Source organism: Pelecanus crispus, chromosome 3, assembly GCF_030463565.1.
Source record: "Pelecanus crispus isolate bPelCri1 chromosome 3, bPelCri1.pri, whole genome shotgun sequence".
In the NCBI taxonomy this organism is placed as follows: domain Eukaryota; kingdom Metazoa; phylum Chordata; class Aves; order Pelecaniformes; family Pelecanidae; genus Pelecanus; species Pelecanus crispus.
The window spans coordinates 116,761,803-116,833,891 of NC_134645.1; the positions used below are offsets into that span (position 1 = coordinate 116,761,803).

At 40.8% G+C, this 72,089-nt stretch overlaps 1 protein-coding gene across 3 annotated transcripts; it reads left to right on the forward strand.

Moving 5' to 3' along the window:
• Nucleotides 1-7,947: 7,947 nt before the first annotated feature.
• On the forward strand, nt 7,948-48,449 carry LPIN1 (lipin 1). Of its 3 annotated transcripts, none has more exons than XM_075707225.1 (20): nt 7,948-8,151; nt 9,464-9,559; nt 10,946-11,280; nt 11,656-11,775; nt 17,816-17,945; nt 21,056-21,365; nt 22,889-22,982; nt 24,321-24,508; nt 25,646-25,739; nt 27,111-27,180; nt 29,904-29,981; nt 30,107-30,199; nt 31,601-31,677; nt 33,986-34,130; nt 35,748-35,896; nt 37,493-37,579; nt 40,493-40,645; nt 42,445-42,559; nt 47,502-47,605; nt 48,290-48,449. In XM_075707225.1, the coding sequence occupies exons 1-20, from the start codon at nt 7,960-7,962 to the stop codon at nt 48,447-48,449; spliced, it is 2,790 nt and encodes a 929-aa protein (XP_075563340.1). In that variant the 5' UTR covers nt 7,948-7,959. The 3 variants fall into 3 exon arrangements, with proteins under 3 accessions (XP_075563340.1, XP_075563338.1, XP_075563339.1); XM_075707223.1 differs by lacking the exon at nt 29,904-29,981 and adding an exon at nt 12,920-13,027 and having other exon boundaries at nt 7,951-8,151; XM_075707224.1 differs by lacking the exon at nt 29,904-29,981 and having other exon boundaries at nt 7,960-8,151.
• The last annotated feature ends 23,640 nt before the right edge of the window (nt 48,450-72,089 follow it).

The following is a 72,089-nucleotide window of genomic DNA, read 5'->3' on the forward strand; positions in this document are numbered from 1 at the left end:
AGTTTTTGGCACTGGCCTTGGCTAATGTGGAATAAGAGTCAAAGAGTTCCTAATAGAATTAAGCTCAGAATAATCCCAGTCCTAAAATATTTATGGAGATTGGGCTGTCAGGAAGCAAAATGCTCTTACTCTGGTGTAGAGCCAGCCACATGCTGCATGTTGCATTCTGATTTGGGACGTAGAAGTGAATTGCACCTGTCTCCTGGTTGACCAGATGTGTTGTCAAATTACATGCAGGAATGCGGTCTGTCCCATGCTGTTGTGACTATTGGGAAAACTGGAAAAAATGTGCACGTCATCAGGTTTGGACAGAGTTTGCCCTCCTATTTACAGAACAACCAGAATCATGCTGGTCAGCACAGTGCTCTGGAATTCTCCCTCAAGAACTTGTCAGAATTAGGGTCATGGCTGCTTATTGCTCCCTTCCAGGTCATAGAATCATAGAATCGTTTAGGTTGGAAAAGACCTTTAAGATCATCCAGTCCAACCATTAACCTAACACTACCAAGTCCACCACTAAACCAATTAAGGATAGAGTCATAATTTCATGTTTCCTGACTTGGTGGCTGGATTATTTTTTAATGAAGGTAAAAACTAGGAATCATTAAGGTTGGAAAGGATCTCCAAGATCATCAGTCCAACCGTCAACCCAACACTACCATGCCTACTAAACTATGTCCCAGAGTGCCACATCTACCTGTTTTTTGAACACTTCCAGGGATGGTGACTGCACTACCTCTCTGGGCAGCCTGTTCCAAGGCTTGACTACCCTTTCTGTGAAGAAATTTTTCCTAATTTCCAACCTAAACCTCCCCTGACACAGCTTGAGCCCATTTCCTCTCATCCTATCGGTAGCTACTTGGGAGAAGAGACCAACACTCACCTCAGTACAACCTCCTTTCAGGTAGTTGTAGAGAGCGATAAGGTCTCCCCTCAGCCTCCTCTTCTCCAGACTAAACAACCTCAGTTCCCTCAGCTGCTCCTCATAGGACTTGCTCATGTGTGCAGGTTTCCTTTCCCAGGAAAAAAGAGTATTCAAGGAGGGTGCTTGTCTCACTCTGATGAGCTTGGCATGCTGCAGTTGAGATATACCCACAGTGATAGACCCTGATCAAAACCCATGGGCGTTAAATACCCTCTAATATCTAAGCCTTATTAGCTTGCCCAAGACTGTGTGGGAATCTTGTAGGAAAGTAGGGACCTAAACTGAGGTCTCCTAAAGTCCTGTGCAGTGCCTTCACTGGTCTTCTAGAGAAAGTAAATCCAGGCTCTGCTTTTGCTCTGAGAAATGCACAACTTTGGGGTTCTGGCTGGGAATTTAATCAAAAAAGTGAGATGGGAATTCATGACAGTGACCCTGGGTTGGATTGATGTAGGAGTGTGGTGGTGCATTAATGGCATTAATAACAAACAGTTAAGAAAAAGGCTTTCAAAAGTTCGTAATGATTTTCTGTTGCTGACCTGAAATTAGTTAAAATATTAAGAGGTTTGAATGTGATGGTCACACAGCATTAGTGACTTTACAATATGTTGATCATTTACTAATGAACAGAAGCACATCTTTCAAAAGTAATAGAATGATAATTCTTATGAGCTTTTGTAGTTAAGAAGTCATTGTTACTGTAGTTGTGGTACAGACATGAAGAGCTGTGGGGGTTTGACCCTGGCTGGATGCCAAGTGCCCAGCAAAGCTGCTCTATCACTCCCTTTCTCAACTGGACAGGGGAGAGAAAATACAAGGAAAAAGCTCGTGGGTCGAGATAAGGACAGGGAGATCACTCACCAATTACCATCACAGGCAAAACGGACTTGACTTGGGGAAAACCAGTTTAATTTATTACCAATCAAAACTGAGTAGGAGAGAGCAGTGAGAACATGTGTAGGGTAATGAGAAATAAAACCAAATCTTAAAACACTTCTCCCCCACCCATCCTTTCTTCCTGGGATCAACTTCACTCCCAATTTTCTCTACCTCCTCCCCTCCGAGCAGTGCAGGGGGATGGGGAATGAGGGTTACGGTCAGTTCATCACATGTTGTCTCTGCTGCTCCTTCCTTCTCAGGGGAGGACTCCTCACACTCTTCCCCGGCTCCAGCATGGGGTCCCTCCCATGAGAGACAGTCCTCCACAAACTTCTCCAACGTGGGTCCTTCCCACGGCCTACAGTTCTTCACAAAACTGCTCCAGCGTGGGTCCCTTCCATGGGGTGCAGCCCTTCAGGAACAGACAGCTCCAGCGTGGGTCCCCCATGGGGTCACAAGTCCTGCCAGCAAACCTGCTCCAGCCTGGGCTCCTCTCTCTCCATGGGTCCACAGGTCCTGCCAGGAGCCTGCTCCAGCATGGGCTTCCCACGGATTCACAGCCTCCTTTGGGCACATCCACCTGCTCCAGCATGGGGTCCTCCCCGGGCTGCAGGTGGATATCTGCTCCCCCGTGGACCTCCATGGGCTGCAGGGGCACAGCTGCCTCACCATGGTCTTCACCAGGGGCTGCAGGGGAATTTCTGCTCTGGCACCTGGAGCACCTCCTCCCCCTCCTTCTTCACTGACCTTGGTGTCTGCAGAGTCCTTCCTCTCACATATTCTCACTCTTCACTCCAGCTGCAGTTTGTGTCCCAGTGTGGGGTTTTTTTTTTTTTGTGGATGGTTGTTTTTTGGTGTCGTTCCCCATCGTTTCATGGTAAAGAATATGTCAATAGTAAAATTCCATTAATTGCTGTAGAGGGAGTTGGTGTTCAATACTGCAAACAAAACTGAATTGCTTCAGAGTCAAGAAAATAAATGTTTGATACGTAATAAAAGAGTGGCAGTAAGCACTTACCTAGGAGTCTTTGAAATATTGTCATTTACATTTTTGTAAATGAGGAATAATTCTCTTGAAGGGGCCACAGTCTGATTCCCAAATATAATCCCATTTCTCTCAAGCTTTACATCTTCAAAACAGAAGCCAAGGGCAGATCAGGGGACCAGATGGATCAGGTTTGTAAAATTGTCATCGTTTCAGTGTCAGCAGCAGAGCTGCAGTGATTTATTTTAACTGAACACTGGCCCATCAAGTTTTGGCTCCTTTTCACCATTTTACAAGTTGTATGGAGAAGTTCTGAGGAGAGATGATTTGTGTTGTGCTTATGCCCATCACTTCAGTTGTGGACCAGGGTCTCATCATGATATCAGGTATTAAAAGCATAACTGAAATATGTGTCTGTACATGTTGTTTTTCTTTGTGCTAAGCCTTTGCTTTGTGTTATGTCTACTTGAGGAGACACTGGTCTCGCAAAAGGAAAAGAGCCCTTCAGTTCCTATATCTTTCAGTATTTTATTTTATAAAATACCGTAAAGAAAGATGAAATGGCATGGGGAAGAGGTGGGCTGTAAAAAACAGGCCACAAAGGGTTACCAGCTTTTCCAGACATAGTCTGGTGTGCATGTAGGAAAGAAGCCGATGATCTAGATGACAGTGCATTTGATCTTACTGTGGCATCCAGTAGACCGGGACTTTAAAGACTTAACTTTGTTAGGTCAATCTTTCCTAAGTTAATAAATCACTTAAGTAATAAGGTAATACCTAGCTATTTATTTTTCACTTATTTTTCCACAAGATGATCAATTCTGAAAAATAAGTGCTGTCTTTAACAATCTTTTAAAGAGTTGGAAATTTTCTGAGCCTCCTGACAGGTGATGTGTCCTGGTTTCGGCTGGGATAGAGTTAATTTTCTTCCTGATAGCAGGCATAGTGCTGTGTTTTGGATTTAGTGTGAGAATAGTGTTGATAACACACTGATGTTTTAGTTGTTGCTGAGTACTGCTGATGCTAGTCAAGGACTTTTCAGCTTCTCATGTTCTGCCAGGTGCACAAGAAACTGGGAGGGGGCACAGCCAGGACAACTGAACCAAACTGACCAAAGGGCTATTCCATACCATATGGCGTCATGCTCAGTATAGAAACTGGGGGGGTTGGCTGGGGAGCAGCGATCGCTGCTTGGGGACTGTCTGGGTATCGGTCGGCAGGTGGTGAGCAATTGCATTGTGCATCACTTGCTTTGTATATTATTATTATATTGTTATTGTTATCATTACTGTTTCACTTTATTCCAATTATTAAACTGTTCTTATCTCAACCCAGGAGTTTTCTCACTCTTACCCCTCCGATTCTCTCCCCCATCCCACTGGCGCAGGGGGAGTGAGTGAGTGGCTGCGTGGTGCTTAGTTGCTGGCTGGGGCTAAACCATGACATTATGCTAGTTAATTTGACATTAAAAATGATAGTAGAAAATACTTTTAATTTCATAAATGATGCATAATGTAGGGCTGTGGAGTGTCTCCTGGCAAAGAACAAAACTCAAGCCATTTGAAAATCCTGACAGAAGCAGCACAGACTGTTCTTGCTTGCTGTAAGCTTAGATCAAAAGGATTCTCAATTTTCCCAGCAGCAAAAAATACTCTATGCTATGTCCACTAGCATGGTATGAGAGCAAGAGTTTTACTAAATTCAGTATAATTAACAGGCAGGCACTGGGGGCTTAACCCATGACGTAAATTCATGTTTACTGCTGAAGTTGCTGCTGTCTGGTTAGTAAGTGAAAGACTTCTTGGAGTGGCCAGAGTAAAATGTTGCTCCAAAACTGTGTGCAGTCTCTCTGGGGTTTGAGGAATGTTGGTTTCCTGGAGTACTGACATAATGTGGACTGACTTTAGGTTCAGAGTATAAACTTACAAACCTGTGACTCCAAACAATCTCAGCTTTGCTTGGCACATATCAAAGTTAGAATAAAGGGCCTACATCCATCAGAGCCCAATTTCTGAACTCTGCCCCATTTTAACTACAGCATCTTTTGTTCCCTACATTTGAAATATAAACCCATTTTTGTCTGGTTTCCTGAGGAGGTGCGGTTTATGTGATTAGTCTGCCAGTCTGTCTTTGAATTCTGCAGTGATTTTGTTGCACAAGCCAGGTTCAACTCAGCTTGAAAGGAGTGTCCATCACCAGCTGACAGTTTGAATGTGGCACTTTCTTTTTAAAGGATAAGAGATTTTCACTGTATGGAAGCAACCTGTGCTGTGCCAGCTTTTTTAATTCACAAGTGTAAAAATAATCTCTGTGTCCTAAGACAGGGCAGGCAATGTGGCTAAGATTTGTTGTGAACAAGAATAGTTACAAAATTCTGTTTAGGAGTTTAGGAGACCTGCTGGTGTAACTTCTTAAGAGGATGTGTGAGTCCTCATATTTGGATTGTTTGCTCGTAACTCGCTTGAACAGTGGGGTGTATGTACTGTCCCAGCAATTCCTTCCCCACCAAGGAATTTGTGTCTGTTTTGCACCTAGAAATTTTGTTGCTTAAGCAGACCAAGCATTAACTGGGGTGAACTACAGCAAGTAATTTTGAGTCTACTTGTAACCATCTTTAAATGGGAAAGAAATGTGTTTCTTATTGGGCTTTAGGTTAGAAAAACCCCAATAGAAACTGAAGTATTTTTCCAAAGCAAAGGGGTAATTTTAAAAGCTTGCTTACATCTGTCACCCTGGAGGCTCACTTCTGAACTTAGGTCTGTCTGTGTGCCACTTTTTTTAAAGAGCTCAGATGAAGATAATTAGGGGGCTAAGAGCTTATGGCTTAAAAGGAGAGTCTGGGAGAGCTAGTTTTGTTCAGTCTTCAGGGTTTCAGTTACCTGTTGGGAGGTGTAGAGGAAACAGCACCAGAATGTTAGAGGTGCACAGTGATAGGACAAGAGGCAAGGGGCACAAGTTGCAACGAGGGAAATTCTGATTAGATATCGAGAAGAAAATTTTTGCTGTGAGGACAGTCAAACATGGGAACAGGAGCCCAGGGAGGTTAAGAAATCTCCATCCCTGATGGCATTGAGAACTCAAGAGGACCAAGGTTGTGGGCAACCTGGTCCAAGTTGGCCCTTCTTCGGGCAGACTTTTGGACCGCATGACTTCTAGAGGTCTGTTTCAACCTGTTGTTCTGTGACACAGCATAGGGTGCAGCAATGAGTTTCAAGTGCAGTTCCCTATGAAACAGTTTACCACTAGATTTGCATTCAGGAAGAAATGTTTCTAATGTATAATAGGACCCCAGAAGTGCTAATACCAGCTGAATGCTGGAGAACTGAATATAATTGCTCTTTTTGCCATGAAGTTTTCATATGTTGACTTTTCAGTAGGTGGCACTTTATAGCTGGCTGAATTATAGGCTGTGCAGAAATGCTTCTCCAAACAGTATTTAGGGATTGTTCTTTCATTAGTTAACGTCTTGTATACCAAATACTTAAAAAAAGTCTGTTTGGTTTCCAAAGTTAGTGCCTAGTTTTAATCTCAATCTTTTTGTGATTCAGTTCCCCAATTGTCAGATGGAGAGAGCATCATCGCTTTTCAGGGGCAATCTAGTGATGACTATCTTAAAGCCCAAAAGAACATAAATAATTCTTCCTTCAGAGTATGGTCTGTGTCCTAATACCTATGTATTGCAATAGAAACAGAGAAGAAAGTAAAGCTTCAGTCCATCCTATGTAGAGGGACTTTCGGGAAAAAAACACGGGTAATCATTAATTATTTAGAACAGCTATGCATGAAGAGACCAGCCTTAATTATAGCATTTTCTAACTTGCCAATTTTTTACTGTAATGCTTTCACTGTATTCTTTTAATAGTTTTTTGTTTCTAAGTATAAATTACAGTTAAAAATTGGAGCTATTTTTACAGCATTTCACACTTGCATCTTTTTGTTGTTTTTGAAAGAACGCAGCTGAAAGAGAGTCTCTATTGTAGCAGATGATGCTGGTTAACACATGCTGCTCAGCTCAGTACAGTGACTGTCTCAGACTCTGACCTCAGTCCTGTTCTCATCACCATCAATGGGAGTTTTACCATTGCCTACCCTGCAAGTGTCTTTTTTATTGATGTCCAGGTGATACAGTCCAGCCTGGCGAAGAACTTGTATGTGAAGCATATGCTTTATACTGAGTGCGCAAAGACTTTCCTGAAATCTGTATCTTGGAATCGGTAAGAGGTGTTGGAAAAATAACGAAAGCAATAGACATCGGAAGTTCTTAAAATCTCTACTGGTCAGGAAAGTATCTGCTTAAATTCATTCATACTTTGAGAGGCCTTAAAAGACTCTTTGGTCTGAGTATGCATGCTGTCCTGTCTAGGGGACTAATTATATTAATGGAGCATAAGCAGAATGTGCATTAACAGAGTAGAAGCAGGAAACTAAATGCTAAATACTACATAAATCCAGGAGCAGGGGAGATAAAGCCAAGCACTTCAACCATCAACACATGCCTAATTTTTAATAAACCTGCTGATACTAAAAGGCTGTTTTGAAACAAGAATGGTGAAGTTGCATTAGGAAGCACTCTAAAGGTCAGATGCTCTGGATTGAAGGTTGCTTGTCAAACCTTAATGGATATCTATTGTGTGTATGCAATTATAATAATCTTTTAACAGGAGAAATCCCTGTAAAGTGGGAAAATAGTCTTTGACTTCAGTGTAGTGGAAAATTAGATCTGCTTAAAACCATTCACTTGCCCTGCCCTTAAAAGCCTGTAGAAATGCATGAGAAAAGTGTATTTGGTGTTGAGGGCAAAATAAATGATAGGAGGAGATGTTATTTTGGAGGTAATGCTTTTCTCTTCAGACATAATTGGAGACATTTGTGAGCTGCAGAGTGTAAAAGTCTGACAGTGGTTTTGAATGCAACTGATTTTATGAACTTTTGAAAGTAGTTACAATTCCCTGACTTACAAGGTCGCTTTTGCTTTTGTCTTTTAATAGCTCTCTAGAAACACGTGTCAGCTGTAAATAAATCAGGTGGGAAATCCTGATAATATGTGAAGTCGTTAATTTGTGAAACAGGAGAATACCCCACTGATGGAATCCTGGTCTCTCAAATGTCTCTAAAATATAAAGCAGGGATCAAAATCTTATTTGTTCTATCTTTTGTCTTTCAGGTACAAACCATGAATTACGTTGGACAGTTAGCAGGACAAGTGTTTGTAACTGTGAAGGAACTCTATAAGGGACTAAACCCAGCCACATTGTCGGGATGTATAGATATAATTGTTGTACGTCAGCCAGATGGAAATCTTCAGTGTTCACCTTTCCATGTACGCTTTGGGAAAATGGGAGTCCTACGTTCTAGGGAGAAAGTGGTAAGAAAATTGAAAATTTTGGTATGATCTGTCTGTGGGGTAATTCTAATGCCATGAAAGTTGCTGAATGTTCTGTGGTATGCTAGTCAAGGTTTTCTTTAGACACTCTACAAAGTGCCCAAATTGAGACTAGATTCAATTAAAATGGTTGTTACTGATTCTTGCATTTCAAAGCATAATTTGTAAGACATTGACTGTAATAAAACCAGAACAAACCATGAAATCTATAACATTTATTTTCAATAGAGCAAAATTTTGAATGTGCTGATTTGGGCTTATAATAAATTTCATTAGTGACTGTGTATTAAGACCCCTTTGTTTAATATGTTCATTGATAGTTACAAAAAGAGAGTTAATCATGAAGTAATATTTTCAGATAACAGAATGTTGAGGTTAACTGAAGCTAGAAAAAGCAGTGAGGACCTTTAGATAAATGTAACCAAGCTGGATGACCTGGCAATATGATATCAGATGTGAAGTTGCCAGTGAGTAATGCACGACAGATTATTTTAAGAAATAATTTTTAACTACATATAGTCTAGGTTCTACTGTAGCTATAATTGTTCAGCAGAAAGATCGTAATGTCACCATGGACATTGTTCAATTCTCACATGAATCAGAAAAGAATACCAATATTTACTATGGGTAAAAGTTGAAAATGTTACTGTGCCAATAGTATACTGTTCCTGAAATATCACATAAATGTGGGCTTGTCCAAGTCTCCAAAAAAAAACCCAAAACCCACCAGTGAAAATGGAGTTGGTGACAAGAACAGTTATAGGCAAAGAGAAAGATCCTTCCGAGAAGAAATGAAAATAGTTGGGGCTGTATAGCGATGAGATAAATGTGCGGAAGAAATAGGCAATTTTTCTTACTTGTGCTTCTCATAGTGCAAAGAGAAGTCTGTTTAATGAATTTGAAAGACAGTATATTAAGAATTTGCATGTGGAAGTACTTCTTGCACAATGCAAAATTAGGCTATGAATTAAAGGAGCAAAAAGATTTGTGTGGTGAGTGAAGCATTCAGAATGACGTTAAAAAGATTTGGGACATAAAATGGCTATAAACCTTCCTGAGTAGAGCAGCAAGACAGCAATGAGCTGAACGAGTTAGAAAAACATTTCTGACAGTTGATGGCCTTATGAAGGGGTGGGGAGAGAAACAGAGAAGTTCACTATTTTATGTTTATTATAAGATTTCTTACACTTCCCTGAGAAGCATTTGCCCAGTGACAGTAGTAGGATAGCTGAACAGGAACTGTGTACCTAAAGTAACTTCCTTTTCATTTGAGAATATGTTTATTTTCTTCCAGGTTGACATAGAAATTAATGGAGAGGCTGTAGATTTGCACATGAAACTAGGAGACAATGGAGAGGCCTTTTTTGTGCAGGAGATGGATAATGATCAGGTAAGAGTCAAAACTAATTTTAATTTGTTAAAAATTCAATGCCTGCTCTTCAGAGTCAGTTTTGAATTTAGGAATTTTGTTGAAAAACATGCCTTTACCGATTTTATAGTTCTGAAAGTTTATGGACAATTTTCTGCTATGGAAATTTAATGCTGTGCAGTTACTTTGTTTTTTGAGTTGCTGAGATTGGAAAAAAAAATCTAAAGAAGGTAATCACATAACTAAAAAATAAATCAGTTTACGTGCACGCCAATGTGTGAAGAGAAATAACATGTACACAGTTCACATGCTGTGAAGATGTGTACGACAGAGGTTAATATGTCCATGGACCTGTTTTTTGTAGAAATCTTTACTTTGAACATATGCACTCAGCAGACTGCCAGTAAAAGTGCACATGCCCTGTGAACGTCGGTGCACACAGTAATTCTGGTACTAACCAACAGTGTGCTCTTGCAACTATTATTCATGTGGAATTGCATTTGAATGAGAATGCCTGCTGTTGAGCTGTGTGATTAAATACTAGTCTGTATAAGTTATGGTCACACTAGTTTTGAATAATCCACACGTAATGTAACATAAGAAAAGCTTTTACAGGCAATTCTCTTCAGATATCCCCAATAATTTTTGTCACTGTCCAGACTGGGATGTGTTTTCAAACTCTTACATTGAGTATAATACTGCTAGTTTCAGGTGGGAGCTGTGTGCACGTGCAGTATTCATAGAATCATAGAATTCTGGAAGGGACCTTTAGAGGTCATCCAGCCCAACCCCCCTGCAGTGAGCAGGGACAGCTTTAACTAGATCAGGTTGCTCAGAGCCTGAGATTCATCTCTACATCTTTGTATTCAAATCTTCTGACCTCTATATTTAAAACTTCTGTGTGTTAACAGTTATTTGGTGACTGAAAATTGCTAGAAATACTTCCATGAATGTCTAGAGATGTGTGGATATATGATTGAATAAGAGGATGTTTGTGTGACCTGGTTATAAACCACTGAGCTATCTGACTACTATCCGTCATCTGAGCTGTGAAGGAGAATTGGATTTAACAAAATGTTCAGGTTATAAACCAGTATTTTGTTTCTGCTCTGTATCTAGCATCAGGTGGATAGAGACTCATGCATAACCTGGCCAATATTAGATGCTCAGAGGATCCTCTTTATTAAGAGTATTGTTCTTGGTTTGTCTAAGGAGATGCAGATATGGAACAATTTCCATATACTATAGGATCATACTGAGCACCCAGATCTAACCTTTGTTACTTTTCTGGGGAATAGATGACTTAGATTTTGGCAATTGTGCATAGATTTTAGAATTTGTCTAAAAAGCACAGATTTATGACTGGCAGAGGAACTAATATGTTGCATGGTTTGCATTTTTTCTCAGGAGGTAATTCCTTATCATCTCTCCACATCTCCCATTCTGTCTGAGGGAACTGCTTTAATGGAAACTCAGCTGAAGAGGAACTCCGTAGACAGGATAAGAAACCTGGACACCAGTGCATCCTCACAAGTACCACCCCAAGCCCATGGATCCCAGCCTTCTACTGAAACATCTCCAGTCTGTAGCTCTGTGAAAAAAAGGAGGAAAAAGAGGAGGAAGTCTACTCATAAAATAGACAGCTTAAAAAGAGAAGACAATGGAGACACATCAGAAGATGAAGACATGTTTCCTATAGAGATAAGCTCAGAGGAAGAAAAAGAACCATTGGACAGTTCAAGGTATCACAGTGGAATTGAGATATATAATGGAAACCTAATGCTGGGTTAATGTTCTACTCCATACCTTCGAACAGTAATTTCTATCTAAGTCAGTACATATGGTTGATGAACATGTTTCTTTAACAAAAACCTTTAGGCTAGAAAGCTATTGAGCATGTTACTAGCAAAAATAATGAAAATGACATTGAAAACATAAGAACAATCCTTCATTATGCTGTGAACTAGGTGTGAATCAGATAACAAAAAAAACCCCATACTGTACAGAAGAGTTAGTATAACCTGAACTGAAAAGAGACAGAGAAATGTTATCTGGAGTATATGACAGTTCAGTAATGAAGTACGGTTTTTAAATGTCATATCTTTCCTTATACCTAGGATCCTTGTTCCAGATGTGTTTGTTGATGAAGTATCTGACATAAAGGCTCCTGCGGTTTCTACGTTTGCTCAGTCTGCATCTTACCCTCATTCAGATGGAGAATGGTCACCTCTTCAGAGGTACTTTTTCTGATAATACGGTTCTAAATAGCCTTCCTTTAATTTCTTATATGCTAGTCCTATATGAAGTCTTACTAAAAAATTTTGGTATCGAACATGGTCACTGTCAGCTGCTAGATGAATGCTTTCTATATTTGACATCAGGTAGTGCACAAAAATTTCAGGTTAGCTTTTTCCTTGATTCAACAAATGCATGCATACAAATGCAGGTCCACAAAATTCTGAAGAATATCGGTATCTGTTAATGTCACTGCATATAAATACTGTAGAGAGGATGAACATTTTGTGAAATCTGAATCTTTGCCTGATGCACACACCTTGTAAGGACATCAGTGAATGCAGGTATATAAATCTTTAGTACTTCGGGTGTAATCCTTTTAAGAACTTGCAAGATTGGAATGGGTGTATAAAAAGATTTTCTTTTTTTTTTAAAATGAGTTAGAATATGAGCTTCTTGTGTCCCTTTCAAAGCTAATCTGTTGAATTGCACAGGTAGATAGACATGAAATACATATTTTGTGAAAAGAACACATACAGTACTTTGCTTACTTTTTTCTATATGTGTATTTGTGTGCATGTGTATACCTTTGATGTCAAAGCAGATTAGTTTGGACCTCATTTTTTGTGTCTGTGGAACACTGTCAAAAAGGGACAATTTTTTCCTTCGTGTGCATTGTGTTATAATTCCAATGAAGTCTGTGTGTGCGTGTGTCTGTGCACGTGCCCCACACCCTCCATGCAGACTGTTGGAGTGGGGTGGTATTCACAAGACCTTATCCTAAGAAGTCTAATCTCAATAGACTGCCTTATAGTTCAGGGATGGAGGAAGGGAGAGCAAGGAGATAATTTCAGAGCAAGGGCTTAATTTGAATTGTATTTTGGAAGAAACTTTCTCCACTAATGGTAGAGCTTAATGCGATTAGCTTCACCAATCTGGTGATAGCATGTGTCAATATCCTGCCCATTTGGTGGTGTTTTGAGCTGTATGTTCTGTTTTGTTTCTTGACTGCAGTATTCTGGATTTTGAAAATTGTAGATGTAAATTCAGCATTCATGTAGCTAATACACAAGGAGCATATGTTAATCAGCACTTGTGAATAATGACACCCTGTTTTTCTTTCTACCAACATGCTGTGCTGCCCAGTAAGCCTATAGATTGCACAGGGCAATCCTCTCTTCTCACTGTTCCAGCAGATGGAGGCCTATCTAACTCTTGTCCTCAACAATCTTCTCACTTTTCTCCTCCAGACAGGTAGAACAGTTGTCCTTCCTCTTTTCTGGGCTGCTCTTTAATCCTTTTAACACATTAATATACTATTAACGTGTTAATAGTATGTGAACTTTGTTGAACTTATAACTGCACTTACTGCTAACCCAGACGCTTTGAAAGAAAGTGACATTGAAAACCACTTCCTCTGCTTGCTTCTTTGTGGGCATTGACTGGAGGTAAGTTGCTTTGATGAATCACCTGTTGAATGAGGGTGGCTAGTATAAAATCGGGCCACTGAAAGCCTGGATTAAAACTGAAGTTGATTAAGGTGATAACAAAAAAAAAAAAAGGAACAACTTAGCTAGTGAAAACTTACATTCCCCTAAAGATTGACATTTCCATGTGGCTTTTTACAGTCAGCGTGCATTTTAATGACATTTTTATCCCATGGTTTTCCCGAGTTGTTTGCTTGTGCATGGGTTGCAAAAGTAAAAGCAAAACAAAGGCCTCAGAGATTAAGTGAGCAATAAGGAGTCCAAAACTTGTAATGGGAGGAGCCCAGTACCAAAACAGAACTTCTCTTCCCTTGTTCCCCGGTTTGGGGGAAGGGAAGACTTTCTGTATGTTGGATTTCAGTCGGGGAGCATCTTACAAAGATGACACAATAGATAAGGCATGTTGCCTAAGGTTTAGGAGACCCAGACTTAAGCCTTTGTTGTAGCGTAGGATTCCTCTGGCTGTGGACCCTTTTCTACAGAGCTGAAAGTGGATACAGACACTTCTTATGATGTCTTAAATTCAAGATGTCTCAAGATTCTGCAGCCAGGCCCTTTCTCTCCATTAAGTCAGTGGTGAGGAGTCACAGCAACTCAGTTAAAACATTTAAAGTAGGTGTCTGAATATGACCTCTACAATTCTCCATTAATGCTGGGGAAGCTTTGAGTAATAAATTGGGCTAAATTGCTCATTGCCTATCTCAACATAGATGCCATACTAGGTGCCTAAGGCTGTATTGAAACTGATAATCTTGAGGTTTTCCCAGCTTCTAGGTCTGCCCTCTTTAACCTGACCATGTTGCAGCACCAAGGCAAGGTGAGGTCCTGGGACATTTAAGAGAAGGAAGGGCAGGCGCACAGGTTGGGATGGAGCAGTGATGTGCTCTGGGTGGCTCCATGAACTTTGCTCTGGCGTTCACCTGTCCGGCAGTCTAGAGATACAGCCAAAGTGCTGTAGTAACTTGTCTGAGTAAGGCCCTCTCTGTGTCTGCAACTGTTTTCCTCGATGTGAAATAAGAAACTCTATTATGGCCACCTCGAAGGAGATTCAGAGGCTCTCAGCTATTGTTGTGACATGTACATGAGGTAGGCCTCTTTCCTTCTATCTTTTTGCAGTTTATTTGGCCTCAGTCAAGGCAGGACTTTTTCTCAGGTCACACTGCTGTTTTCTCAGGGCTGTCTGCTTTCAGTGGGAAACACTGTGGAGATCAGCTTGGTTTGCTGTTACAGACCTGCCAACTGCAGGTCAAGGTCCTTATTCTTTGACATTGGATTACATTAAGTGCAGTCATAGCTGTTAGGGAATACATAGGTCTGTGACACAAATATTCAGCATTTATGGGATGTGAATCAGATATGCTGATCTAGATGCCTGAACTGAGGTTTCCCTTCCTTCTTGTACAGTGTTGACAGGATGGGTGGCTCTAGTTTCTCCGGTATCTGCAGCAATCTGTGTAAGGCAAGCAAATTTCAGCTGGGCTGAGTCAGTGCCTAACTTAAGGACAGGGGAACTGCAAGGCATAGTTCAGCCCAAGACAAATATCTTGGTGGTGTGAAGAATAAAGAACCCATTTGGACTCTGATCCATGGATGCATTTGCAGGATACTATCACCGGGTTACAAATCCTGTGCGGTCTTGGTATTCAGCCTTATAGACCCCTAGTGCAAGCGTAACATTAATCCAGGATTTAATTTGACCTAACCGAGCTAAAAAAAAAAAAATTAAAGGAATGTGATTGTGAGCTTTATTAGTCTTCAGTCTCATTTTACTTTGGTAGCAATAGTATGAAGTGAATAGCAGCCAAAATAGTCCCAGTGTGGGTAAAGGAGATGACATCTGGCATTACATATGGAAGCAGAACTATACAAACAGGAAGTATACAAACAGGACTGTAGCAGGCATAATTGCCATCTGCGTCCATAAATTACAGAGGTTATTGTTGCTGTTCCAGAAGGATATTAATTGGAGAGAGTAGCTATTGCGTGTTAAACAACAATAGGTCACATGAAGAAAAAAGTAAAGGTATTTCTCTGTAATGGAAAACCAGCTCTCTTTGGGAGGCCACCAACCCTGTATTAATATTTGTGAGTGCCATAGAAAATTCTAGCTTATATTCCAGATGATGTAAGGAACAAGAATGCTTTAGTTTGCCTTGTGGATGCATGTTTGCAGTCTGGTTTGGTCTTGGGCCTTTTAAATTAAGATGGCATTGCAATGATAATTCTGGTCTACCCTTAAGTTGCATTAGCATTTGTACACTAATTTGCAAGGAGAAATCAACTGAAAAGAATTCTGAAGATCTAAAATTTTGTTACTACTAAATCCTTATATTTTATTGTATAGAAAAGTAGTACTTATAGAATGAGAATTAAGATGTCTCCGTTGCGCTCGTGTTGAAAGTTCAGTAGATAGTGTGTATTTAGTGTACTTTGTTTTGGGAGAGTGGGTAATATTTTGGGGGTTAGATGCTCACCTTGTTCCTAACTTACCATGGTTATACTTGTAGCTAGATCTACTCTGAACCAATAACCCAGACATGTGCATGGATCATTGGGCACCCTTTCGCAGCAAAAGCCTTCTCAGAGCAGAACTCTGCCTGTTTTTACATACACACATAGGCAAGTGCCATGTTTCTGGCACTTGCATGTGTGTGTCTGGGAATACACATCATGGTTCTTGGTGCTGAGTAACAGCCTGGGCTGCTTCCCCACTTAGTTGTGTGTACAAGGGAACTACTTTCAGGGAAAATTGTGGAAAAGGCAAGGTTCCCCCTGCCCTGCCCTGATCAGTATTCTCCCTGCAAAATGCAGAGGTTCTAGCCCAAACTGAAGCAATGCCTGTATTCTCTCGGGTTGTCTGGCTGGGTAAGCGACCCTGGGCTGAACATACCTCAAAGCCCAGACTGGAGATTTTTCTAAGTAAACAGTAGGTATTTTGAAGGTTAAAATGTGTGTAGTGCACAGATTAACTCGTGAAATGACAATGCTTCCTTAAATCTAGATGTTTTGGGCTTGAAGCATTATTGCCTGCTGAGATTTTCTGAAGCACCCAGGTTCCTGATTTCCAAGGTTTCAACGGGCCCTAGATACATGGAAAATGCTGCAAATCCTACCACCCTGTCAGTGGGAGATGTAGAAGTTGCTGAAAATCCCACCAGGCATTTCTTGAATCCTTAGAGCTTGAAAATACTTTTTAGATCACATTGTATTGATTCCTTCATCTGTCAAATGATAGGTTATACCCTAAGGAGTAATAAAAATTTGAAATTCTTAGGGCAAAAAAGATCTCCCACAGTATTGCCTATAAATTTTATAGGTTAGTTAGATAATGTAATTATCTGCAGCTAAAATGTCATAGCATTTGTGCGTATCCAAAGTATATCGTACTGCAACATAGATGAAAACAAGGAATAATGTAGATAATTAGGTTGCTATTTTTTCTGATGTGAAATTCACAGATTGTTAAAAGCTGCTTTGTGTTAGTGTGAAGTAATTATTTGCCTGTGACCAATGAATTCCCTACCAGCTAGCTCTACAAAACTGCCTTATAGCGAAAGAGCAAAACTGTTTTGGATATTCAGTTTATCCAGAAGAAGGTAAAGAATAAATCGAACATGAAGAATTTATACTAAATGTAGGAAGCCTTTTGTTTTTGAGAGTGAAAGTAACTTGGTTTGGACCTTTGATTTAGGAATGTTATGGATTCTTTTGTTGCTTGTAGTTTATAAATCAGGATTGCATGAGTATACCAAAGACATGTTGTGGATCAGACAAAAAATAATGGGCTTTGTTCAGGGGGTTCTGGGTGAAATTTTATGACTTGCATTATGCAGAAAGGCAAAGTAGATAGTCAGAATTTTTCCTTTTGGCCTTGAAATCAGTGAATCATTATTTATTAATGGCTGACACTAAAAAATATGCTACAAACTGATAATTTACTAATTAATTATCAAATATTTTATATTGAGTAGTCAGCAAAACAATTAAATATTTTTGCACTGGAAGGGCTCAGATTCTCTTTATAGCTCTCCTGCTGGTTTTCCTATAAACATGCATCCAAGGATAGTACTGAACAAGTTAGTAGAAGGAAGTAATCAACTGGATTCCTAGACTAATTTATTACTTAGCATAAAGTGTCATCTTGTTGTGAGTGAGTCATTTCTGCATTTCACATCCATTATAACACTAACATCTGTTCATCTATTGTGGCTGGTACCATCCCTATTCTTTTTTCCACACAGAAACCCAGAAATCTGCCTGAAATGTTCAGGTCCAGTGCTTTTGCTCCATCTCTTTCAGCTTCTCAAATACTACTTCTGTGATGGCACTTATGAAAAACTGGATGAGACCTCTGAATGCCAGTCTAAGAGGATCCAGAATTGTTTAAACTGTTTTTCCATGCTTTCACACTTTCAGTTGGCTGATAATTATTTAGGTTTTCAATGCTTTGGGTTGGTGGATATCAGTTTGGAAAGTGTGTGATTCATTGTGGTTATTTTTGTCTTTGTAATATTTTTGTAATAAGTAGTGTTACTGTTTGTTTGTTTTTCTTCAGCCCATCAGGTTCACGCCCTCCTACTCCTAACAGTGACTCAGAGTTAGTCAGTAAACCTATGGACAGAAGTGGACTGAAGAATAATCCCCACATGCACTGGGCCTGGGGAGAACTACCCCAGGCTGCAAAGGTATCCAACGTAATTTGTTTAATTCCTGCTGGCATCTATTGTGCTTTAATGGGGCAAATGTGCTGCTTCTATTGCAGAATGCTGACTCATAGAATCATAGAATTGTTTAGGTTGGAAAAGACCCTTAAGATCATCCAGTCCAACCATTAACATAACACTACCAAGCCCACCACTAAACCAATTAAGGGTAGAGTAATAATTTCATGTTTCCTGGCTTGGTGGCTGGATTATTTTTTAATGAAGGTAAAAACTAGGAATCATTAAGGTTGGAAAGGATCTCCAAGATCATCATTCCAACCATCAACCCAACACCACCATGCCCACTAAACCATGTCCCAAAGTGCCACGTCTACCCATTTTTTGAACACTTCCAGGGATGGTGACTGCACTACCTCTCTGGGCAGCCTGTTCCAATGCTTGGCTACCCTTTCTGTGAAGAAATTTTTCCTAATTTCCAATCTAAACCTCCCCTGGCACAGCTTGAGCCCATTTCCTCTCATCCTATCGCTAACTACGTGGGAGACCAACACCCACCTCAGTACAACCTCCTTTCAGGTAGTTGTAGAGAGCGATAAGGTCTCCCCTCAGCCTCCTCTTCTCCAGGCTAAACAACCCCAGTTCCCTCAGCCGTTCCTCATAAGGCCCGTGCTCCAGACCCTTCACCAGCTTTGTTGCCCTTCTCTGGACATGCTCCAGCACCTCAATGTCTTTCTTGTAGTGAGGGGCCCAAAACTGAACACAGTATTCCAGGTGCGGCCTCACCAGTGCTGAGTACGGGGGCACAATCACTTCCCTGCTCCTCCTGGCCACGCTATTCCTGATACAAGCCAGGATGCGGTTGGCCTTCTTGGCCACCTGGGCACACTGCTGGCTCATGTTCAGCCGGCTGTCAACCAACACCCCCAGGTCCTTTTTGGTCAGGCAGCTTTCCAGCCACTCTTCCCCAAGCCTGTAGTGTTGCATGGGGTTGTTGTGACCCAAGTGCAGGACCTGGCACTTGGCCTTGCTGAACCTCATACAACTGGCCTTGGCCCATCGATCCAGCCTGTCGAGGTCTCTCTGCAGGGCCATCCTACCCTCCAGCAGATCAACACTCCCACCCAGTTTGGTGTTGTCCGCAAACTTCCTGAGGGTGCACTCAATCCCCTCATCCAGATCATTGCTAAAGACATTAAACAAGACTGGCCCCAAAACAGAGCCCTGGGGAACACCGCTTGTGACCGGCCGCCAACTGGATTTAACTCCATTCACCTGAAGGAGGGAATGGATCCTGTTTTTACACAAAATTGCAAGAATTGCATCTTGCTCCTTAGGGGGCACAGGAAAGTACCTTGTGCCATGGATATTCTCAACACTGATGACATACAGTAGAAAATGAGGAAGTACCTGAGACCTAGTCTTGTAAAAGTTAGAAGTTTAAATGACATATAAAATCAAACCCAATGTCCTTTGGTAAATCCTTGAAATTTATAAACGGTCTTAGATGGAAATTAGGTGCTTGGTGTTAACAGTGTGATTCACAAAAATTAAGATCAGTTGCTTGAATACATAAGCATGCAGAAACACCTGCGGTTCTGTATCTCTGCATGCCCAGACGTGCTGCTCTCTTGGCTGAGCTAACTGGCTTGGTGCCTGTCTCCTGCCTGAAGCCATTTGGCCCAGTTAGATGGCAGGATCAGTGGTGTGCCAGCAGCGTCGCCTCCCGTGCTGCACAGTAGCCATGTGCAGCTCAGTACGCTGCAGGTCAGTCAGGTTCTCGGTGGCTCCTTATGATAGCTGTGGAGTCAGAGCATTCATACAGAAAAGGGGAGACTTAGGGCTTATGCCTGCCTCAGGGTGTGAGAAATAAAGGTCAGATTCCAGTGGCATACTGCAACTATGGGGGCAAGGAATGGTGCAGGGTTTGGCCCCTTCTGCTGAAGGTTGGCTTCTCTGCAGAAAGGACTGCAGGAGTGATAGGGTCAGGAACAGTATAAAGAAGCAAAATTCCTGCTTTACAGGCCAGGGAGGTGGGTATCCTCCTCAGAAAGAATACTTCTGCATTCTGGTGGTGGCACCAGAATTATAGTGGCACTATTATGATTTATCTTTAATTCACTGTTGGTAGCTGGTGACAAAAGCAGGGATGGGAATCCAGAATTCTTAATTCCTTCAGAAGAGCTCTGGCCTCTTCTTTAGTAGGCCAAAGATGAGCTGTCCCATCACCTCTGCATTATTTTCCTCCTCGTGTATATTACATGAAAATTGGGAGTTATTTTCTGTACATAGAGAACTGATTTAAGTGCATAGGTCCAGGCAGGAGTTTCAAATTTGCATTTCCTATCTAAAATTTAGAGTTTCCTGACAGTAGATTTGGGCATTTTATCCCAGTCACACAGCCTGGTGTGGTGTTGCAAATCTTATTCCTGGAGGCTTTTCCCTCTGCAGTCCCTGTCTGTGTCCCTAGCCAAGCTGTTCAGAGTTGATCTGGTCATACCTGCACTGGGGGTTATGTTTTGGATGCTGTTGATCTTCATGGAAGAGTTTGTTTGCTATGATGTGAAGTAGCTATAGCAGCTATACAGCTCCTGCTGTAGAAGTTCAGCTCCCCTCTGCAAGAATACCTCCTGTCCCACACTCAGAGAAGATCTAGAATTGTTCCTATAAAGTGATTTAAAATCTACATCTGTGGTATAGATGAATGACAGTGTACCCGTGTCCTGGTACCTGAGAGCATCCTGATTGTGTAAGGACTCCAGTCTGTGCTCCCTTCTCGTGTTTGTTGGGGTTACCTTCTGAAGAAAAGCTATGATTTGCACAGGAAGGGGGGAGGGCAGGGTGGGAGCTGTGACTTGTTCCCAGGCAGGTGAGTGGGAAATGAAGACTGTAGAGCACACTGCAGAACAAATCTTTCCTGGCTCCAAGATACAGATGAGTTTTGCGCAAGCAAACACACAGCAGAGAGGTCTTTTGTACACTGTAGTCTCCACCTCAGTTAGCGGTGGCTTTCTGCTGTAGTTGGTTACCTTGAGAATCTGATCTCACTGGGGTGAACAGAACAGGTTAAACTCTGGCTGTTGCATTTTTTTAAGAGGTTTTTTTTATAGCAATCTGTTTGTTTTTTCTCACAGGCCAGTTCTCTGCTCAAAGCAAAGGAACCCAGCATGGTGGATGTAAATCCTTCTGAAAGCACTCACTTTCGGGTCATCCAGAGTTCTCCTATAGAGGAGTTTAGCACCATGTCTCCTCTGCCTGCCCTTGGACAAGCAGATGCAGTAACTGCTGATGAAAGTGAGCCCTTACCAGCTGAGACAAATAAGCCAGAGACAGAGTCTCCAGGAGCAGCTGTACCACCATTGCCTGCCAATGAAGAAATAAAACAAGCTGCAGCTTGCTCAGCCCAACCAGCTGGCAAGACAGATTCCCCTTCCAGAAAAAAAGGTAAAGCTGTTGATTCTGTGCTTTTATGTGTATGATTTTGTCTTTAAATTTCATGGTGATAAAGCGCCTCATTGTCATATAAATTAATCTGTGCCCTGAAGGCACTTTCAGATCTGGAAAGAAATAAGCTTTGGAAAGAACCTTCAGAATCTGAGCTGTGCAGCAGGCTGTTCATAGGAGCCATGTAGTAAGATAGAAGATTCTGCTTGGTCTGGGATTTTTGGCAGCTCTGCGTATGAGCAAGACTGCAAAACTTGCTCCAAATTCATCCATATTTGACAGATTCAGAGATTTCGCTTTTTGGTACAAGCACACTGTAGATCTGCTGGTTCACCTGCTCTGAGTAGTTTCTGAGTTGTTATGTGTCCCTGGTAATTGTGGAACCTCTCTGCTCTAGTACAAAGTTGTAGTACGTCTTTTGCACAAACAACAGATTTGCCATAAAATAAGGTGCTTTTGTTTCACATGAGCAATTTCAGTTGTGTGGTACGTGTCCTGTCTTGAATTTGTGAAATATAACTCCGTCTCCTTTTCTGCTTCTTAATTTCTGGGCTCATGGTATTTTATAATAAGTGTTACGATCTTCACATGAAATTTATTTGCTTACAAAGGCTCTGTTTTAGAGCTCTGATTATTCTATAATTATGTAAGCACTATATAAGCCTAGTTTGTGCAGCTGCTTTTTAATCAGTAAACATACAAGTTTCTTAGCCACTTACCCATGCATTCCACTATCTTGAAGACAAAAAATGGCTGCGTTACTCTGCTTGCTATTCAGTCTTTACATAACTTTTTGTTTCCGATTGCTTTTCTGGTGTTTGATGTTGGAAACTGGGACAGTGAGAAGTCGTGGGTTTTAGAATGAATTCCAAATTAGGTTTTGGCCTTACAGTGGTTACTTGTCTAGATGTACCAGTAACAACAGGACAGCCGATGACTCTGTGTTGATACTAGTGAAAGACCTGGGAGGGTTGCTTGTCCCCTGCAGTGGTCCATGTGCACACACAGCACATCAGTTGTATGTGCTAAACAGTGAGTTGTCTCCATAACGAGCCAGTTACAGTGTATCAGTGACTATAGTGTAGTCTGTTGTGTTATTTCCCTTTTGCAAGGGGGCACTGAAGATTAGTTCTCGGAGATTAAATAAAATAATAAAATAAATCTCGGAGATTGCCTTACTGTGACAATAGGCCTATGCAAATACTCAGAAAGTTTTCGTTTTGCTGTTTTCCTATAGTGACCACTGACTTCTAATTTCCAGTGGTTTTGTCTGGGATAGGGAGGCTTCAGTATATCTCAAAACTAGTCCTCTGCTGTCCCATTTTGTGTATTTAAAGTCCCAACCGTGTATATGAACAACTTGTTTTGAAGTTTTTGGCGGTACCAATTTGTACAAATACAGTTCAGAAACTGTTATAACGTGTCTGGTTTCTCAATCTTAAAATGAATAGTTAAACAGTAATAACTTGGCTTGTTACTCAGAAAATGCTCATTAATAGGCTTATTTGTGCCATCCCTTACAGACAAACGAAGCCGGCATCTTGGTGCTGATGGTGTCTATTTAGATGACCTCACTGACATGGATCCAGAAGTTGCTGCACTTTATTTCCCCAAGAAGTATAAGTCCTTTCTTATATTTTTCCTATTTAAAGAGCTCTTGTTATTTTCCAGATTTAGATCAAACTCTTCATTGCCAACCAGATAAGACCTCTTTTTCAGAGTACAAGCAGAGGTGAAGGCAAAAGGAAAATAAAACTGTAGAGAGGAATATTAGAGCTTTTGGAAGGCTCTGTATTTGGGCCTGGGAAGTGTGCTTGAAACTGATTGTCTATTTTGGTCAAATAAGCATCACGTATTGGTTGTGGATTGTTATGTAATGTACACTGATGTTTGTGAGTGTTACTCACATGCCCTGGGAGAGCAGTTGGCCTTGGGATATATTTATCCCCATGTCCTTGCTTATTACCGTGAAGAACATATCTTACTGTTAACACTATTAGCACAAAATTAGTGCTCTAACGTTGTTCTACTGTGGGTGATCACCTATAAATAGGAATGTTAGAAAATAATTTTTGGAAGACACATGACCAATTTATTTATGAAAATATTGCACCCTGAACATAAAATTTCCAACTTGTTCTGATCTTTATTAGAGCCTTTTATAACATTTATAGTCCTCTTTCCACATCATACTCTAGTTATTTGGCTAAAGCCATTGAGCAACAACTAAAGTAGCCTGCATATTTTATTCTTCTTTCTTGCTTGCTTAAACTCAGCTGTTGTAATATTAGTATTTCAATAAAACTGAGACAGATTAATAATATGGAGAAAAAACTTGGGTTGAAAATTCCTTTCTCAAATGCATTCATATAAATCTGGAATGGAAAGCAGAGTTTGATGATCCTGCACTTTGTAATAACCATCTCATCTCTACACAGTTTTAAGTGGATATAATGATTTATTGTTTCTTAAAATTTTATTCCTAGTAGTTTATTTTATTTATATATACATGACATATAAACACACAAACATACACATCCTTTGCTTTGGGTTTAGCTATCAGTTTATATAATTAATAGAAATTAAATAATAAACTAATGTTTATTGTTCCTGTGTGGGGATAGTTCTACTAGTATAAACTCTACTTATAGTAGCATTGTTTTGTCTGCTAAGATTGTACAGTTTATTGTCGTATGTTTCTTTTCTCTTGTAAATAAGTGAAGCTATAATTATACATGCCTAGTTTAGGCAAGAAAGTAGAAGCAATCTAATATTTTTGGGTACATGAGGGCTATACCACTTTGTTTAAATTTTACGGCAAAATCAAGCAAATGTCTCCCCTCCAACCCCCTTTCTTTTTTCCTAAGTGTGTGTCAGATGTAAATGGTGCTTGTTGAAGGGAGAGAATTTGGGAATGAATACATGAAGACTGAATTACTGATTTTTCTTTTCCAGTGGGGATAACGTCCAAAGCAAGAACACGAATGACACGGGGCCGTGGTCTGCCAGCCAGTCTCCACAGTCTGTCGGGAGCTCAGGTGTTGACAGTGGAGTTGAAAGCACCTCGGATGGAATTCGAGATTTACCCTCCATTGCCATTTCTCTCTGCGGAGGCCTTACTGACAATAAAGAAATAACCAAAGGTACAGAATGACTTTCTGAATTACAAGCATGTGCTGTCAGTGAAGTTTTAGCATGCTAGACTGAGGAAGCAGTGCCCTCCTGTGGCTGTACTCAGGAATGTGTTGAGAAGATACTGTCCCTGTAATGATAAGTTTCCTAGAATTTTTCATACTTAAAATAGTAGACTTATATAGGACTTATGATTTTTAACACATTTTAATAATCCACTCAATATTAATTTTTTTGAAAGTATTTTATTGGTATTTTTATTTCCTGATAGTACTATGTTTCGTATCACAATAGTGTTAATGGTACTTTTGCCCCTTGGTACAGTATATAGTTAGGAAGTTCATGGCTGTTGGTGTCAGGAATGAAAAAGGTGGTTTGTAAATGGGGACCCTAGGAGGGGGAGTTGGAAACTTTGACCTGAGTTCCTGCTCTACCTCCAGTTTCTTGTGTGACTTTTAGATAAATCATTTACCATGCTCTGTGCCTTAAACATCCATCTGCATAATATGAAGATAAATGCGTTAAGACTTGCACTTTCTGCAGTAATATGGCGTCATAAAATCATATGAGCCTGATAGCTGTTCAGAAGCTAGTTATTAGAACATTTCAAATATACTGTGATTTACTGGAGTTGTGTTGTTATCTGAACCACTTGTGAATTGCATAGATTTTGTGAAAGGAGTCACAGCTAGTGGAAGGGGTATTTATTCATAGACATTTTCACCTTGCTATATGCCTTACAAGTGATCATTAAGTTTCTGGCTGTGGGTTTACATATATGTTGAGCCCATCAGTTCCTGCTCCTAACGTGGACAGAGGATCAGTGAAAGGCATGACAAAGTACTTCTTGCCTTGTTTAGAAGCCTGATTCTCCTCCCTCACAGTTCCATCCCTGAGTTTTCACTTAGCTTGTATTTTGAACAGGAAGGACACCCAGCAGCTAACAAAGAAACCCTCAGCATCTTCCAAGATTGAGAGTCTCTGAACATCTTGCTTACATATTACCACTAATCTTAGCACCCTAGTAATGAAGGGCTGATCCTGAGTGGGAAACCTGTGTGTCTGAGAGATGTGAAGGGGTTTAGGTTGGCCCATCTCAGACATCTATAAATGCATGCTTTACAGATGTAATTTTTCCCCCCCCACAGAAGAATTCTTAGAACATGCAGTAACATATCAGCAGTTTGTGGACAATCCTGCTATCATTGATGACCCTAACCTTGTGGTTAAGATTGGAAATAAGTAAGTATATTTCAGGAAAAAAATATTTTGCTGTTGTAACAAAAACACTTCTGTGGCACTTCAGCGTGTTAGAGCAGTTTAACCATAGCTGAAAAATAGGTTTTGAATGTTTATAGCTTAGATTTATCAAGAAAGAGTCAACTCTCCAGGGAATTCACGCTCTTCTAGTTACCTTTCCTCCTTTAAATTGAAAGTAAAGAGCAGTTTCAGGTGACCTGTTACAGCTAACTGACACAATTTGAATTTCAAGAAGCTAGTATTAAATGCTAATAGTGTTCACGCTCAGTTGGCAGAGTGAAAATGAAATAGGATGTGAACTTGCTAAGGCTTGCCCTGACCCAGTTTGAATAATTAATATTTACAGGGATATGGCAGTCTTCTTGCAAGCACTCTGTACCCAGCAGTTTGTCTGTATATACTGAATGTTTTGCTAATATGCCTTTATGGAGGCATTGCTTTTCAAGACTTGTCAAACTTCACCCACTGAGTATGAGACTTCTATTTCTGCAAGGCTAAGACATTATTTCGTATGTTTATATGGCTGGCAGCAGTGCAGAACTATGGTGTATGCCAGATGCAGCTTTTCGGAGGATGTTTTAACTTGAGAGCTTCTTGCACCTGGCACACAATGTTACAGAGTAGAGGAGAGATCATGGCGTTGTGCTGCACTTAGAGGTTAGGCTACCCTTAGTCATAGACATCGCTCACACAAATCTGACATGCCTGGTGCATCCTTATGCGATAGTTTGTATCACGTATGTTACAGCCTCATACCTGACCCTCTCTGTGGTCTGAGATGAGTCACTTACTGCTTCCCTGCCATAGTTCTCTGAATTTGATGGTAGTGTTTACCTGTCTACTGATATGTTGGGAAGAGAGGAATATTTCGTGAGGATCTTACTGTCATATTCTCTGGATGTCATGTGACGGATGATAATACTGTATTTGTTCTACTGTCTGTAACAAGAGTTAACCCATGTTCAGCACATAATAGCAAAAGCTTGACATCCTACAGACTATGACCCCTAACTTTTATGTAGTTCCTTGATGGAAAAACAGTGAAAATGACTTGTAAAAAATGTAGCTCATGCTGTGATAATGAGGTATAGTAAGGACATGAGGAATGTATGACAAATACCCTTACTACTTAAGGACCTAGCTTCTCTTGCATGCCTTGAAAAGTATATGCTGTAAATACCTGTGAACATACTGTAGAATAAGGTGGGTCTGCTGTTAGTGATGCAGGCCAGAGTTTGACTTGTGCTAAAAAGGCTACATGGCTTTAACCTGCCAGATGATAAATACTAGGTAGATTGTGAATTGGAACCTTGGGTTTACAAAATGCAGTAGTCTACTCTCTTGCATGCCCAGGTACTACAACTGGACGACAGCTGGTCCCCTTCTGCTGGCAATGCAGGCGTTCCAGAAACCTTTGCCAAAGGTGAGATTGAACATGCAGGTTGGTCAGAGGAGGAGCTGTGAAGTTCTGTCATTTATTAAAGCAGGGAAGAGGGTTATTGTATAAGTGAATCTGCTCATCAATGATATCTATCCACACATAACCGTTCATCTAGCTTATGCTAAGGGCTAAATAAACAGGACTAAATTTTTGGTCTGTGATTAGTGTTTATTTGCTAGGCTAAGATCATTACAAGTATTTTGAAGAAGGAAAACTTCCTGTTTTCCTTCATTAATATAGATTGTAAACATAAATTATATTGACCCATGTTAGTGTGTGCTATAGCTGAATACTTGGTGACTGCTTTCCGTTTTATCTGTATACAGCATATATTATCAAATAAAAATAGAGGCCATGAATTTTAACCTCAGTGAGTAAGCTTTAACTACTAGATAAGGAAGGCCTGTCGCTTGCTGGTTTTCTATTTCTCAGTTGGTTTTTCATAACCAACCCAGGTAGGTAGTGGCAGATAGCTATGGCTATGTGACAGCTATATATGTTGGCTTATGTTAAATGCGTTGATGAACTTAGTCCAATTCCACGTGACCTGATGCCACATAGATGCTCAGGACAGAAATACACACTACTGTAAGTGTATATAAAGTAGTATCACCATTGGCACTATTTTGTATCCTACTTAGCCATGGATTTAATATATTTTGGAACCTAAACTTTCCTTCTACCATTTGCAGCCCTTCACATGTCTTTGGGTTTAATCTATGTGAATTCAAATGCTATTTCTATTACCATGAACGTGGAATAAAAATTTCTTCAAAGCCCAGAATACTCCCTACCACTGTGTTCTTACTTAGTGCCACATTACCTATATATGCAGTCATGCATACCTGCACTGTGGCATTCCAATATAAAGTAAATTGATCTTAAAAGTCCCAAGCATCTGGTAAACCTGGCTTGAATTTCAAGGATGTCACAGAGCCAGACATTTTGTGCTTTACTGCAAATAGTCTAGTAATTATCAGAGGTGGGATTCATCCCATGGAACTCAGATGCCTGCAGAAGGTGTATAGTTATCCTACTCTGTATTTGTTTGGCAATTGCACTGAGTGATTCAGACCTTGCTAGGTGCCTGTTGGGTCTTCAGTGGCAGTAAAGATAATGCAAGGTAACTACATTTTTAATTAAGCGCTTTGATACCCGAACTGGATGTTTTGGGTTTTGCCTAGGATGGGTAAATGGAAGAAATTGGTATGAAATATTTTTGCTGTTAATTTAAGGGAAATGGCAATTCTTTCAACAGCATTATGGTTAATGGTTGGACTGGATGATCTTAAAGGTCTTTTCCAACCTAAACAATTCTATGATTCTATGGTTATACCATTATTCATATAGGTTATCGGCTAAGAAAAATCTTCTGAGAGTGTGAAATTCAGTGTATTAATTTTTTTTTAATAGTTAACTTATAATCTGAGTGCTGATAACTTTCTATAGTGCAGCTTTAATTTAGTGGAGAAGCCAGTATACATAGTTGGAACAGTCTGTATGATTGGGAAGGTTTGCTTGGCTGAACTGTACCTCTGAAACTAGAACTACTCATTTATTCTACCAGTCATCCTCCTGGTTTTCTTAATGACTTGTTAATTAGAGTTTTGACTTGCTGTAATAATGGAACTAAGGAATTGAAATACTAAGATACTTTATCAAAACAGGCTTTATGAAATGATTGAAAACTGGAGTTTTTGCAAAAAAATCACTCATGTTCTGCAAAATACACTTAACCACATGTCTAATTGTTAGCATGTGAATTATCTCACTAAAAGTCAATAGGACATCTGCTTGATGTTGTCCATATGTTTGAGAACCTCCTTAAATTGTAGCCATTGTTCTCAACAGTAGCATTCCATTCCCAGTAGCTCCATGTGCTCCTTGTTTTTGTTATTTTTGTTTAAAAAGTTCTCATTTTCCTCAACTTTATTCCTCTGTCATTTCTTTCTTATATACTTTAGGTAGTATAGTGAAGAGAACCTATGGAAAACCAAGAAAAGGGATGCATTTTCCCATACAGTAGCTGAACTCAGCCCTCTCTCTTAAAGGCTGAGAGGTCTTGGAATCACTGATTTTTATTTATTTATTTATTTATTTTTAATCACTAATCAATGCCACAGTTTTATTTTGGTGACTTTGCTTACAGTGGAGGCTATCATCTCAGAAAGCCAGTGGCTAAGCTATTCTAAGGTGTATCAAACACTGTGGCCACCTTTACTGTAATATTTTCCCCTTTAGTCTTTTGCTTGCTCTCTGATGGCTCCTTGTTACAATGTGTAAGGCTCCAGTCATTACTGGTATTGAAAGAAACTTTTCTGTACTGAGGTCTTGTATATATAATCAATGAAAACTAGACAGGGTTTAAAAAAAACAATTCTAACATTGTCAGTCAAATTTATAGTGTCATACTAAACTCATAAAAGCTAGTAACTTTGCTTTTTTCCAAACTGGTGATTAAATATGAACTTTGTAGTTATTTTCAAGTGAGAATAACCATCTTGCATGTGGGTTTGCTACTGTTTTGCATGTGAGCTCCTTCAGGAAGTGATATTTTTCTTTTTTTTAATATAATTTGCACTAAGTAACTTCAACTTAAAAACAGTAGGTCCTCCATTCCAGACATTATACTAATATCTATTTATGCTTTTTTTTTCTTCTTTGATTTTATCTCTTTTTCATTTTCCTTTTAAAAATACCATAAGTATTCATGCTTAAGTTACTTCAGAGCAGCTCTGGATACCATTAGATTTTGCTTTAGTAGAATTTATGGTCCGCAGACAGTATGTTTATTTTTATTCTATTTATTATCAGTTAAAATTGTGTGTTTGGCACTTTCCTTCATTTACATATATCAGGTTGTCCTTTTGTTTTGGGTTTTTTTTATGTTACCATCCATTTATCACAGGCCACTGTGGAATCTATAATGAGGGACAAGATGCCCAAAAAAGGTGGAAGGTGGTGGTTTTCATGGCGAGGGAGGAACAGCACTATTAAAGAGGTAAGTTCCAGAAGCAAGCAGAATTTCCTTCTGGTTGCAGTGGGAAGGCTGCATTACCTCCATATTCGTCCTTCAGAACTTCACTTCTGAGAATAACTCAATATTCAATTTGACTGAGGATATACACATTAAAAGATGTTCAAACAGGGTCTAAAGTCTGACTTCTTTTGACTTCAGAAGGCTTTGGATCAGACCCTACCTGAAACATTTGCCTGCAGTGTTTTGGTTCTGCATTTATTTTCATTACACAAACCTGAAGCAGTATTATTTAATGGATTAAATTTGTGTTAGGGAACCTAGAATCAAAGAGCTGTGCCACTAATTTGATGTTTTTGTGCAGATTACCTACCTTTCTGCAGCTTTCTTTTGCTGGTTGAAAACCAGACGTATTTATGAGTAGTGTAAGCTGTAAAATTCAGCAAAACCTAAGATGGAAAACTGACTATATATTAATTTTAAAATCTTTTTGAATTTCTTTTCTGAGCATTAAAAGTTTGTGGTAACAGTCTTAAAACCATGGATGAACATTAGAGAACAGTGAAAAAAGCAAAACTTTATATGAAATATTGATCTCCTGTCTAGACATTTAATCTTTAAAGTTGGCTACTAAAACCTCTTCATATTAATTTATACTACTGAAGCATTAGTACTTGAGGGAAGAAAATGATTTCTAATACATTTTTATGGTTGTGCCTCAGTCGATGAACTTTTTTAGCCTTGCATGAAATAACCATTGTACTGATCTGTGAGTATGGGCTTCAGAGCACAAAGTTTTTACAGTTTGTTGAAGTTTTTAGAATTTCTCTCTGAGTGGAAGTATTTGGTTATCTCTTGAGCTGTGGCAGCTGTAAATGGATAAGGGGAGGTGTTATTGTTGTTTGTGTGTCTCATAAAATCATTCACTATTTAAAAATCTTGTGGGATGAAATTGATAGACGTTAGCATCTACTCAAGGTAAAAGCAGTTTGGAAAGTTTTATTGGATTAAAGATTTTAATGATTCTGTGAAAGGTAACTTTTTTTTTCTTTTTCCAGAGCCTTACTTTTTGCTTTTTCAGGTGGAATCTAGCTATTTGAGGTGCATGAATTGAGTAGTTATGGGATTGATCTTGGAACCTCAACAGTACTAGATGTGAAATCTGATATTTCTGTACTTCCATGCAAAACTGAATCTTAATTCTTCTTCTGAGTTTTATATTTGCAATTTGTACCTCTTTGTTCAGCCTTTATTCTTTAAGAAAACCATGAAGTTTTACTTTGCCTACAAGTAAAGGAAGCAAACATACTGTTGATTTTTACTAAGTCATTATAAGGCAGAATTTGGTTTTCAAATATTTTTCTAAAACTTTTTGCTCTCTGCCCAACAGGAGATGCACAGCTTCTCATACTTGTATTTTTACAGGAAACGAAGCCAGAGCAAGGTATGAGTGGGAGTGGACTTACAGGAGAAGACTCTGCACAGATGAGTATGGCCAACAGGTACCCCAAAAATTATCTGTACCTGAAATAAGCAGGAGTTACCATTTAAAAATGAAAGCAAGCTACCTGTTACATTTGAACAAAGAGTACTGCATCAGTGAAATATATTTAATTTGTTATTCATTGCACCAAATAAGTGCAGATAAGAAGGCCCTACCCATGGCAGGGTTGCAGACCTTGCAAGCACACTCTGGCATTTCTGTGGTTTGGCTGGCAGCTTTGTGACACGCATTCCAGCCCCTTGAAAACAAACAATAATTGGAGCAGTTCTCCGAAGCTAGAAAGATCTCTAGAATTTTCAAGTGAACATCATAGATGACTCCATACTGTTGTCAGATCCCAGTTGCTAAAATTTCTGATTTACTTGTATTTATGGCCTGACAACTTAATTTGTTCCTGCATATTTTGGGAAGTTCGGGGGCCTAAGACTTTCCAGAGTTTTTTTCACAGTCAGTAGTCATGGTTTTCTATTAATTCTCTCAAGGATTGCAGAAGTCTCTTCCTTCTTGTGCTCCAAACAAATCATACTGTATGGCCAGAATCCCAGAATCTCCCCTTCAGAAGGGTTCCATAAGATGAGCTTTAACTTGCTTTGGAGGCTTTGGAGGGATGAGCTAGTCAGGAACAACTCTCCTACCTTGCCCCTTTGCTGTACATACAGATCTTACTGTAAAGTCAGCCTGTCTGTGTGCTGTCTGCACTTAGAGCTGAAAAGGTCCAGATTTAAATATGCTTTACGCTCATTAAGTTCAAGGATTACATTTATGAAACAAAAAGGCATTAACTTTCATTCTTTCTGGAGATCAGCAGTTGCAGTCCAGGAGAATGTGCTGGAAGGGAGGATTCCTCATTCTGTAGGAGACTGGCTGTTATCTCAGTTGCCTCTCTGAGTTTGTGAGAGCCACAGAATAAATCGGAAAGGCTGATTTTCCTTTTAAGGTTGACAGGTGACATTTAGGTCTGTTGTTTCTTACACGGTTGTTTAAAGATAAGCTTAAACATGGGATTAAGACTTCAAGCAGACTAGATTCTGTAATTGGTGTTCTTTGTTTAAACTTTAACTGACCTTAGAAATCTGCAATTAAGAATTTATTGCTTGCAAGCAGAATGCGACAAGTGGGATGCTGAGTAAAGCTTTTAAGATCCGATGTTACAGAGGATAAGATAGGCTTGTAAATGTTGCTAGTCATGACATGCGGTACCTTGATCTTGGGTCAAGACTTCCTAACATCAAACAACATCCAGGTGTGACTGAAAAAAGAGCCCAAATGCTGATGAGATTTGTGGGATCTGAAAGGACATTTTACATGGACATGGTGGTGTTGGGTTGATGATTGGATTGGTGATCTTAGAGATCCTTTCCAATCTTAATGATTCCTAGTTTTTACTTTCATTAAAAAATAATCCAGCCACCAAGCCAGGAAACTTGAAATTATTACTCTACCCTTAATTGGTTTAGTGGTGGACTTGGTAGTGTTAGGTTAATGGTTGGACTGGATGATCATAAAGGTATTTTCCAACCTAAATGATTCTGTGGTTCTATGATTCTATGATCTACCTTCCACCCAAGGTGGTAGGTTTGTTTACCGTTAGGAAAACTTTTTCCCTTAAGAAAAATATCCTTAACAAATTTCTGAAAAAATGGTTGTAGCAGGAAAAAAAAAAAATTACACTGATGTGTATTTAAACAGAATTGGGTAAAGGAGGTCAGGTTTTATGACTTTTCATCATCATATCCTGAATGGGGTAATCCTGGAAATCCTGGAAACGAATAATCCAGCGATCTAAAGTTCTTCATTGAAAGAGAAGGAACAGTTACTTTCTATAATAAAATTTCCATCACCTGGATTTTTTTTTTTTTTAATTAATTGATAAATTCTTTGGGGGAGAGGGGAAAAGCGGGGAAAAGAAAGCCATTGTAACAAACTCCTCTTTCTTCATCTGAGAACTGAGGAATTTTTGTAGTTGGAGTATCTAATGGGTATTTTTTTTTTTACCACTATGAGATTTTTGAGTCAATATGGCACATTAATCTACATCCATTAAATTTATGTAATGAAAACTAGCTTATCTATAAGTGAATGGCTAGAACAATCCAAGTATGAATAATGGGGAACACGTGTGAATGAAAATTCAACACTTCATTGATATATTTAAAGCCATGATGTGAATGACCTCCTGTGAGACAGTACTTAGGAACAGAGAATCAATGACTTATTTGGTGACTCACTGTTAATGCATTTTTAATGGATACTGAGATGCATTTACTGACATGATAGCATCATTTTCTGTGTGTGCAATGTTCCAGAATAAAAGATGAATCTTCTTCAAGCGATGAAGACCCTAGAGCTGCCAAACAAAACCTTGGGTCATTACAAACCAGCTCCAGTCATCTCTCATTATTGTCTGGAATCAGCTACAAGAAAACACTTCGACTCACTTCTGACCAGCTTGTGAGTTAATTTTACATCCATGTCCTGAAATGTCATTTGTAATAGAACATGAACAATACTGTTATTCAGGCTTGCAAAGCTTAATTAACTCTTGCATCTTGCATTTAATTCTCTCTCTCATTATATTTTGAAAGAAAAAATCTTTTCCCTTCTCTTTTCAGTATTAAGCATGAATGTTGTACCTTGCAGCAAGTGCTAAGGCTCACAGATTGGGTGATATGGGATCCCATTTAGAAAAATATCAAAATTAAATTCCAAAGTATGTGTTTGTCACCTGAATAAGTGTATCAGAACCACATCCTTTTTGTATTATGTGTAATGTGTATATGTCAACCCATAGGCGGCTTTTCCCCACCCCCCCGCCTTTTTATTCATCCTCTCCTTTCCCCTCATTCATAGGCAGACAGTCACATTTTATGTAAATACGATTTTCGGTTAGTAACTTCTGAAAGAGCTGCTTATGAATTTGCTATGAGGCCAGGCTATTAATTTCTTGGGAACCAATTCTCTTCCTCTGTAACAAAGGTATTTTGACTAACGGTGACAAAACTGTTAAGTTTATGTGTTCTGCGCATTCCAATTCGATCTGGAAAATGGGCTACTGTAGGGAAATACTTATTGTTATCTTATCTACAGCCAGTTAGTTTTCTGAAGGAAACCTGCACAAGGCATACAGCAGTAAACAGCCCATCGTTCACTGCCTGAACAGTTTGTAAGAAATGTAGAATTTTTCCAAAGAGACAGATGGGGTCTGTTAATAGTTGTGTATAGCAAACAGAAAGTAACGGTTACACAAATATACTGATACTTTTCAGATTCAGAAACCTCACAGAAATAGCTGAAGCTAAAACTACTTTTAGATTGGTTTCTTGATGGAACAGTGGGTGAGACTCATCAGTTACCCATCAGTTGTTCTGCACTGCTACCTCCTTTTCACTTTTTAACTAATTGAAAAATTGCAGTGAAATAAAACTAAGAAAAAGAGACACTTAAAGTATTAAACTCCTGCAGGTTTTGTGAAAGTGAATGGTTAGGTCCACAAATAGAATCAAATCAGTAGTCTCTTGCCCAGTGTGTTGCCAAGTGACACAGGAGACAGTGGGAGGGAAGGGCAGGGAAGTGGGAGAGTTAAGGAAATTTGGTGGAAACTGAAGGGTAATAGGTCATATGGTATGAGAGGTGGCTTATTATAGGAAAGAGATGTAATACCATAGAACACAAATCCCCATATAAACACTGTTAATTAGAGTTCATGGAATACCTTGTTACCCATATTTCTCTCTGCCTATGTATCTATATCTTAGAATGGAAAAAACCCCATAGATAGTCCCTATTCCGTAATTTGTTATTGTTTATGTGAACTTTTTGGGCTTCTTTTTTTTTTAATTTGCCTAACTGTGAAACAGAATTTTTTTTGTTTGTTTTGTTCTGCTGTATAAGTCAATGCCTAATGTACACCACGCAGAGCAAACCTCTGCTATCCTTATTTGGACAATAGGTCTGCTGAAAGCAGTAAGATTCAGCATGACCAAAGCAATGATCATCTGTGGCTTTGTTTGCACTGTGTCCATTTCACATGCTCGGTTTGTTGGTCATCTTGCTGATAATGTCTTGCAGAAAAGCTTAAAGCTCAAGAATGGCCCCAATGATGTGACCTTTAGTGTTACAACACAGTATCAAGGCACTTGCCGCTGTGAAGGCACCATTTACCTATGGAACTGGGATGATAAAGTTGTTATTTCTGACATTGATGGAACAATTACACGGTGAGTTTATGAACAGGAAGAGGCTTTATCTGCAAGGAAAACTTGTTCTTGGGACTAAAGGGAAAAAGTAATTAACAGGGGATTTTGAGTTACAGAATCATCGTATCCTAGTGTTTGGGGGGTGTTTTACTTTGGCTTTCAAACAATGCAACAATCATTAGCTGAATTCTTAATTCCATAAATACATATGCCATATGTGCCCATAATTTGTCACCTATTGGTGTTTCATGATAGTATTTACAGTAGTATTGGAGGACCTTCTACAAAATCATAACCTTTTTGCTGCATCACACTTATGAACTACACTGGCTGCATTAAAAAGAAGAAACACATGAATTCTGTTTTACAAGGCATTACAGGGGAGTTCCAGTGAGAGGCATTATTATTTAGAAGACAAGACTCTGAAATCAATGCGAGAATTAGAATTTGATGGAAAGTTTCAGATCAGTATTTTGGGTAAATGCACAATTTTGGACTGACCAAAATGATTCACTCACTGATTTTTATTTATTTATTTAACACTGAGGAAAACAGTTATGTGTGGAACAGGGAAACACATAATAAAAATATAAGCATTTTCTTTTGACCTTTTAAAATGAAATGCTTAGATTTGTTTCAAAATCAATTTCTTTCAAAATCAAACTTAGCTATATTGAATTAGAAAAAAGAAGGAAAAATAATTTCCAAGACCAGTCTGGGGTGAATTAAAATGCTTACTTGAGAATGAAACTCTCTTCTTCCTTGTGATTTATCCGTTGTAGGGCAAACTTTTTTGTGGTGCCAACGTAAATTAATATTCCCCCTCCTTTGTTTTCTTAAGCTTCAGTAAAGCAAATGGGATCTATTCTCTCTGTTGTTGAACTGACCAGAGGGTTACTGAATCACTTCACCTTATAATACCATTGCAAATCCATCGTAGGTCACTGCCCAATGGTTTCTCTCTAAGATGCAAGATATTCAGGGTGTGGATTTCTTGCTGTGTATCTGTATAATGCTTAGTCAAGTGAGGTGCTCATTTGTTTGAATTTCTAGATATTGTTATAGTGTAAATAACCTTCTCTCATGTAAAGCGTGAAATACATTGCAACCAGTATAACTATTTCATAATACTTTATACGTGACCAACTGCTGGCTTTATGTGGACAAGGTAGTTTGAAGCAAGCTAGAGTGTCACTTCTCATGCTTGCAATTTCCCATAAACTTCCCGTATGGGTAGATTTGGGTTATTTAGAAAACATTTAGTTTAAACGTCAAAAAATATGCTTATTACTGGCTGGCCTACTACACAGGTCTGATGGATAGCCTATATGCTGTAACTTCCATGTTACCTTATGGGTCACGAGCTTATCCATGAAGACAAGTCCTGGGGCATAAGAGTAATTAAAACAACATGTCCAAGGATGGGTATGTCAGTCTATCTCAAAAGAAAGGGGAAGAAAATCATCTTCTTCTGATCGCAATCAGTACCTTACAGAAAACCTTATTTTCCTTTGCCGCTAGCTAAATAAGTTAGTGGGGTTTGTATTCGCCTCATCTATTATTGTAAGTATTGGGGTTTTTTTTTCAGTTCAATTATATTGTTTTTCCTTTATTCAGGTCAGATACTTTAGGTCATATTTTGCCTACTCTTGGCAAAGACTGGACACACCAAGGAATTGCAAAGTTGTACCATAAAGTGAGCCAGTGAGTATTCAGTAAATCTGTTCATGCATCTGTGGCTTGTTTGTGTTTATTCATTTGCACATAAAAATTAGAATTTCTCTAAGCTTCTCTTAACCTATAAGGGTGACAATTTTATCAATGTCATGTCACTTTAGTGATGTTGACACAGCGTAAACATCTGCTGTATGATATCCAGAGCAAAACCTGCTTTGTGATATCAAAAGCGAAAGCCCCCTACCAATGAGTAGTGATTGTTCTTCTAACCATTCCAAACAGATAGCTATGGTTAGTTCCAAAAACTGTCGTAATTTGAATGAATTGTACAGTTGCAGCAAGTGGAGCTTTTTTGCAAAGCTGGAGTTGCAAGAGCATTAATTCATAAGATGCTAATACACTTTCCCTTCTCTCCTTGTTGAGGAGATTGTGACTGTTTAGCCTAGGGTGGTCACTGTGGCTGGAGTTCTTGCCAAATTTGACTCAACCTGGAGTCACACAGGGATGAAATCTGAAGCACATGGGATGAATCTGTTTGGGGGAGTTCCCTCTCTTTCCAGTGAGTAGAAGGGAAGTTTAGTGAAAGGCTTCGACTTGAGCTCTCTAAACTTTAGGCTTCTAGTCAGGCAAGATAAATATCACCCCTAAAGCACAGCATGATGTCTTGAGTAGAAACAGACCCATTTTGGATACTCACTGCTAATATTCTTGTTGCTTTGTTTGTTGTATCAGTAATGATGAGCTTCAAAGGCATTGATGATGATCTTTGCTACTGATGATTACACAATTTATTTTGTTATTTCTGTATATAAATATTTGTTGTTATTCCATTATTAAATTCCAAAGTTAGGAAGGATCAATCTTAAAATATTTTTGTGGTGTTGGTTAATTTTGAGAGTAGGTGATAAGTAAATATTACTTAAAGTGCTATTTAAAGGTATTGAAAGTCAGTAAGACATATGCTGTGAAGAGCCTGAAGAACTGGCTTTTATCTGGCAACACCAGTGTGAGCTGCTATATTATAGCTCAGTGCTGGTCTGTACTGGTGCCTGTTAGTCCACAGTAATAAATGCCTTCTCTGCCACTGTGGGTGGAAGGACCTGGTTTCATCATATTTACCTGTGGCTTGCACTCTCTGTGTAATCCATGGAGAAAGACAGGCATCTTGAAAAAGTAGCTCAATATACCCGAGATCTAATGATGTTTTGAAAAAAATATTTTTTTCCATTAGCTATTGAAGAAATATTGGACAACAGTAGATCAGCTGTGCTTTAGGTCAGTTAACGTCACTAACAGGGAGAGTATCCTGGTATGACCTAGAACAATATATTCCAAAAAACTGGGGATGTTTCCTCTGATGAATATGAGTAGGAGAAAAAATCAGGCTGTACCAACTCACATGGGTGAGGTGTGGGAATGCTTCTAGGTGAGCAAGGCTAGTGCAAGACTACAGGCATGCTGTTGGTTCCCTGGGTACATTTTGCAATGTAGTCAAGCTGTTGTGTACACTGAAGAATCAAAGACTGAGAGTATGGTGAGTTTTGTGCTTAGCAATTGAGAGGGAAAAAAGGAAATGAGGAGGAAAAATTAATTGATGTCTGAATGGGATCAGATGAAGTATCTGATATGTTCTGATGTTATGCATTCAGATTTTAACTTTTACAAGGAGGATTACTGATTGCTGTCTGTTCAGGTTGATATTTCTGCTTTACACAGAAAATAAAATTGGTTTTCTTTTATTACATTAAATTCTGCTGTTCTTATATATTCAAATTACTGTAAATGTTTGAAGAGCCTCTGGTACACATCACAACTGTCCTCTTAGTTAATCAGATTTGTTCTGTGTACTAGGGTTATGCTAAGGTTCATTTATTGCTTTTTGTTTTACATGGATTATGAATTATAAATTATGGATGATGGAATCTAAATTATGCCAGAGACACTTGTCTGTGCTTTTATTCTGAATAGACGTATGTGATCACAGAAAAGACAGGACAGCCTGGGAATTCACATGCTGAGCAATATTTGGTTCTGTGTATAACCTCTGCATTACATTTGGTGAAAATGTTAATTAATTTTTTTAATTGCAGTTGTTATTTCTGTGCCTGCCAGCATGGTCAATTGTTAGGGCTTTGGCGATCATAAACATAGGGGGGAAAAAAATAGATTAGAGTCATGTTGTTCAAATTACAGAGTTAATTATGTAGGGGCTAGATATTACAGCTGAACATCATATAAATGTTCGGTACTTAGATTTCATGACCATGTGCGCACTGAATACAGTATTTCTTTATTTTAGGAACAATAATTTCTTTATAGGACTTGCAATGTAAATTGCTATTAAGTTGAACTAACATCATTGGATTCTGTTCCACCATGAACAGAACCAAGGGTAACCTGTGGCTTCTGCCAAAACTTTTATTTCAGTGTCAAGTCAAAGATTATTTTTCATACTGTGTTTTGAAGTTCAAATTTGCTCTGACTTGAAGGAATATGTAACTGCTGCACATAGGCTAGTCTCTTTTTTTTTTGGAGAGGCCCAAGAGGCAGGAGTACAACACTGTTAATACAGTAAAGGCTCATACAGCATTGTCTGCTTTATGCCAAGTGTTTTCCTCTTAGCAGATGTCATTTCAGTTTATTCTAAGGAGTATAGTTCCACTATGCAGGGGCATATAGAAAACCGTAAGAAGTTGTGAGCCATGAGAAGACCAGAGATAAATGAGCCCTCTTTAGGTGTAAATCACTGACTGCAGTGGAGCGAGATTGATTTTAATTATCCAAATTTCTGGCATAAATGTTTTTATTCCTTTTAAATAAATCTAGGGTAAACAGAAATCTGTTTTAACAGTCATGATTTGATTAATGTAAAAATAAACCCACAAAATCATTAATGTCAAAATACCTGCTTTATTTTTCTTCTTTTATGTCTGTTCACAGAAATGGATATAAATTTTTGTATTGCTCAGCACGTGCTATTGGAATGGCAGACATGACCAGAGGATACTTGCACTGGGTCAATGAACGAGGAACTGTGCTGCCTCAAGGGCCAGTGTTGCTGAGTCCAAGCAGCTTATTCTCAGCTTTTCACAGGTACTGCAATGTCACTTTTATGCAGAAAGAAACTCGGAGGTTGGTGGAGGCTGAATTCTCAGCTTTTTTTTATGGGAGTGCTTGAAATAATTCATAATGTTTTTCTTGCATACTGGTGCAAAATTTAATTAAGAAGAAATTTTGTTAGAGAAAGACCAAAATTCGATAGTCACATTGCTTAGTTTATCTCATAGACATGCCTCAATAAACACCTGTGTTCACTGTTTACCAATAGGTACTGCCTGTTGATTTCATGTGATTTCATGTTAACATGGTGTGTTAATATTTAGCTATGGGAAGAATGTTCACATATTAATGACAGTCACTCTTGTATTGACTTGTAAGGTGTTCCAATTGGCATAAATACTTTTTGTGGAAGAATGTTACTTGGTAGGTTTTGAAGAAATTCATGTGAAAAAGAAATGAACTTTTGAAGAAATTCATGTGAAAAAGAAATGAACTTTTTATACTCCTGACTGCACTGTCGTATTCTGTGTGGACAATGTTGTTCTTTCTAGGTGTTGAACTGTAATAAGTGAGTAATAATAGCACAGATTATGAATATCGTACCTTCTTCCTAATTCAGTGAAGCATGTCAAGTGATTACTGAAAATATTTTAAGCTGTTAAAAGCTGCTGTGACAGGATATATTTCATTAGAATTTTTAATGGAAGGTTGTTCTGATTGACATGCTACAGGCTGTCTTAGCAGTAGTGTTCTAAATATAAGAGACTGGAAGTACTACAGTGCACTACTTAGCCTGATTAAATAATAAATGCATTGAAAGGGTAGTTACTGTTATCTTACGCTCCTCATATCTAGAAATATATTTAAAGTGATACTTTTTTGGTATCTTGTTTAGCCTAAAGAATGCCCATCTTTCAGTGTACGTTATAATAACTGCTGTGATGTGTGGGCAATAAATGACTTCACTGTTATCCATAGATTTAATTACTGTGGTTTTGAAGGCTTTGAGATCAGGTGTATGTGAGACCGAGGAAAGATGGTTTTATTCCTCTTTTGCACATTCTCAAACTTTGATTTATACATGGAGCTGTTGTCCCAAAGGGCCGTATTACTCCTATGAAGTTTCTGTACTATTCACATATCTTCCTTGACATATGTGTTGGTGCTAGGATGTGAGATTCTGAGGTTCTTAAGTGCTTTTGTGTCATGCTGGCATCTTGCTATGTTATGGGAACTCCAGACTCTGCCACCTGTTCAGCCTCCTTGCCAAGAGAAGCTGTTTTGAAAGGGCTTTTGCCCAGAGATAAGATGGCTCCTCTGTTCATTAATGAATTCTGCATTCTGTAAGGAGCAACTGAAGAGAAATAGACAATTGCTTTATTCCTTAACTTCTGCTAATTAGCAGTGATGGAGGACCCTGACTGTAGAAGTATCTTAACAGGCTGAGGTGCTTCTAGCACTTACAGTAATTGTAATCCTTTTTTTTTTTTTTTAAAAAAAGCAGTTTGCTTGATGACAATTTATGTCTCATAAGGCTTTATTTAGCAGCTACTCCCTGTAATCAGCCATCCTTGCTCAGTACCATCCTTACAACATAGGTTTCAATATAAGTTCCCTTGTTTCAGAGGATTTATTTACTGTGCCCAGTTTGTAAGCTTGGGAATGCTATTTTGTCTTCATGGGCACTGTGATTTCCAAATGAAGATTTATTGGAGAAGGGTCGGGGCTCTGTAGGAGTATCCAGCCAGGTGGAAATACTGAATAAAGAAAATAAAATGGTTTGTGCTGTATTTCATGTGTACTTATTCAGCCTCCCTCTTTTATCATTTCAGGGAGGTGATAGAAAAGAAGCCAGAAAAATTTAAAGTTCAGTGTTTGACAGACATCAAAAATTTGTTTTATCCTAACACAGAACCCTTTTATGCTGCTTTTGGAAACAGACCTGCTGTAAGTAATAGCTGAATTTATTTCTGTTGCATAGAACAGAAACATTGCTGTTATTTCATGGTTCTGTTACATTAGAACCTAGAATCTTTAAATGGGAGTTAAGAATACTTTATTAGGCCTTGTACAAAGGAAAATATAAAGGTTCTTCCTCAAAGATCTCACACTGCAGGATGCAAACAGAGATGGAATAGCAGTAAAGTAACTATGCTATGTCTACATAAGTTAGCATAACAGTAAATAATGGTTGAAATCTGAACTAAAAATCCTTAAGCTTGTGTGAAAACACTGATCTCATTTTCCTCCACACTGATACAGCATCAGTGAGATACCTGTGGACAGACAGAAAATTTTTCAGATGAATATTGGTGGGACTTACTCTTCAAACTCTTAAGTACATTCAAAGAAGTTGGATGTCCCACTGAAATCAAAAGTTTCTACTTTGCATGGAAAGTGATATGTTGTTTGACACAGAGAGGGGAAGACAGATCTCCATCACCAATTTAAAGGCTGTATAATTGGGCTATAGGCTTTTCTTACTCCTGTCCTAGAGCAAAGAATACTTCTATGCATACAGAAAAGGAAACAGTCTCGGGGGTTAGGGCAGAGGAGGGGACCCTGGCATGTGATTATCCCTTCTTTTAAACTGTTAGTTAACATGATCCAAGAGACTCTTTTGGCACAGGCAGCTAGCAGTCTTCCAGGCAATTTCTGGATAGGATTGCTGTGTTAGCTTGGGGCATGCACTCTTTGCAGTGGGCATTTGATATAGCCATATTGGTGGAGTGTGTATGTGGGGGTGTGGAGAGGTTGGTTTGGGTTTTTTTGAGGGGAGGGGTATAGAGACTAATAATTCTGACACAATGTCAAGAGATTTCAAAGTCTGAGAATAGGTACTCGCACTGTTTAGTTTACTAGTGTAGATAACATTATAGGCGCCTTTGAAATCTTTGAAAGCATCCTGCTGTCAGAAGGGTATATATAGAAGACCTACTTTAGATGTTTACAGTTTCACTGGGTACCTGAATTTAGATGCTAACTAAATTAAGCAGATGGGCCCCCTATTTGTGCCCAGGAGCCCCACAGAGCATTTGGTACTTCCTCCAGCTCTGTATTGTCAGGTAGTATTTGCTGTAGAAACTGACGTGTGGTATAGTAATGTGTAAGAAGTAACCTAGTAACACCAGTGTGGGGTTCATGGCTAAGGACCATTGACATGAAGCTTGAGTGTATCCATGCTGTTTTGGAAGCTAAACCCACTTAATTATATGCCTGTATCCTGGCCATGCCATTAGGTCTTAAGAGAATGGTCCTTGACTCTTCCTATTTCCTAGTAGGATTAGCAAGAGATCAGTTCAGTTGGTTACCTCTTTCTTTAGTTGGTGGAGAGAAATGGGACATGTCTGGAGGGTAATTCAGGTGCTAGGTGACCATCTTTCTTCACTGACTCCATGAGGGTTAAAGGCTTCCTGCTGAAGCACCTGAGGACCATGGATTCCAGCCCTAGCTGCTCAGTGCTGTAAGAGCTGAGATACATTCACTAGGAGAAACATTGATAGCTTGGGGAAATTATCAGTATAAATGCGGGCACTGGCCATTGCCAGTGTGAATATGAACATTCAGAGACTGGGCAGTTTAGATGCCTAAATTTTGGATAGAGGTCCCTGGCAAGATATTTCGGCACGAAAACCATGGATGTTGTAGCTCCATTTGAGAGGATTCAGCATGCCTTTCTTTGTTCCTACATTTGTCTCATTTTTGTTAGAGTTGCTGACATTTATGAGCATCAACTTTTTCAGCTTCAGTTTTAGCAAATTACATTTTTAAAAGCATTATGTCAGAGAGGACAGGAGGTCCACTGTCCAATTGCTATATTAAGTTGTTATGTAATACACAGTTTACTTTCCATTATTAAGGTACCTTTAGACATACACTTCTGAAATAACTTTTTAGATGCTTTTGTGGTTTTGTATTATGGATGATGTCTACCTCTAGTTCCATTTTTTTGAACTTCAGGGAAATAAAGTAATTATTTTCACGTATGTTTCAATAACATATCAAGTAAAGCAGTAAGTTAACATTTCTAAAGGAATTACTGGTAACTCACTCCTCTGATCGCTGTTGGAGTGCAGTCTTTAGGTGTGAGATGTGCCACTGGCTTTGTGAAGATCAGGACCATCGCTTTCTTGATTTTCTGCGCTGCTTGGTTTGGTTTGGGTTTTTTGTGTGTCGTGTCCATGTCCCGTGTCCCGTCGTGTCGTCCCGTCCTGTCCCCCCGTATCCCCCCCCCTTTCACCCCCAAATAAACTCAGTGAAATTTCAGTAGTCATGGATGTTACAGGTGTAGATAGTGCATAGACTGCCAGGATGCTGAATTCATGAAGTGATGGCTGTTTGCTTTTGTTCAGGTACTTAATTATTTTTTGGACCAGTCTTTACAATATAAAGATAAAAATAATCTTTATATCTTCATTAATATTCCAATCCTAGAATCATAGAATTGTTTAGGTTGGAAAAGACCTTTAAGATCATCAAGTCCAACTATTAACGTAATACAACCAAGTCCACCACTAAACCAATTAAGGGTAGAGTCATAATTAATTTCATGTTTCTTGGCTTGGTGGCTGGATTATTTTTTAATGAAAGTGAAACTAGAATAGAAACACTAAGGTTGGAAAGTATCTCTAAGATCATCAGTCCAACCATCAACCCAGCACCACCACTAAACCATGGTTTAGCTCACTAAACCATGTCCCCAGGTGCCATGTTCTACATGTTTTTTTGAACACCTCCAGCTATGGTGACTCCACCACCTCTCCGGGCAGCCTCTTCCAATGCTTGACCACTCTTTCAGTAAAGAAATTTTTCCTAATATCCCATCTAAACCTCCCCTGGCGCAGCTTGAGCCCATTTCCTCTCGTCCTATCACTAACTACGTGGGAGAAGAGACCAACACCCACCTCAGTACAACCTCCTTTCAGGTAGTTGTAGAGAGCGATAAGGTCTCCCCTCAGCCGCCTCTTCTCCAGGCTAAACAACCCCAGTTCCCTCAGCCGCTCCTCATAAGGCCTGTGCTCCAGACCCTTCACCAGCTTCGTTGCCCTTCTCTGGACACGCTCCAGCATCTCAGTGTCTTTCTTGTACTGAGGGGCCCAAAACTGAACACAGTATTCCAGGTGTGGCCTCACCAGCCACACAGTACAGGGAGACAGTCACCTCCCTGCTCCAGCTGGCCACACTATTCCTGATACAAGCCAGGATGCTGTTGGCCTTCTTGGCCACCTGGGCACACTGCTGGCTCATGTTCAGCCGGCTGTCAACCAACACCCCCAGGTCCTTTTCGGTCAGGCAGCTTTCCAGCCACTCTTCCCCAAGCCTGTAGCGTTGCATGGGGTTGTTGTGACCCAAGTGCAGGACCCGGCACTTGACCTTGTTGAACCTCATACAGTTGGCCTTGGCCCATCGATCCAGCCTGTCGAGGTCTCTCTGCAGGGCCATCCTACCCTCCAGCAGATCAACACTCCCACCCAGTTTGGTGTCATCTGCAAACTTCCTGAGGGTGCACTCAATCCCCTCATCCAGATCATTGCTAAAGACATTAAACAAGACTGGCCCCAAAACAGAGCCCTGGGGAACACCGCTTGTGACCGGCCGCCAACTGGCTTTAACTCCATTCACCACAACTCTGTGAGCTCAGCCATCCAGCGATGAGTACACCTGCCTAAGCCATGAGCTGCCAGCTTCCCTAGGAGAATTCTGTGGGAGATGGTGTCAAAGGCTTTACTAAAGTCCAGGTAGATGACATACACAGCCTTTCCCTCATCCACTGGGCGGGTCACCAGGTCATAGAAGGAGATAAGGTTGGTCAAGCAGGACCTGCCTTTCGTGAACCCATACTGGCTGGGCCTGATCACCTGGTTGACCTGCACATGCCTGTTGAGCGTACTCAAGATGAACCACTCTTCCCTGGTACTGAGGTCAGGCTGACAGCCCTGTAGTTCCCTGGATCCTCCTTCCGGCCCTTCTTGTAGATGGGCATCACATGGGCAAGCCTCCAGTCGTCTGGCACCTCCCCTGTTAACCAGGACTGCTGATCTTTCTACATCTCAGCTTTTAAAACCATATCCAATGATTTATATTAGTAAAATGGAAGCTTCGTTTTGCTCTGATCTTCTGGGAGTTAGTTCTTTGCTTTTGTCAAGCTTTTCTTCAAGCTTTTCTTCAGAACAGATCAAAACTTATTCATTGCTTTCCTTAACAATTTTAATTTCTTAGAAGACATTCTTAATTCTTCTAATTGTACTTCCCAGAGTTGCATCTGCATTACCTGCTGGGCTCACTGCTGCTATTTTGGAATATATTCCTTGCTTTCCCTTCTTTTCCCCCTTGCTCTGACATGGAGTCAATATATGGGTGTGGCACAATACACACTCAGGAGCTAAGAGATGTTTCCGGGGGTTTTAATGTAGACACAGTTGTTATGACTTCCTTTTGTGACCTTACAAACTAATCACTATTTTACGTGTCAGTTATGTTTTAACCTCTGCACACTGTTGCAACACACTCAGGAAATGAAATATTCTCTGAAAGAAAAATGAAAGTGCAAATGCTTTTACGCCAAATATCATTAGGTTTTTTTATTAAATGTTATTTCTGTGTCAAAGAAAGTTACTGAAAAAAACATGATTTGATCAATAGTTTAAACTGAAGTGGCAAACTCTTCACCTAGCTGCAAATTGTCTGTTTCATGAGCATTTTGTTAGACTGACCTCATTTGTAATATACTAGAGAATTTCAGATACACAGTAACTAGGTAAATCTATTACCAATACTGTGCAAATATATTCTTCTGTGTAATATATTCCAGCAAGAATAAATATGATTGTGCAAAGGCAGAATCATGATTTTTTTTTTTCCTTACTCTTTTTTTCTCTTTTCTGCTTAGGATGTTTATTCATACAAACAGGTGGGAGTTTCTTTAAACAGAATATTTACAGTTAACCCCAAAGGAGAACTTATACAAGAGCATGCAAAGACAAACATCTCATCGTAAGTAATCTCTTATCCCTAACACCTTATAGACTAAATTAATTTGCTGTTCTAATCTATGACTCAAGTTGCCCAAAGATGCATTTGATTCCTTAAAATATTTCAAACAAAGCATAAATAATTTAGAGTAAAATTCAGACTTTCCACTTTCCTTCAGTTAAACTGACAAAAGGAATTGTTTAGTATTTAGTTTAATAAATTATATGATTAAAGTAGGTAGAAAGGAATTATCAGTGTATTATTTAGTTGGCATAAAAATGAGATTCGCTAGTCTCCTGAAGCCATCTGCCTTGGCCTCTTCTTTCCTGGAGCTCCTATCTAGAAGAGCCAGAAAGCAAAATCTGAAGATAGGGCTGAGGAACTCCAGCAAGATGCTTAGGCACTGTAGCATCTTACACTGAATGGACACGGCCTTTAGTAGTGTTAAGAGTGCCCTTAGTAGAAGGGGAGCCATATGTGTTCCTTAGTAGGTAAATATCATTGCTTAGAATGAATGGATTTCTTACCTGAACTATGAATCCTCTCTGGAAGCTAGGCACCAAAATCGAGTTTAGTTTTACTCATTTGAGGAAGATGACTTCTCTGTGTAAAAGTCACCCTGCCTTAGTGGTTGGGGACTTACAAAAATTCAAAGTAAGAAGATCTGAAATGGTTCAGCATTCTTTTTATTTATTTATTTTCCAGCTATGTCAGACTATGTGAAGTGGTAGATCACATTTTCCCTTTGCTGAAAAGAAGCCATTCTTCAGACTTCCCTTGTTCTGACACCTACAGTCAGTTCACCTACTGGAGAGAACCTCTACCGCCTTTTGAAACTCAGGATGTACCTCCAGACTCATCTTAACTGCATCTCCAAACTGTTGGCCTCAGCTCAAAGAATGAGTTAGCTCGTACTGAAAGGACAGCACTTGGCTTTGGCTGTTGACAATTCAGCTGGAATCTGTGATGTTGCAAGCGTTGTATTCTTTTGCTGTGAGCAAATTTAGAAATGCTTTTTCACACTTAGTCACGTTTCCAGATGACAAGAACTCTTATGAGGAGTAGGAGTTGCATTTGTAGCTCTTCACCCAGCTCCTCAAATTGTGCCATACAGTTTCATTATTTAAGGTCAAATAAAAGTGATGCTGGAGTTGCAGTTAAACATGCCATAAGGTTGTAAGATGGTACTGTACTTTTTCTGCGTCACTGAAGTCATCTGTCATCTCATCAGAACCCCGTGCAAGTAAGGGAGGTGAAGGTGCTCACCAGTCCTGACACCATCTGGTGACACGGACAGGGGTTGCAATCTGTATGTCAAAAATCCTTTCTCTGAAGGAGCAAATGATTCTTCCTCTTTCCCCTTGCTTGACCAACAGCTGTTTGTTTAAGAGTTAATTACTGATCCTGATCCTCAGCTGTTGTAAGTCAGTGTAGCTATCAAAGCCAATTGAGCTGTGTTGATTTATTCCAGCCTGTTGTTTTGACACAGTAACATTTTTCTGAGGAAATAAATGATGTGTAATCTAAATAGAAAGCAAGGTAAATAAGATGGCCAGATTCTGGCAGTCTTTCTCAATTTGAGAAGTACCGTGCTTCAAGAATAGCTATTTGGATTAAGGTAAGTGTGCAAGTGGAAGATACAGGCCACTATGCATAGTGCCCATCTTACTGAAGTCAGTGATTTTCAGTAAAGACATCTTATCCACCAAATGTGCTGAGTTTCAAGATCATTACTGAGCCAAGAACACTAAGGATTTTGCCAAAATGTAATAGTTTTATTTGAAACATTGTTTTGGCTAAAATGTGAACTTTGATGCTGTTGAATGATGCATCTCAGGTTTTAGTGTATGGAATTAGTTTTTGTTTTGTATCATAAATTGCACTAAAAGCATCCATTTTTTACTTTTCTCCAAGATAGTGAAATCTCCTCTTTCGTCTTTTTTTTTTTTCCCCTTATTTGTCCAGACACAAGCTGTAGATACTGTTTTTGCTACCTGCTTTTGACTGCCTTAAGACTTAACTGTGTGTGCTAAAAACAATACTGCAGATCAGTTGATAATATTTTCCAAATGGTCTGCCTTCACACAATGCGGAACTTTACTTAAAATGTAGACATCAAGTGACCATATGCCAAATGATCCTCAAATGTGCTTGTAGCTAGGAAAGAAACTTTATTTTTTTTTCCTTTTAAAATATATTTAAATGTCTAATTGTTCTCTGAAACACAGAAAATGGCATCATGGGATGCCATGTATATAATATTTCAGTATGGATAAAAAAGTGGTTCACAAGCTGTGGTCTCTGCCAGCTTGTGATCTGTGAGGCTGTGGTACATGTTTTGCAGCTGCTTTTTAGTGTTTTCAGTTAGGAGTTTAATAATAGGAAGGCAGACTGGTCCAGGAGAAATTTTAATATGTGACTGTAGTCAGTTAGCACCCAAAAGCTTGGGAACAGCTGCTCTGTCTCACATTTGTTCTGTTTCAACAAATTCTGCTTTTGCATGTCAGGAGAGATAGCAACATAGGTAGGATGGTAACTTTATAGTAGGGGTTTTCTAACTTTTAGTGCTGCAGACTTTATGTAGAACGTCAGGGGGCCAATTTATGATTTCCCTGTGCCTTCAGTTTTAATGAATATAAGTGCAATCCTTTGCACAGCTGCGGTACGCAGTGGTGAGCCCTCCCTAAGTCTTCCTTTTCACATGAACGTTGCTGCTTTGGGCGAGGTGCACACCCACTTTGGAGACAACAGGATTAGACAAACAAAGAGGAAGAAATGCATGTTTAACAACCCAGACTGGTTATGCGCTCTTGAAAGTTTAAAGAAAATGCAAATATCTTTATAGATAGAAGACATGGTATGGATTTTATGAAAGACATACAGTGGGGATCACAGGTTGCCAAACTGAGATGGTTGCATCTCTAAATATAGTCACACTTTCCTTTAAGTATCTATTAATACTTGTTATTAATGATTGAATTAATGTATGAATATACTAACTGCATCCTATTTTAATTCAGTTTTGGTAAAGGCCTACTTCAATCCATTTATTATGCAAAATAAAACAAAACCAACCCTTCTCTTCAGTAAGAGGCTGTCAGTTTTGTGGTTTTTATCCTTCACGGTAGTTAAGATCTATTTTCCTAAGGTACCACACACAGAAGCTTCCACCAGAAAAGGTGGTCCCTGAAAGTTCTCCACAATTAAAGCCTGTGATGTATTTATTTATAACTTACTAAGTAGCTGATCCAGGGTTGTTTGTTGCCATTAGTATTTCAAACCAAATGATTGTGTGAATGAGTGGTCATTTTAATTCCGTCAGATTTTTAGGTGTAGTGCAGCACTGGTACAGGTAACCCTGAGATGCTGCAGAATCTCTGTCCCGGAGTTTTTCCAGACAGTTAAACAGTTATGGCTGACTTGAAGCAGATGATTGTCAGCACTACATCAAGTGTGAAGTTGGACTAGATGACCTCCAGGGGTCCCTTCTGACCAACATTTCTGTGATTCTGTGAAGTTAAATGTCTTACTACTGAGATACTGTATGCCCCTTCGTAGCTGAAAGTTGAAGTATAGCTGAACAGTGAAATGAATGCGTGTTTTTATAACTAATGTTTATCAAATTTGCTCACAGAAAAGACACTTAGAAAATCAAAGTTTTGGCCTGAGCTGCTAGAAACATCACCATACTTTTTCAGAGTACGCGACATTTTGATTTGGTAGCTGAGCAATTTTATGCATAACATTTAAACTGCTTTGTTAATTCATGTAGAATAAAAAGGGATGGTTTAACAAATTCCTACTCTTTCTGTGAAAGAAAAAAAATCAACCTTGCTTGCAGTGTAATGCTGGTTTCTGTTACAGAAAGAATATTTGGCTAACATAAATATGCAGGCACATTAAATCATAGTATATTCTATTTATACAATACACGTAAACTAGAATATGCAGGAGTGAGGAGTGACTAATGTTTATTTTCCTGAAGCTGATGACCATACTGCTCCAGCTGTGTCATGTGAGGAAAAGAATACCATGCTTGTTGCATTAGTTACGCGGAAGATAAAATGTTACTGCTGTAATTTGGGGAGGGAGGAGAAGGAGGGTTCTGGGTATTTTTTATTTGTAGATATGGATTATTATTTCAAAGCCTATTTGTATGCAGTATTTACTCTGTATATGTATGTGCTACTGCAATGATGAAAATCGCTTTAACACCTCATTTTGATCTGCTGAATGCAACAAGGGTAGAAATATATATTGTAATAAAGGCAAATATAATTTTTTGTTCTGACTTTTCTATTTTTCTGTATGCTTTGATAGTGGCAGAGTGCTTTCGCAGAGCTGCTGAAACTCTGTAAAGTGTGGCTTTTGTAGCTCCAGTCTCAACTGCCTGTCTCTTATCGGGGCTATCTGGTGTAACTTCCAGCACTTGCAAAATGTTTGCTGTTCTGCTACAGCGTTTGACTCGGAGCCTTTTCAAATGGAAAGAGTTCACTGGGGGAGACAGGGCCAGCATCTGGGCTCTGGCTGTTTTGGGGTTTGGCAACAGGAATCTTGCCCTGCCCCAGAATTTTTTATTTTTTTTAATCTTTCTTTAATTCCTAATGTGACCTATCTAACTAGCCATCTGTTTTGAATGGGAGTGTTGTCATTCATGGCAATGAGACCAGATAGTCTTTTTTTTTTTTTTTTTTTTCCTTTCTTCTCCTCCTCCTCTTTGACATTGACCATTCTGCCGGTGAGAAGCAAATAGTCTTTCCTCCTTTCCTCCTGTCCGTGAGAACACAGCGCTGCCTTTTACCCCTCTGCTGGGTTTGCTGAGCAAACTAACTGCAGCCGTAGTGATACTGCCAGGCTTGTGTTAGTTGGTATGAAAACAAAGATGTTTGGGGTTGATAAGGCTCTGCGGCAGCTCAAGTTCTGTGTTAAAAATACAAGAGCAGCCGTATTTGGGCAGCCTGCAGTCACTGCTGCTTCAATCTTCTCTATTTTCTGTATGTCTCTGGCTTGTATAAACATTTACACTGGAGCTCTGGAGACAGGCTTTGAAATGAAGGTGCCTTTTTAATTAAAAGTCAGAGAAATGGTGCTTTTGCATCAGCAAACCAAACTTTATAAGGACATATTCATTGCTCCTAGAATATCCTATTAACACTAGAGGTAGAAAAGTCTGAGGGAGCAAACCTCCTGAGGAGCCAAGACCATAAAGTTGCGGGGGGGTTGATGCTATGGGGAAGGTAGGGAATATTTCCAGAACACTACATTATTTTTTTTCCTTATGAATAAATAGTCTTAATTAAATATACATGGCAGATACCATCAAGTTCATCAGGATAGATCATTACAAGAGGCAGAAGACCATTGGTGCTAAGAGCTAGTGCATAAAAATATAACTAATACAACTTTCAATTCTTCTGTGAATGTATAAAAAGGCAAAGCCTGGAGGTTGTTCTTGGTATGGCTGGTTTGGGCGAGTTGTTTTTTTTTTTTTTTTTTTCCTTTTCATAAAAGTCCAGCAAAGTATGGTGGTGAAGGGAGTACCCTCACAGTGCCGCAAGCTCAGGTAGTCCTAGCTCTTTTGCTTGCGGTAAAATCCAGCCCCTGATTTTGCTCTGGGGCATGTTGGAGATATGCAAGGAACAGGCTAGTTGTAAATGAGAGACAAGAGACTGGCTCTAAAGAAAATCCGGCAGTGGTGCAGGGGATTTACAGTTGCTGAATGCTTTGGGGAAGAGATCCTCATCAAGACCTTTCCAGCCATTGGGATGTGAGGGAGAAAAATAAAGGCAAAATGAGAAATGAGTTTTCTTCTAGGAGGAACTAGAGAAAGGGAACAAAACCAGAGCACGTGGCCAAAAAGCGGCTTCTTGTTTCCATCCCCGTGCTGAAGCTAGGTGGTACCAGGTCTGGCGCTGAGCTCTGCCTTTTGTCCCTTAAGCAGTCTTGCCTGACATCCCGCATGCCTGCATTGCACAGAAGAGGCAAGAAGGCCATTTTGGCTTCATTTGCCAAACAGGAGAGAATAACATTGGCCAACAGGAAATCTACGCTTAAGTGTCCAAGGGATACTGCTAACAGCAAAACAAAGTTGCAATTGCAGCTAAATATTAAGCTTAGGTAAGGACTAGGGCTTTATTTTTTCATGAACTTGGGAAACAAAGCTTTCACCTGCAGTATATACACCTCCGTAGTACCATGTGTGCATCCTTTTAATAAGGCTTGCTTCATAAAATAAGTATAGACGTAATTTATCAGCCTATTTAAGCATGTGCTTAAGTCACCCCTCCCTGCACTGAAATTTATGCATATTCGTAAACACTTTGCTGGATTAAGCCAACTAAGGCCAAGAAAACTGCGTACTGGGGAGGTGCAGCTTCCAAGCTGAAGAATTGATCCGGCTTTTCTAAGGGCCACTCTTGGACTGGTTTTTAGCCTCCAGCACTGTCAGGTGTTCTGCCTGCTGCCAGCAATCTATTTATTGATACAGGAAATCCATTTTGCCTTGCCTTGCTTTTAATGAGTTTTGCAAGCAAGTGGCCCCTTCCTGTGACTCATTCTGTGTTTTCTGAGCGGGAGATTGTGGTTTTAAGTTTCACGTTGGAAAGTAACCGCTGTGTCTGCTTTCCTTGTCTGCTGGAATCTCAACAAGGGGAATACATTTTGGAACAAAGAAATGTAAATGGAGTAGAACAGTTCACGTTTCTTTGCAAAATTGTATAAACATCCTTCCTTTTCAGGACAGTTAAAAAGACTAGTGCAAAGTGAAAATAGATCATGTTTTAAAAGAACAGCTTTATCTTAGAACATTGCTGTTAACACGGGCAAAAAAGACATTTTCCCCGATATCTCAATATGTGTTGGGCCTTTGGTTTATAGCCAATAAATATCCAAAAATTAAACAGCGGAGGCCTTTCCCTGGTCTTACTGACACAGGAACAGCTCCATTAGCATCTGTGTGGCTGCTCAGATACGCACAGCTACGGCTGCAACCTGAAGTGTGAATAGCGAGTGCTACAGATCTCCACCCAATTCCCAATTCCTCCCATCCCTTTAGGATACTGGAGGCAAAGAGGTAGGAGATGTGGATGTATTTGTTTCTGACTTTTGCCAAAAATACGGTGGCGGAAGGAGAGAATCCTCTGCAAGCTTGGACCGTTAGCACTGAAAACTTAGATTTACGTTAAAAGCAGCCATAAATACATCAAAACCAAAGACCGGGACAGTTTCCATTCCCCATTGCTAGATACAACTATTTATATTTCAGGCTCAGTGGCTATGTCTGTACAGATAAATCACTGCCCAGTAAAGGGCAGGGACCGTTCTTTGGCCCCCTTGCCGACTGGCACACGTTGGCAAGTGTCCGGCTGCCTGCCTGCCAAGTTGGGGTACTCGCTGGCCTCTGCTGAGCCTCAGACGGTGCCCAGGCATTGTCTGGAGGAGCACCGGCTGGCCTGGCCGAGGTCGTGGCGGAAACCATGCTAGCAGCACACCTCATGGGCCACTGCGTGCCAGAGCCTGGGCTTGCGCCCTGCCCTTTGCTGATATGTCCACGCTGTACCTGGGAAGAGCCGGGTCTGGGTCCCAGGTCCGGGCTGTAGCTCCTTTCCCCATGTATATCCTAGCTGGTCAGATAATGAGGTATTGGGACCTCTCTTTCCAGAGGGTTTGGGATGAGCTGGGCTCTTCCTATGGGCTTGAAGAGGTGCCTCAGTTCTTCTGTAGTTCAGTTTGATCTCAAGAGGAGGCACTATCTGGTTCTGAACTGCTTTCACCTCTGCCTAGTGCAAGCCTGTGCAATATTAAAGCATGTTAGGGAGGCTGAGATCATCCATGCAGTTCTGCAAAAAGGCCAGAAAAATCTAAAAGCTCTACTAGCACAGGCTTCTTAGAGACAAAGTGTGGATGGGGATGTACAGAAAATCATACTTGAGAGCAAATAAACGCATTGGGAAAGCAGGAATTCAACAGATCATGTTAAAAATGTGACCTTTCAGTTACCCGTCTCAACTGTCAAATTCAAGCTGGCAAAGACAACAATTGGAAGGAAAAATTGTGAGGCTCAGAAACTGAAGCAGCTTGATTGGGAAAGTACTGAGAGGAAAGAAAGAGGGAGACCCAGTGCTGTCATACTCACTTTCCTTTAGGGATCCAGGTACCATGTAAAAATGCAGTGCCCTGTATTGTGGACTTCATTTCTGATCCATGTACTGTGTGAATGGAAATAACATGAGAAATGTCTTTATTTCTCAAAGTATAATGGGGTGGGGTGGTTTTGGGGGGGTTGGTTTGGTTTGTGTTAGTAACAGATTGTATTGAGATGCAGTGACTTAGGGAGCAGTTCACACCCACGTTGCTTTCTAACGCACTCTTTGCACAACCTGAGAGCCTGCACAGTATTACACCTCCCTGCAAGGCTCGTTTCTTCTCTTGCTCTGGACTGCTCCTCTGCACATATGATTGGCATGGAATCACTTTCATTTTCTTTTGACCTAGTAAATTCTTGTAAACCAAGTCCGTGGTTTCATGGGCGGCTGATCTGATCTACCAGTTTGTTACTGCCTAAAGGAAAAAGTCATGTTCCCTGTCTCCTCTTTTGCTCCTCCTGGTTCTCCACCCCATCCCCTCGCTGTACGCCTGGGATAGTTTTGTTTTGCATTAGTGACTTAAATGGGCTGAGGGGGAAGAAGGACCTTATTCTTCTATGTCCCATGAAACTGCAACCTAAATTTTACTATGTCCATCTCCATCCTACACCTGACCTCTTCATTCTTATAGTAATCATCATATAATTGCAGGCAGACTTTATAAAGTGAGATGCCTGGTGTCTATCAGTGAACTTGAGAGCATGGACATAACCACATCCAGATGAGACTATGAGTGGTGACATACCACAAGTAAAGAAATCGCAAGATCAAAACCATCTGCCCAAGACAGAAGGACTGATTGGGAAGCAAAAACCTGGTCCCAGGTCAGGAACAGGATCTAGCCCGTGCCCTGACACAGACATCTTGTGTTGGCTGAGGTGAATCCTTCAATGTGTTTTGTGTCTCAGTTCCCCATGCACAAGATGGGGATGATGCCAGTTCCTCTGTCCCAGGCGTGCTCTGAGGACAAGGCATAAACACCCATGAGATGCTGTGATATGAAATTCAGGGGTTATGCAAGACAGACATTTGAACCACCATCAGTGGCTCAGCTTCTGAACACCCGACAGTCAAGTTTAGCCCTCACTGACCTATGGGAGGGAGAGAAATACTGTCTCCATTTAACATCAGGAAACAAAAGGTCTTGGTAGCCTCAGTAACTTTGGTTTCAGTCTTCTGAGTCTGATGTCAGGGTCCCAGGTACTGTGTCAGCCTTTGTTCTGTTCAGAAGAAGCATTGAGAAGAAGTGGGGAGCTCAGGGCAGACCCTAATTTGTCAAGTAAAAAGCCTCTGGTCTTCAAACTTACAAAGTGGCACTGCTTCGCTAATGACCTCTGGTACTGTAGTGCCTCTAGGATGTCTCATCATGATCCCTGCAGTAAGAGACCCAGAGAGAACCACCCACCAGAAGAACGCAGAAAATTGAAATTGCATGTATAAGGCTATTTGGATTCACTGGAAATGGGCAGAGAGTTAGGGTGGTGCATAGAAACACCAAATTAGTGTTAGTCATCATGACAGAGAGTGGTATATACCAGGGCAGCCTGGCTTTTGTGGGCTAAGTCCAAATGGCTAGGAGATCTGCTCTTGGGGTCACTGCACAATGTTTGTTTGCTTGCTGGTTATGTCCCAGCTAATTTTGCAATGCGAGTCTAAATCCTTCAACCGCACATCCAATTTGTAATTTAAGCCTGCATAATTTTATCTCTGCTTGCTTACACCCACTGTCTCCTGGTTTACACAGGCCATTGCTGGTTTCTGTAAGAATTGCTGCATTGATTGATATGCGAAACAGGAAGGTAGGATGTTTTAATGTGGAACGGTATTTGGAGAGATGCAGCATCTGTGTCTAAAGTGAGAGATAGTTACAGGGTTAGACAAGTAGGCCATCAATTACAGGAGACTGAGGTTAGGACCATCTGGCTGTTTGAAACAACACCAGGTGTTAGCAGAAGCAAATTTCCTGTGTTGCAACATAGGAGGCAAGCGGCAGGCAAGACGCAGCCCTCCAGAGCGAATCTCAGCCATGAAGGAGGCCGCTTCTCATTTCCTTTTTTAGTGCTGTCTTGTGGGAAAAAAAATCACTTGAAGAGCCTGACACACCTGTGTCTCCTTCTCGGTGCCTCCCGGGGCTGCTCGAGGGGGGAAGTTTTCAGCTGGGGATGGGGACCCCTTCCTGCAAGGAGGGCGGAGCACAACTTGTACCCACGCAGCCAGCTCAGCCAGCCCTTGGCTTTTGGTCCCAGATGCATCCTGACCCTTGCTGATGGACCTGAGCACCAATGTCCTGGTTCGTGTACCCAGCATCCATGGTCCTTTCGAGGCCCTCCTAACCCCACGGTACAAGGTGTCTCCAGCCACATGCAGCCCTGCCTTGTCTCCCTCTCCACCCCAAACTGTGTCTGCCAGCCAAGGAAGAGGCAGCCAAGGGTGGGCTGGTTGCTGGTGGAGAGGGTCAAGAGGTGCAGAGAGATGACCACCACCCACAATCTGCTCAGCAGAGGAGCATGTACTGATCGCCATTTTCAACCATTCAAGGGCTACTGGGCCATATTTTTAAATAGTCACTGGCTTGGTGTATGCAAAAAAAATATTCCTGCATTACCCATATGTGTATTGTTAAATTTTAACGAGCCTTCTACGCACTTATGCTGCTTCAGATTTTCTCATGTATGCTTAACATTACTTTACTATGATTATTTATATTAAAAAGGGTAATAAGCCATAATGCTGAAATTCATCCTGCCTAAAAGTTACAGTGATATAAATAAATCAGGAAACAATCACATCTTCCACTAAAGTTGTTCTTACTGTACTAAACTATAAGTGTAGCTAAGATTTGATGGGGGCTCTGGCAAGAGGCAATTTCCAAGGCAGTTGTTGCTGGCGAGCACCCCAGCTCAGCAGTGTCCTTTCACAACAAGCAGGCAAGAGGTTAAAAATTAGGTAGTTGCAATCTCAGTAACTGACAGCAGAACCTTAAACTGTTTTTTCCTAGTTTCTGTTTCTATCAGTGAGAAACAGCCCTCACAGGTTTATTTTAAACTTTAATTATTATACTTTAATTATCTGGTGACAGAGGGAAAAGCCTTTGATTTGGTTATAAATGCCGAACTTACATGAATTCCTCAATAAAACACTTCATTTAGGGAACACAGCAAAGGTTGCTAAGTGACAGAGCAATGCAGTTCTGTATCAGAGCACTTCCAAACCCCCACTGCCAAGAAGAAAATGAAATAGCTGGGGGCACCAGCGTGTAGGCAGGGTGGGGAGGCTAAAGGGCTACGGCTCATAAGCAAGCCTGTGCCTATGTATTTTTAGCTACCGATTAAATGCGGGCTGGTTTTCAGAAGCTCTGGGCACTTATGGCATCCACTGAATAATGGCAACAGTGCGGTGTCCAGGTCACTGCTATCCGGGTACTCCTGTGAAAGGGGATAATACGGTGTTAGCTCCAGCTGGATTTGAAAACATCAGCTATTATGCAAATGGGAAGGTCTCACACCATTCATCAAAATGCAGCAACACGGGTCCTGACCCAGGGATAACATTTCCGAAATGTACCGGTGACAAACATGGAGGTAGAGTTTTGGATAATCTGAATTTCTAAACACTGCCTTTGAAGAGAGAGTGTTCAGTGGGGAATACTGCAGATAATACCAATAGCCATTCCTGAAAATAATGCTGTGATTGCAGTTCTTAATTAAAAAAAAATGGGAAATTCCAGATATGTGGTCAAATTAAGTGCCTACTGATTTACCTGTGAAACTGGTTGATATGTATTAGTAATAACCGCATGCACAGCCTTCCATAGTGATAAGCAAACACTTATTAAATTCAAGAGGTGTAAGCACATAAGTCAGATAAAACCATTGCCTATTTTCCAGAGTGGGATAATAATTTTTATGTTCCTTTTTTTCAAAATGTTTTGTCCTATGTGAATATTTCAAATTTTGCACTTAGGGATGAAAAAGTAGTATATCTTTTAATGATGGGCTATACAAATGCTTTTTAAAATTTTTATATGACAATTTGTCAGGTGTGGGCTTGTTTTTTTTTTTATCTTGAATCATTTTACATTAAAAGAAAGTCTTATTTGCAAAGCAAATGAAACTCCAACTTCTAAAACTGAGTAAAAATGAGACAGGGGGTTGGTGTGACTGTTAAATGAATATATAAAACTAACACATAACCACAGAATTCTAAGATTGGGCTAGAAAGAAAATATCCAGAAAATTGTATTGACTGCATCTATCCATGACATTTGCTTTGGTGTTTTGGATGGATTATTGCCTATTACTTACCTCTCTCTTTTGCATCCACCTCTCCCTCCTTTCCTGGAGACTTGTGCTTGCATTTCGGATTGTGCTCTCTTCCTAGATGTTTTATTCTTACCTTCCTTAAGAGCTGCCTGTTTTGCATGCCAGTGTCGGGATCTATTTCTGTTTCATATGGACTGAGATGTAGTTGCATTTGGTCTGATCCTGCCTATATGCTCATCTGCTTCTCTGTTGTCAGGAGGCTCGGCTGTAGGGTTGTGGCAGGAACAAAATGATAGCTGCTTGTGGCACCAAGGCTGTCTGTGAAGATTTCACAAGGTCTTAATTTATTTATTAACCTCTTGAAAACTGCCAGAGCTGCCAAACCTAAATCAACCTTCAGCCTGCCCACTCCAGCAACCAGTTTTATCAAGGAGTAATGATGCAATGGGTTTGTGCAGAAAAGCTGTATAGCATCACGTACAAAAATGCTTATAATGATACTTATAAAGTGACCTTTATAAGGCCCTCATATAGGAGCCAGATGACTGGCTCCATTTGCAGCTCTAGCCTGGCTTTGCACATACTTTCAACCCCGTGTAAGAGCGTTCAGGAAACCTGGCCCCAAACAGCAAGAATGTTGTGGTGAGAGAAGTAGAGCTCAGCGCAACTTAGGCTCAGTTTGGGGCTTATCTAAGCTGCAGGGTGATGGATCTGGCATGGACCTGCTGCGCTGTATGAAACATGGCCCTGCTTCGGGCAACCACCACTGCTTTGGCTTTTCTGCTTCAGAGCCCAGCGCCAGTGCTTGCTGGCTGTGCAAAGTCAAAAATTTTGATATTGAAAAAGCCAGACCCATCTGCAAATGGCTCCTCTGCTTGATCAGGTCTGTGCAGGCATGTGGTAGCTCAGCTGGCAGCGGTTAGCTCCATGGTAAAACAAGCCTGGCCAGCAGGAACACAATCCATAGAATCATAGAATCGTTTAGGTTGGAAAAGACCTTTAAGATCATCCAGTCCAACCATTAACCTACACTACCAAGTCCACGCTAAACCAATCAAGGGTAGACTAGACTAAACCATGTCCCAAAGTGCCACGTCTGCTCGTTTTTTGAATGCTTCCAGGGATGGTGACTCCACCACCTCTCTGGGCAGCCTGTTCCAATGCTTGACTACCCTTTCCGTGAAGAAACTTTTCCTAATATCCAACCTAAACCTCCCCTGGCACATCCTGAATGAGTCTGCTCCTGCAGCCGAAATATTGGTACCCCAATAAGTACCCTGGGATATTTAAATACCCCAGGCTGAGAGTGGTGCAGAGTATGATTCTGGCCCCTTGACTGTTGAGTCAATTCCTGCGGTTTATGGGCCAGGGGATTGTTTCAGGTACGGCCTTGGGTAAACGCCTAAACAACCACTCTGCAAGCAGTCCTAGGAGACACTGTGCATCCACGCACTTCCTCCTGCCTTTTTTCTCTGAAGGACAGGGTAGAAAACCTGATGCTGGGATCTACGATACAACCTCTACCCTTTGGCTTGGTAGGAGAAACCAAAAGAAACAGAGAAAGAAATAACACCACTACTGTCTTTGATCTGACTGAGAAACGCGTTCTCGAGAATAATATGTGAGAAAGGCATCAGGATTTTTGCCTGCTTAAAATTTCCCATTGTCTTCTAAGGAGCAAATACTTTGGTGTATATTTTGTTTAGCCGGATTCTTTTGCTATGATGGTCTGTCTACACTGACTAAATTCTTGTGCTAATGGCTCCATGATGCTGCATTTAAAGATTGTAATACATTTATAGCCCACTGATTAAAAAAAAAGAGCTGTATAAAAGCCAGGTATTAGCTATTATTAAATAAAAATAATTTACAGCTTACCACAGCCACAATGAATGAGATTGACTCAGTCATGGGCTTTAGGACATTTTTTCTAGTTTTTGTTTTACGAGACTGTACATGAAGGATGTTAGCTCAGTTGGAGATTTTCTCTTTTACTCTATGCCAAGGTTTTCAGAAGTGACTAATGACTTTGGGTGCCTAACTGGAAACATTGTAATAACGCCTGAATTTCAGAATGGCTGAGCACCCATCATCTGAAATTTAAGTCCTTTTATGGTCGTTTAAATTCAACTCTCAGGACTGAGATCCTCTAATTCATCAGTAACTCTTGAAAAGCTTGGAAGTTACGGAAATATATTAAAAATTTTAAGATGCAATTTCCTCCTTAAAAGCCTCCCCATACCCAATTTTCCATGTCCCAACATGTGAGGAATTAGAAAAAAGAGAAATTGGCAATTATTGAATGCAATATGCTTTGATTTTATGATAAAGAAAACATTGTGTTCATTTCCTCACTACAGTGTGGTAGCCCTGCTTTTCTGATAAATCGTAATACCCATAACCTTGATTTTAAAGAGCTTTGTGTCAGTTTTCTAGATCTTCAGTATAAATCAGTGAAGTGGTTGTGGGAATTCAGCCTTTGTTTTGGAAAGGTGACACACAACTCTTGTTGTCTTTATATAGAGAGGAATGATTCACGGGACTTATATAGGGAGGAATGATTCCCAAAAGGCTTGGGATACCTGGGGATGAAAGTCCCATGCTAGCTGACAATACTCTTTATTTCAGAGACTTTCTGGTGCCATGCTGCCACAACCCACAGTTACGTAGTGGACAGATATTACCTTTCACTAACATTTCCTTTGCAGATACCAAGTCACATCTTTCTTTGATATCCACTGGTGCAAACTACCACCAGTTAAATTATGCCATTTGACACCAGGTGGGCTGAGTATTTCATTGCTCACTGGGAGGTGAAGCCTTCCTTTAGATAACTGGAGAGCTCTGATGATTATCTCATAAAAATCAGCTATCGCATCAGGCACAGAATAGGAGGAAGTTAGTCTCTTAAATGCATTGTAACTGCAAGATTTTACTCTGTCTAGCCAGGCTGCTACCCACAGCTTAGATTAGATGTGATCTTTTTATGCTTCCCTACAGGTTTGCTTTGATTGTCTCCCCATTTTCCTATAAACACTGTAAGAGACAACTGGGCAATTACTGCGGAAGTCCGTGCGAACTGTTCCCAGCAAACCTGATCTGAGGCAAGCAGGGTGTAAAACACTTGCCCAGGATCACATGATCCCAGATACACGGGGCACACGGATGGCCGTTCCCAGAAGTGGATGCCAAGAAGCAAGCTAGCGAGGGGCATGGGAACAGCCTGGTGATCACAGCCAGCAGCAGTGGTGGGAGACTGAGGGCTGCAGCTGGACTGTGAGAAATGAAGCAGCGTCTTTGATTTTGAGGTGAGAAACCCAAAAGCTTGTCTAAAGCACGCTGGACATCACTGAGCACCCAGTTTTACAGTGGCAGTGCTACACAGAGGTGCTGTGAAGCCATTATCTCTGCCTGACTGATCATTTTATCACCTGGATGGCCCTGAAAATTTAGCTCCAGCCAAGGACAGAAGAGTAAGGTTTCCTTGACATCTTCTACTCTCTTTTTATTAAGGGGTTGTAGCATCTATTATTTCCTCCAACTCTTTCCCAATTCCTACCTCTCTGAGCCTGGATCATAATCCTACACTCATTCCTGTCCTGGCTTCTTACCTTCCCAGTCTCCATCTTCATATCACCCGACGGTGTCCCCTCCCTGGCTTTGGCTGGGCGACCCACTGGCTCTGTGGAGGACACAGTGGAACCAGCAGCCCCTTGCACCTTTTACTGGAACGGTTTATTTTATTTCTTCGTGTTCAGATGAGCCTATTCCAGTCTGCAGTACTGAAATCCAGCAAGACACATGGGAATCCCCCAGTGTGCAACCCCAGCCATGGCCAGGATTTTCAGGGCCTTGCTACTCACATCTATCCATCCTGTTGGACTGGCTCCACTCCTCTCCCGGCTGTGAGACTGCTGAGCCCCAGGTCTACTCAGGCACAAAGTCTGGCCAAGAGCATCCAGACCTGTTGTGCAGCAAGGGCTGCACCATCTGTACTTACAGCATGACAGCTTCTTTTCTGCTGTCCTGCATCCTCTGAATTGCAAGCATGGCAGCTGAAGTCCTCAGCAAGGCAAACACCATGGTGCCGAGGGCAGCCTAACGCCACATGCCCCTGCATTACTCCTTCCTCTCCCTTTGCACGATGTGATGTGCTGGAAGGGTTTCAGCAAGGTTTCAAGGAGAGGAAGGGTAGGGAAACCTTCTGGCTGCCCGGCCACCCTTCAGCTGATGGTGAGTAGCTTGTCCTTCTAGACATACCCAGCTGCCTAGACACTTCTGTTCATGGTACCTATGCCATTGTGACTTCTGTTTTAATAAGAGCAGAATAGCAAGACATGTATGTCAGACATCAAAGGGCTTGGAACTTATGAGTTTTGCAGGTATAAAATGGAGCAAATTTTTTTTTTTTTTTTTTAATGAGTCTAAGAGTTTGGACAACAGCATTGCACAGAGGAGAATAAAATCCACTCTACTTGTACTCAGGCAAATGTACATTGTAGTGAGTTAGTGTCTGGACTGGGTAGAAAAGGGAGGACAGTGGACTCTACAAAGAGAGTCTGAGAGATGACTTTGGAGGCATAACCAAACCAGCAATCTGTTGCCTGGCTCATCACCAGGGAGTAAAGTTTACCCCACTTATAAGGAAATGAACAGGGCCCTGGAGGTGTTTCTCAGTGCACTGTCATCTGCACTAAGCATGGCTTGATATGCCCTCTAAACCTCCAAGGCCACATCTTCTGCTCGTAAGGAAGCAGAGCCTGCCCTGGCAGCGCAGTGTCTGTAAACACCATGCTGCTACAGCCCCACCGGCAGCTCCCAGGGCAGCAAAGTCCCCCAGCAGAGGTGCAGCTGAAGGCAAAATGCCTGCCACCCCAACGGTGTCCCCTCCTCTACCACTTTTGCTGGCAGAGTGATTTTGGCAGTGTTTCTGAATTTCCCTGTTCCTAGCAGACACAGCTCTGGGAGCTGAACTTCTTGATGTAGACTGAGACTCGTAGAAGAAGTTTTCATATTTACTCATCTACTGGTTTTACATGAGTGCCTGTATATCTCAGTGCTGTGTACAGCGCTGCTAGTGTCCTTATGGCATAGGGCCGCGTTGGGGCCACCCTAAGGGTTTTCCGACAATAAAAATTCAGGGAAATTTCAGTCACCCTACCTGTGCCTTAAGCAGTCTTTTCCATCCATTTGAAAAGCTGGTGAAGTGGCTGCTTGCCAAGCTGGCTGCTTGGCTGGGTGCTCCTCCTCCTCTCGCTGCCTTCACTCCTCAGCCCTGTGGAATGTTGCGGCTCCGGATTTTCCCCTTTCCCGATAGGTGACCCTGAGCAGGGAGCAGGCTGTGTCTGTGGGCCTGTGGGGACTGGGGTTTTTCTCAGGTGATGCTGAGTGTGGCATAGCCAAACCAACCTGAAGAGCCCAATGGACATGTCAATGGGAAATGGTGTCCTAATGACTCTAATTTCTCTTACAAATTTCAGCGTAAGCCACCAGATATGCCTATATGCACCATATAAACCTCACATTTTTTTCTTCTCCAGAAAATGCACCAGAAAATTAAAATGTGGTTTGCTCTGAAATTTTCTAGGAAGGTGTAACTGATATCAGGTCCTGGTGGCCTAAGGAGATACCAGCTTACTGCTGCCAGCAGCACAGCTACCGCAGCAGCAGCAAAGGTAGCAAACCTAGAGGTGGTGGACCAAGCCAACCCTCCTTCGGGCCAACAAATACACAAAGGTATCTTCGTCCCTGGAAAATACAGGAAAGCCCAGTGAAGGTACAAAATGTACTCTGTTCTTTTTGTAATACACTCTTTTTTCCTTCTCCGTCTGTCTGGTGGTGGCTGTGTTGTGCCGATGAGCCGCGCTACGGTATCTGCTGGCCACCCCCGCTGACATGACATTTTTGAGAGGTCTCCCCCAGCTCCATCCTGTCCCAGCACCAACCCAGCACCACAGCACCAACCCCTCCCTCCCAACACCCCTCTCGGGCACTCAGGCGCCTGTGCCTAATTGAGGCAGCGGCTGGTTTTAATACGAGGGCTTAACACTGGGGTGGTTTTGGTTTTTTTTTTTTTTTTTTTTTTAGATCCTAAATTGCTTTCAAAGGGATGGTGCATCATCCCCCCGCCCTCCGGCGGGAACAGTCTCCGCAGCCTCCAGAAGATGGTGCCCTGCTGTTAGAAACAATGCCGCCGGCAGCAGTCATTCCAGTTCACTGGCACGATGTCACACAAAACGCTTTGTGTCTGTCAGCACATTCCTGGAAGGTCACAGTGAATGATGAATGCTCCTGTGTAGGAGCTGAGGAGGGTTTTTTTTTCTTCTTCTCCCCCCCCCCCCCCCCTTTTTTTTTTTTTCCATGAATTGCATCACTTGGCGGCCTCTTGGCTTCATTCATTTGACTCCTGTGGTTACAAACCTTTCCCAATTGTTGTGAGCCTGCTTCCTCCACAACCCCTCTGTGGCCAAAGCAGGATATTCATGACTGACTGGCCTGGGGAAGCTGGATAACTTCCAGCTACTTTCCACAGCAGAGTTGCTCACTTCCCTCCCCCCAAGGTCTGAAATATCCTGTGGTTCTGGTTAGCTTTCTCTCCGGATGCACATCAGCTAAAGCATATGCATCATCATGTGATACCCAAGGTTGTTTCAGCACAGCTAATTGTGACAGAGGCTTTATTTAGATGCCGTGTATAAAAAGATGAGTAAAGCACTCCAATATGAAGTCAGAAGGATATTTGACTTGATCCTGAATGAAAAGCTAATTTTCACTGGCATGTAGCACTGGAGTTCTCCACCGAGCTTTGCACATATGTCTAAGATGTTTAAATAATTCCAACAAACTATGATGTCATCTTTGCAGCTCTGTTGCCATTTCCTATGATTCGGTTCATGATTTCTTTCCCCTCTGAGTTGCTAATTGCTCATGAAGCTTGTGCAATTGAATGGGGCTCTTCTATTTTTTTCACACTCCCTTCCCCCATACCAAAAGCTCAGACCTGCTAGTTTTAATTGGGGAAAAACTCCTACAGCCAAATTCAGTGTTACTTCTCAATGGGAATTTACCAGCACCTGGGTAGCAGTAGTCACTCGGCACAACCCAGCCAGCCACACTGAAGGGTATTTTGTTGGTGTGGGGGGTGTCTAGATGGGGAGGAGCGTTCAGGAAAACCCATGCCAGAGTGAAATCAAAAGAGGAACGCCTGCATTTGCAAAGTGTTCATGGGCTGGTTCCCAGGCGCATGTGGGCACACGTCCTTCCAAAGGATGGAGACACATTCAGTGGTCAGGACAGGTTAACAGTCTCCAGTACACCTGTTTTTCTTTGCACAAATGCAGTAGGGCAGAGCTTCTGAGGAGGGACTGCTGGGACCTTGAGAGTACATCTGTCGAGGTCTCATTCTCTGTCCCTGAAGCCACCTGGCAATGTCTGTACTGTTAAAATCTCTTTGCCTTCAAAACAGGGTGGCTGCATTTAACTTGGCTAGTGAAAAGTCCCTGATCTAGTCCAGTCCCTGCACTGTGTGGCCTCCCTAGCTGTGCCCAGGAACTGTTTGGAAGATGCTGGCTGGCCCAGGTCAGAAATGGTCCTGGCACTGCTGTGACCATCCTCTGGTTCAGATGATGGGGCTCTGCGTGTGTGTCCCGGCTCTACTTAACTTGCCAGTATGGATGAGGCTGGACAGAATCCTGTGGGCTATACAGGGTTCACTTGTAGGACTGAGAATCTTCATTTTGGCTAGAAGGAAACATTCTTGGGCTGGAGAAACTGGATGGGAAACTGGTGAGAGGGGGGAGATGGACAGTAAACTCTGGGTGAGAAAGAGAACAGTATTTGGACTTCAGTAAGAGACTAAATAAAGCTGGAGAGAAATAAATTCAGAGGCCAAATGAGTCCTTAGGACTCAAAGTTTGTGAACTAGAGTAGGAGATATTTTCCAGAAAGTTGCAAGGAAACACATGTTGCTGCAGGTTCATTGGCACATAGGTAGAAAATACTAAAACTTCAAGGGGGTATTTCAGCAGCAACGAATAAGGACATTTTGCAAAAGCTTTGGTGAAGACAAGCAAATTGCAAACTGCTATCCAATAATGACTACATGTTGCAAAATGTGGGATGAAAGGAAAAGATCTGTGAAATCTGGGGACATTTCATGCTTTATACATTGCCAGAGAATTTATCCGATCTTTCAAGTTGTCGAAGAAATGTCAGGAAGTGGAAAACCAGAGGTTTTGCACAACTTATGGGTAACTTTTTAAAAAAGTACCGAAGTCAGAGAAAGCAATTAAAACTTGTTTGGTTTTATTCTGATTTCATGAAGTGCCTTGGTGTTATGATTTCCCAGGTCTGCATTTACAGGCTCAGGTTTCTTTGTCATTTTCCTTTGTACAGACCAAGAGCTGTTTCATATACAGGCACACAAATAGCATCAAAAACTTTCTTTGAGCAAAAGTCACTTCAGATCAAGTGAGCTCTTTGTCAGCATCACTAACAGCTTGATAACAATATGAGGAAGCAGGTTTGCAAAGAGACTTAACAGGACCGAAGCCACCTTTTTCTTTCTTCTTCAGCATTTCTTGGTGTCACTAAAGGGAGTTGCTAGCAAGACCCTTACCCTGTGCATTGCGGTATCCACCCATGGTGGGTTGCCCTGTGTGCCTCTTGTGAAAAACACAAGGAAGTACTGACGTCTACAGGGTTTTGGATGAAGAGCTGGAGGCATTGTGTGGTGTGAAGCTAGGTCTGCAGCGCATTGCACAGGTGTGACAGAGATCCATGCAGACGTGCCATAACCAGCTAGGATAGCCCAGCTGTGGCCACGCAGGCTTCACCAGAGACTGTACACGCTCATGGAGGATGCTGGGTTTGCAGTCGGTGGCTATAAGTCCACTTTGTCTGCTTTTCACGGGTTGCCTATAGCTCTCTCCATTGTGCCTACCTAAGGATGGGAGATGCTCAGATTTCCTTGCCACATAGGCACCATACTCCCAGTACCTCTCAGGAGGAGGTGCCATGTATGCAAACACCAGTAAGAAGGGTAGTGGTGCTGTCTGCACCTGTCTCCAAGGACTTTTGCAGACATACTTGTATAAGTACTCAGTGATAGGACTAGAGCTCATCTGACTGCACAGGAGAAGAAAGCCTCCCAAATCTCCCTTTAATATCTGTCCAAGAGCAAACCTCAGTGTGCCCTGATGCAGCCAGAAGAGCCTGTTACCGAGAAGATAAGGAAAAGCAGCCTCCTATCATTCTCTGCCACACAGCTTGAGTCACGGTTTGCTCTCAGCCCTGACTGAAGGAAAATGTCTGCTGACATGTCAAAGGAACTTCAGAAAAGTAAGGAAGAGCTCTAAGGTCCTTCTGAAGGTATTCTGACATGCACACCACACCATTTGAACCTGAAGAACAGCAAAACTGTTACCCAGCCTCGATAGAGTGGCACCAATATGTACTCATCATTGGGATGGAGGGAAGGAAGGGACTTAGCACATGCACAAACATGTATGAGGAAAAAGAATTAGAACATCTGAAGTTCTTCAGAGAAGGTGATTTGCTGTGCACTCAGGTTTGACCCATGCAAATAAAAACTTTCTGCATATTTTGTCCTCTGCAAATGGGACATACATACCAAGGTGCTGAGCACTTAGAGTTCTTTGAGGGTGAAATCTCAGCTTCTGTAGACAGTTCAGCTGGAGTTTCCCTGGCTGTCATGATCCACAGCAGCAGCAGAGCTACCTCAGAAAGACAGCACGACTTTGTCTGCCATGGCCCATCACTGGCAGAAGAAGGCAGCACCATGGCTGTGTCCTCGGTTTCTCTCCCTGCTGTCCCTGTAGGGATGGAGGAGGGCGAGGACAAACCTTCTCCCCACGTGAGATGGCTTGCTCTTGGGTCGTGCAGGACTCCTGTGTCCTGGCTCCTTCATGTGTGTGCCACAGATAAAAACACTTCATTTCAATTTTGTTCTTCTGAGGTCTCCGAGAGGGAAAGGCCAGGATACTCTGGCTTGGATGTGAAAATATCAAACGCATTTCTCAATTACCAGTACCACAAGTCTAGGCAAATTCAGCATTGAAGTCAACAGGGGTCTTTTTAATGGCTTCAGCTGGGCTTGGATTCTTACTTTAATTGCGTGCCTACACAGAGTTTGAAGACTGGGATTCATCCACCTAAATGTAGGCATTTGATGAAGGTGTCTAAGGTAGATCAGTACAAAGAGACAGATGTAGTCAGCAGGTCAGACTGACTGAGCCCATCCCACACAGTTAACTGTTAAGAGTCATTAGAGAGATTAATCTAAGTTGCCTTGAATAGTGCCCAAACTTAGTGAGAAGAACAAGTTGAAGCACCGAAGTACCCAACTGAAACAGGGGGAATATTGTTGCATAAGTTTCCTGTGCAACACTTCAGATAAGGGTGGAAATGTGCACGTGTTGCTGGATCTGATTGAGGGGTGAAAAAAGAAGATAATCAATTGGAAAAATTAAAATTAAAATAAACTTTTATTTTTTGTGCTTTATACTAACGTAGCTAGAATGTTAAGAATTTATCACCTGAGATAAAAGACTTAATCATTACTAAACCCTTTGGCAATTGTTTTAATAACATTAATCAAGATGAGCTCATTTAGTGCTAATGGGGGTGTTTTAAGTACTTTTATAGGATTTTCACTGAAATTCAGAATTAAATAATTGGGCCATTATTCTAAAGTGTTTTCGTCATCCCTCAGGGAAGTCCCAGTTTCTTGGTTTTCATCTGGTTGGTTTTATTTCCTCTCAAGCATTAATTCTGATTGCCCTTGACTATTTCGGAGCACCCCTTCCCAGTTATTAATTTGACCCTCTTCTGGGCAGCCTGAGGTTGGTTGCCCCTGCTAATCTATTTTGTCAATGCAGTCATGGACAGAAAAGATTTAAAATATCACTAAATGAGTGTGGTGATGGATGATGAGACAGGAAGACTGGTGATTGCCATTGGCTAAAGGCTCTAGTGAGCTGAGTTTTTCTCAACACTCAGATTGGATGAGCAGTTGGTTAATTAATTGCCCAACTCTGCATATAATATTACCTTAAGCATCCCTAGTTCTTATTAGGGGCTGTGGTCTTTGCAATCTGGAATGCATCAGCACTTACTGCAGTCTTTATGGAAGGAAGGCAAGGGGTTATGGACTTACATCAGTTGCCTGAATTTATGTTCTCAGTGCCAGCTGATATGCCAAAATGTGTCTGAAACTTCCCCATAACTATGGCAGGTGTAATGCAGGACATACTGTAGACCTTTGCCTTTCTTGAAAAGCAGTTAGATGCCGCGAGTGATACCCTGGGTATCTGAAATGACACTAAATGTTTTGGGCAGCTGTACTGAGCCCTACGATTGGGAAGAATCCATTTGAGATTAGGACTCCACATGCCCATGTATACCCATCTAATGTAAACTAGGTATCTAGACTCCCGTTATAGCCAGTGGAGGTCTGGTTAACGCAGTCACTGAAACCCAGTGAGTGATTTGGCTGCTTAGTCACTATCTGTCTACAATCGGACAAATTGAATCACCCTCTGGACTCTGGTGACTGTATTGAGCAGATCTCTGCTAATACAGTGCAAACTTGGATGCCTCAGGCTCAATTCAGCTGACTAAATTTGATGTCTAGTGCCATGGTAGATGCTCTAGCATCTCCTGGCTGGCCTCCAGCTGTATCTTCAGAAGAAGCAGGTCATGTCTGCCAGCCCAATGCAGATATCTCAGACATCCTATGACATCTAAAAACTGCAAGAAGGATACATGTGGGCACCAAAGCACTGCCTGTTGTCACAGATCATAGGATGCAATACATGAAGTCACTTCAATACAAACGCTAAAATTCTCTGAAACATTCATATAATGATATGTTCATTTAAATGATAGCCATATTAGAAGGTTTTATTTAATCTGGTAGGAAAGCCTGTATCAGTCATTCGTAGTTTTGATAATCACAGGAGACGTTGCCATTTCAAACTCACCCCAGTGAATTGTCAGGACATATTCTACCAGCTTGTGTGGTAATTCACATGCCTAAGCCTGAAGAATGACAGCAAAAGTTAAGTGTAATACATTTAA

Bases quoted from the DNA above. Each gene is read 5' to 3' on its own strand.
- LPIN1 (XM_075707223.1), top strand. From the start codon at position 7,960: ATGAATTACGTTGGACAGTTAGCAGGACAAGTGTTTGTAACTGTGAAG. The intron at 22,983-24,320 runs GTATAAGTCCTT...TTTCTTTTCCAG, and splicing joins GCACTTTATTTCCCCAAGAA to TGGGGATAACGTCCAAAGCA. The intron at 25,740-27,110 runs GTAAGTATATTT...TTGCATGCCCAG, and splicing joins GTGGTTAAGATTGGAAATAA to GTACTACAACTGGACGACAG.